The 72,089-nt window shown below is 37.6% G+C and overlaps 2 protein-coding genes and 2 long non-coding RNA genes across 17 annotated transcripts; 2 read left to right on the top strand and 2 right to left on the bottom strand.

Moving 5' to 3' along the window:
• The first annotated feature begins 28,136 nt into the window (after positions 1 to 28,136).
• On the top strand, positions 28,137 to 31,600 carry LOC136219053 (uncharacterized). Of its 2 annotated transcripts, XR_010684045.1 has the most exons (4): positions 28,137 to 28,317; positions 28,449 to 28,639; positions 28,762 to 31,391; positions 31,464 to 31,600. It is a non-coding gene; the product is annotated as an uncharacterized lncRNA (long non-coding RNA). The 2 variants fall into 2 exon arrangements; XR_010684044.1 differs by having other exon boundaries at positions 28,137 to 28,639.
• Positions 29,274 to 32,121, bottom strand: LOC136219052 (MDIS1-interacting receptor like kinase 2-like). The gene is made up of 2 exons (XM_066006274.1): positions 29,739 to 32,121; positions 29,274 to 29,662 (listed from the first exon to the last, which is right to left on the bottom strand). Exons 1-2 carry the CDS (start codon positions 32,119 to 32,121, stop codon positions 29,274 to 29,276), a joined length of 2,772 nt encoding a protein of 923 aa, XP_065862346.1.
• Positions 32,122 to 37,557: 5,436 nt separating this feature from the next.
• Positions 37,558 to 39,519, bottom strand: LOC136220744 (BURP domain-containing protein 5-like). The gene is made up of 4 exons (XM_066008530.1): positions 39,444 to 39,519; positions 39,293 to 39,345; positions 39,094 to 39,208; positions 37,558 to 38,439 (listed from the first exon to the last, which is right to left on the bottom strand). Exons 2-4 carry the CDS (start codon positions 39,332 to 39,334, stop codon positions 37,658 to 37,660), a joined length of 939 nt encoding a protein of 312 aa, XP_065864602.1. The 5' UTR covers positions 39,335 to 39,345; positions 39,444 to 39,519; the 3' UTR covers positions 37,558 to 37,657.
• Positions 39,520 to 59,615: 20,096 nt separating this feature from the next.
• LOC136219051 (uncharacterized) lies at positions 59,616 to 63,514 on the top strand. Of its 13 annotated transcripts, XR_010684039.1 has the most exons (6): positions 59,616 to 60,005; positions 60,109 to 60,363; positions 60,540 to 60,749; positions 61,084 to 61,848; positions 62,108 to 62,206; positions 62,681 to 63,514. It is a non-coding gene; the product is annotated as an uncharacterized lncRNA (long non-coding RNA). The 13 variants fall into 13 exon arrangements; XR_010684040.1 differs by having other exon boundaries at positions 61,084 to 61,196; positions 61,351 to 63,514; XR_010684041.1 differs by having other exon boundaries at positions 61,084 to 61,201; positions 61,370 to 63,514.
• The last annotated feature ends 8,575 nt before the right edge of the window (positions 63,515 to 72,089 follow it).

The following is a 72,089-nucleotide window of genomic DNA, read 5'->3' as shown; positions in this document are numbered from 1 at the left end:
TAACGCGTTTGTTCTTAGCGTCGAGGATCCGTTTGCTCATTTTAGCTACGTGAAAAGACGGCGAGTCTTATTTTGAGCGCACGGTAACCTTTCGGCTAGCAACAATTCATTGTTCTTCCCAATCCACGGGATATATCATCTTAGTGTGGTTATAGAAAATCAACATTTCGTTGAATCGCATGCTTATTCGAAGCGAGGATATCACCGTTCTCTTTCCTTTAGGCACGAATTAAGCAAACACGTACATCGGGCCATATTTCTTGCAGTTTTGGTAACGGTCGAAATGATCGAGTCGTTAGTCAAAACCCACAGTCTCGTCCATATGGCGCAATTATATGGTTTGGCTTAATTCGGCTTTGTGATTTTAAACGGGGTATACACTCGTTCGAGGCACGTATTCAACGGCATTGGTTTATTTTCTTTAACTACTCTCGGTATTAACATATATCGTAAATTCGGAATGATTTTGGTCGTTTAGTTCATTTTTCGCTTTTCTTTTCTTAGTCACTTCTGCGGACACGTCCATTTCTCTTTAAGAACGACACGGGGCATAACGTAAAAGCTCGTCTTTTATTCGGAAGGGACGGGCTACTTGTGCAAAACTTTTCACGTTACGATAGGGTCGTTCGAAACAGAAATGTTCTTCGTTTTCGTTTCGTTATGATCTCGTTTTATCCCAATTTATTTAAAGAATGTGAATAACGGCTACTGTTAATATAGTCTTTTGTATCGAAATGTAACTATCCTTAACACCAAACCGACGCATACTAATACGTGCTTACGTCGTAACGCATTTCCTGAACATGTGCCTTCGTCGGGACACAGAAAGGGACAAGGCGGGCCGCACATGTTCATTCATACGAGATGACTAAGTCGTCTTTAGTTTAAATCGTTTCGATGTTTTAGGGTAATTAGTATGTCGACTCAAGAGTATATATTAACACATCATTTCATTTTCTTTACATACTTTAGGATTTAGACACGTATCATGGCGATTTGAAAACACGAACCGATTCATTTATCACGCCAAAAATAGTAACGGGTAATCCTATGGCAACTTCTAAGGCTACTATATGCTGACACGGCTGATCGCGGGACCTCACAGGACCGCACAAATTCGCCCCTAACGAATGGATGGGGACCCTTTGGCGCCTTACTGTAAGGGGGAACTTACACTAGCCTCTTTCGAGCGACGAATGGACTCTCGCTAGAGGTTTCGCGAAAATTACCCAAAAGGTTTGCAATAATGCACATGAATGCATACGAAAAGAAATAATACGATCCGTTCCCGTTAAGGGCTTCATACACGCCTTCCGGAATCAAATTTCTCGCTTCCCCAGCAGAGTCGCCACTTGTTAGAGGAGGTGCCGCGGCCTAATCTCCCGGGCGGACCGGGGGGTGGACACCTCATGGCGATGTAAGCGGTGATTGGCGCCGAAAGCAACCAATCGTGGAATCAAGCTGCTCGGCAGGACCGGAGCTCGGAGATATGGAAGAGTCGCCACCCACGAATGGGAAAATGAACACCGATCCCTTGCGGGAGACCGGTGTGGGTTCGGGAAACTTAGGTACGAGCCGAGAAGGCTAGCTCCTTTCCGGAGAAAGGCTACTAGGCACCCCGACATCGCCCGGTTATGAACCACCGGCCTCCTACTCAGCATGTTAGGCGATAACGGACTAATCGTATATTCCTTTAAGTTTAAAATTCATTTGAAACCTTTTCTTTCTCGTTTTGAAAACCGTTTTGAGCAGATATTATTGAAAAGCCACTTTGGTAAAGAATCACCCATTTACATCAGTTCAAAAATACATAGGAAAGAGAGGGGGAGAAGGAAGAATTGATTTATTTACAATGTGATTTATGTTCCGTGTTACATACTAATTCTATACTAATTCACTTCCCCAAAACGAGTTCATTTACATGGTTCGCACCTTAATCGCCGTTGGAACGATTTAGGTACGTTTCAAAACCCCGTTTGATGAAGTTCACCCGAATCGCCGTTGGAACGACTCAAGCGTTTGAAAACATCAAGATAAAAACCTTTAATAAGAAAACGTGGTTAAACATACAAGTCAATTTATTTTGTACAAATCATTTAAGAAAACGATTCAAAAACTCTATTATTCACAATGAAAACGATTTTAATTACAAGGTTCGCTTAATCCGTCGTTGGAACGGACTAAGGTTTTAAAGCGTGATGTTTTGGGAAACGATTTTGAAATGTCAAGAAAACACTATTTATTTACATTAAGAACTTCTAAAAACTCATTAGTTTAAATAATTAAATTGAAAACTCTTTTTGTGATTTTTTTCCCATTTTTCCTTAGTGGATTCTCTACTTGTTATAATTACAATAGTAAACATATTTAAACCAAAATTCACTCCCAAATAAAGCCCATTTGAAACATGGACCCCTAAATGGCCCAAAAGAATAAAGAAAATAATATAAGCATATATATATATATATATATATATTTTAATCCAAAAATGAAATATGAAATAAAAGTTAATGAAAAGAGACTATATAATACATATATGAAAATACTAAATATAATACATTTATACTTTAAACATGCGAAAATAGTAAATAAAACTCCTAGATAAGAAAATAACATTTGTCACCAAAATAGTTTTATTTAATAATAACTAATATAGCCCAAATATCCCAAAACTATATATATACATAACTAATGTAATTTTAAATGTAAAAAATAATATATATTTATCCACTAATATTTACTAATTATCTCCAAAGTCAAAAATAATATATATTTATCCACTAATATTTACTAATTATCTCCAAAATGCTCAAGTAAATAACATTTAAAATAAAATCCAATATAACTCAAATGAATGAAAAAGGAAATATATATATATACACATACTTATAATAGATCAAATTAATGAATGATGTATAAATATTCTAAATAACTATATGCACCAATTATCCAAAAATAATTTGAAAATATTTATTACATAAATATACATATATGTACAAAGGATTGAAAGCTTAAAAGTTGAGAAAGAGGGACCAAAACAGCACTTTTTACATTTCAGCAGCTTTACCGACGAAAATCCGTCGGTAAACAGCAATTAGTGACAGAAAACGGAAAATTACAGCAGCACTCCAATTATTTCCAGATTTATTCAAAAGCTTTAAATTAAACCTCATTCAATCGTTTTGGATTTCCGAACTACCAAAAATGGATCATAGTCAATAACGGACGTTCCTAAAACGACGTTTTTATTTTAAAACGTTATTTGGAAATTCTTTAAATTACAACTTATAATTACAACGTCTTTAATACCCGAACTACCTTTTTATCGGATCACGGTTCGTATTGGGGTATCAAAACGAGGTTTTTTATTTTAAAACAAAACCAAATTTTATTTAACACGAGACAAAAATTAAATAAATACGCTAAATTAAATAAAACGTGATAAAATAAATGAATAACTAAATAAATAAAAACTATAACATAAAAATAAATAGAAGAAGGAAATAAATTAACTAAAATAAAAGAGTCTAGTCCTCGGATAATACCTTAAATTCGGTATCTGACAGTCGAAGCCGATTGATTCCACGAGTCGTGATTTTTCGGTTTTTTGTGTTTTTTAGTAAAAAATTTAACTTTGGGAAAATTTGGATTTTTTTGGGAAAAAAAATAATTTTTCCAAAAAATTGACTTTCTCTCTCTAAAAATGTTTAGAGTGAGAAAGCTCCAAAGAATCTCCTCCCCTCAAATGCATGGGGATCCGTGCCTTTTATAGGCAAACGGGTCCCCGGACAAATGGGCGACGCCCGAGTAAAATCGGGCGTCGCCCAAGGGGGTTGGGCGGCCGCCCAAAGCATGTTGGGCGGCCGCCCAACCTTGCGTTGGGCTATCGCCCAACATTGTTGGGCGGCCCCAACAATTGTTGGGCGGTCGCCCAACAGCGTTGGGCGAGCGCCCAACGCGAGGTTGGGCGTGCGCGTCCAACTGCCGTTGGGCGTCCGCCCGACGCGGTTGGGCGCTCTCCCAACGGCCGCCGGGGCGCGTCTCGTGCCGCCGGGCGTGCACGCCCCCTGCGGCCGTCGAGCTCACGTTCCGCGCCGTCGGGCGTCCACGCGTCGTGACCGCCGAACGTGTGTTCCGCGCTGCCGGGCGCACACGCCCCGTGGCCAACGAGCGCGCGCCTCGCGCTGCCAAGCTCGTGCATTGCTCGGACGTCGAGCGCGTGCTATTCCTGGTTGGATGCGTGCGTCCGACGGGCGTCGAGCGCGCGCTTTGCGTCGTCGAGCGGGTGTCCGACTGTCATCGAACGCGCGCCGGCCGCCGCTAAGTACTCGCACCATGCCGCTAAGTATTCGCGAGCCATCCAATCAACAACAGCGACCCACCGTAACTTATTTATTTTATTATTTTTTCGAAACTTCCGGAATCAATCGCTTCCACCGTCTTGTTTTCAGGTTTTTGTCACAGGTCCTCCGACTCGGTGTCTACAGACGTCCTTTCTCAGTTTCTTTGAATCTGATTGGACTTCAGAGACAGACTTATGTATGATCTCCATGTTATCATGCAAAGTTGAGTTGTCCTGAAGAAGGAATCTGAGGTCACTTAGCTTGACCTCTTCAACCTCGTCACAGCGCTTGATGAGTGCTCTAATTTTCTTATTACACTTTTTGACAAGTGTATAGAGGTCACTCAGGGCATTACCCATTTCGTTTCTGAGCTGGGAAAGTGATATTACCTCATTTGATTGCTCCTCATCATCAGATGCAATTGAGGGGTCAGCATGCTCAGAGACGCAAGGCTCAGCAAGTTCGTCAGCCATGAAGCATATATTTGCTGACTCGGTGGCCTCAGCTTCTGTTGATGAAGACTCATCACTGTCGCTCCATGTTGCCACCATTGCCTTTTTGCCGTTCTTCTTTTCTTTCCTCAGCGTGGGGCAGCTTGACTTGATATGGCCAGTTTGATGACATTCAAAGCATGTAATGGGCTTTGAGTTGTCCTTCTTGTATTTGTTGTCGCTTGACTCAGCTTTATACTTATCAAACTTTCTGTAAGGCTTCTTAGAATATTTTTCATTCTTTCTGAACAGCCTTTTCATCTTCCTTGTGAACATAGCCATCTCTTCATCATCTGTTGAGCTCCCATCAGTGGAGTCAGCTTTCATGACAAGAGACTTCTGCTTCTTGTCTTCAGACTTTTCCTTCACCTCGAAGTTTTTAATTGATATCTCATGGGTCAGCAGCGAGCCGATGAGCTCATCATATTTGTAGGTGGTTAAGTCCTGAGCTTCCTCAACAACGGTCTTCTTTGCTTGCCAGTCTTTAGGAAGACTTCTGAGAATGTTCTTGACTTGTTCTTCCTCAGTGAAGATCTTTCCAAGTCTCTTGAGCTCATTTATGATGTTTGTAAACCTTGCATTCATGTCAGATATTCCCTCATCATTGTTCATTTCGAACAGCTCGTACAGTCTCATCTGCTGGTTCACCTTGGATTCTTTCACCTTGTTGGTTCCTTCATAGGTGACCTCCAGCTTCTTCCAGATCTCTTGTGCCGACTCATAACCTGAGATTTTATTATATTCTGCAGCATCAAGCGCACAGTGAAGCATGTTTATAGCCGAAACATGATTTTGTAGCTTCTTGAGATCATCCTCTGTCCAGTTGGCCTCAGCTTTAACAACTGTTTGGCCAGCCACAACTTCGACAGGTACAAATGGGCCTTGGACTATGGATAGCCAGACACTCATATTTGTAGCCTGAATGAAATTTTTCATCCTATTCTTCCAGAAGGTATAGTTAGACCCGAAGAATAGGGGAGGCCGAGTAATGGACAGCCCCTCATGTAAGATCTGAGTTGTTTGGTTTCCTGGGAGAAACCGAGTACTGTTTTCGCCCATAGTGGGGATCAGCTCAAGGTGGTTAAACCTTTTACAGTGAGCTTTTAAGCTCTGATACCACTTGTTGGTCCCTTATAACGTTACAAGTATAGTTCCAAGGGGGGGTTAGGAACTATTTAAAAATTTTAAGTTAGGGCAGACTTCTTTTTCGTGAGAAAAAGGTTTTAACAGCGGCGCTGAGTGAATAGCAAGATACTGGCTTAGTCAACTAGTGACTAGGTCAGTTTCTTTACTTGAGTCAGGAGATAGCACTTAGAGTCTATTCCTGACCTCAGATATTCAATGCGCACAACTCAGCTTGACCTCTTTACTTGGTCAGTTTTTGTTTAAGCAAGCAATAAGTATATAAAGGAGTTTAAGGTTAGAAATATGTTACTCAGCAGATTTATCCAGGTTCGGCCTCCAAGCCTACGTCCTGTCCCCGGAACACGTTCTGAGATTTCGAATTCTCTACTGAGCTCTTTAACGGTAGAGCATCAAACCTTTTACAATCTTAGCAATTGAGTATAACAAGAGTACCTTCCTCTATACCTCTACTCAATCATAATCTCTCGCTGAGTACTATAACCGAGTACTCAACCTCTCCTTTCTAATCTCTAGAAATGATAAGTGTTTGTCCTAAACAATGATTGCTAAGACACCTTAGATGATTGAATAATCACTCTAGACTTTTACACAAAAGATATGAAGTTTAGTGTAAGATTGCTTTGCTTTTCCTTGTAGAACTTTGTGTAGAGATTTGGTCAGCGTAATGGCTTGATCAAGTTCTGTGTCGAATGAAGCAACTGAAGGGCTCTATTTATAGAGACGTCTGAGGCATTGGTCATTTCAAATTTCGAAATAACCGTTGGAGGGAAACGGCTTCCTGTCGTTGTCATCCTGTCTTGCTCAGAGCTCTCGGCCAATCAGATTTGAGTATCTTCTGTCCTCGGTCAGCTTTTGGTCAGCTCGGCAGAATGTCTCTCCATTTATGGTAAGGTCAACTAGACAGCATTCTGTGTCTTCTGAACTTTACCCAAAGTGGAAACACTTTGTCTGGAAGTTGTTCTTAGCCAGCTGCTGTCTTGTACTCTTTGTTGAATCAACTCAGCAGCTTCGTCCCGAAGTTGTTCCACGAAGGTCTTCTAGATCCTTCTTCCGCTGAGTTGCGTTTTGTACATAACGACAACGTTTTGACATACGCGGGCCGAGTTGCCTTAAACTGTTTGACTTGGGCTTTGACTTCCGTATTGTGCTTTGGGCCTTTTAATCTTGTGTCTTATAAACAATTCAACTCAACATTGAACAAACACATTAGTAGAATAAATCAAAGCATTTAAACTTAGTGTGTTTAGAATATTTTTAATTACACTTAAACAATTTTGTCAAATCAAAATTATGTGGAAAGGTGTTTCAACATTAAAGGCCGTATGGAGCCGCGGTCCCTTATCTCTGAAGCCGGGGATTTTACGACTTCAACCTTGGATTCAAGGGTTCGATCCTACAAAGCACAAAAGCACAACTGCTCAAATATGGGTGAGAATCTTCAATCTAACATGGGAGTTTTGGGGATAAACAAATCCTTGCTGATATTGCTAGTGTAATTGGTATACCCTCACGGTTTGATAGAAATACTGTAGACGGAGAGTTTGGTCATTATGCTCGTGTTTTGGTTGATATTGATCTTGCTAAACCAATTCAACATACGATTAGAATTGACACAGACTCTCTAATGATTTGGGTACATATGGAGTATGAAAAACTGCCTGCTTTTTGTTCAGAATGTAATTCTGTAGGACACATCACTGCAAATTGCAGAAGAAATTCAAAAACCCCACTGGCTCATGAGCAACCTGAAGGAAGTACTCAGATAGAAAAACCTGCAGCAGCACAGAAACAGAAGGTTTGGCATCGTAAGGATAATACAACAGTCCCCACTGATCCGAGACCTAATAACATCATAAATCATGGTTCTGATACAGATGAAAGTTCAGAGCATGTGGATGAAAATATAAATATGGAATCCTCACCTTCTGCCCCTCATAATCAGATAGTTGTCTTTCAGGGTGATTTGGCCACTGCAGAAGCTGTCCTTCCATCAGCACTTCTAGAGAAGAATAATGACAACGATGAAGCAACTGAATTTCATCTTGATCAACATGACAAAATGACACCCTCTTGGGTAGACCAATGTGATCAGACAGAGCAAGAATGGCAGACAGTCTCGGGAAAAAAGAAGAAAAATAAAGGGAAGAAACAGATGATTGAGGTTCCGGATTTACAGGCTTCAAAAAGGGAAGAGCGGCCACCCGCACGTTATCGATGAACATTCTTTTTTGGAATTGTCGGGGGTTTGGTAACAGCGGAAACCCATCGCCGATTTGTTAATTTTTGTACAAAGTTTCGTCCTGATTTTGTAAGTATTGCAGAACCAATGATACCTTACAATAACGTCCCACCAACATTTTAGAATAGAATCAATCTTGATTTTGTTGCTTCTAGCTCTGGCAACTCCTTATGGCTGTTTGCAAGAACAGGACTTGTTACGATTGATTCAACTACACTACATGCTCAACACATTACAATTGACTTCATTCTTAATGGAGTCATGCAGAAACTTTCATTTATTTATGGTAATGTCTCTTATCTCCAGCGTAGAAAGCTATGGGAAGATTTGATGAATATTGCTGCTCATTGCACTAGCTCATGGGCATTAATTGGGGATTTTAATTCGGTCCGAGGGGCACATGAAAAAACTGGTTTACCTCCTTCTATTACAGCTTGCAGGGATTTCTCACAGTGTTTGGACTTGTGTAGTATGTCAGATATTGAGACTAGAGGCTCAATTTATACTTGGAGTAATGGTCGTCATGGCACTAATAGAGTGGAATGCCGTCTGGATAGAGCTGTTAGTAATCTCGCTTTCTTTGAGCTTTGGAGTTCTATTAATTGTGTTGCACTACCTAGGCACAACTCTGATCATTCACCCATCATGCTATCATGTCAACTCGCGGAGAGGAGGGTTGTGCGTTTTCGGTTCCAAGCAATGTGGCTGCTTAACCCAACATTGAGACCGCTCATTGAAAATTCTTGGTCCCAACCGGTTCTATCAGCACACCCTATGTTTATATTTAATATGAAATTGAAACGTCTGAAGGGGGAATTAAAAACATGGAATCGGGAAGTTTTTGGTCGACTTTCAAATAATATTGACTTAGCCTCTGGGAAACTACAGGAAATCCAAAACCAGATTGCTACGGACGGATTTTCTGAGACTCTACACATGGCAGAGTTGCAAGCTCATGAAGACCTTGACATTGCTTTGAAACAACAGGAGATTTTTATGCGCGAGAGAAGCAGGGTAAAATGGTTGGCTGTAGGAGATCGCAATTCTCATTTCTTCCATAAACAATTTGCTAGGAATAAGTCAAAACAAGGAATTCGGCATCTCTTAGTTGATGGTGAAATCACGGTTGATAATTCATCCATCCAGAATCACATAGTAACTCATTATAGTTCGGTTTTTTCATCCACTGTGACTACTCGGGATATGTCAGTCATCTCTGATATTATACCTAATAGTATCTCTGAGGCTGACAATGACATGCTTACTTCCTTGCCGGATATTGAAGAGATCAGAAGCATCGTCTTCCTAATGGATGCCGACAGCGCCCTTGGTCCTGATGGGTACACTGGTATATTTTATAAAACTTTCTGGAATATCATTAATGTTGATTTTTGCAGGGCAATTACCCACTTCTTCACTACTGGCATCATGACCACGGGCTGGAATTCTAGTACAATGATACTTTTACCGAAGGTACCGGAGGCAATATCAGTGGATCAATACCGACCGATTGTGCTTAGTAATTTTTGTCTAAAGGTAATAACGAAGATTATTGCTGCTAGGTTGGCCATAATTTCTAGCAGAATACTCTCCCCGAACCAATTTGGTTTTACCAAAGGAAGACGCATTTCTGATTGCATCATGGGTGCTTCGGAAGGAGTTAATATTCTTCAAAAGAAATGTTTTGGAGGAAAACTTGCTGTCAAAATCGACATTCGAAAAGCCTTCGACACTTTGGAATGGGACTTCTTGATGGAGGTTTTACGGTGTTTTGGCTTCTGCCATAAGTTTCGTGATTGGATTATGTCCATATTTTCATCGTCTAGGCTCTCGATTGCAATTAATGGTCAGGACCACGGTTACTTCTCATGCTCTAGGGGGGTAAGGCAAGGGGACCCTCTCTCTCCGCTCCTATTTTCTATCGCAGAGGACTTTTTCAGCAGATTAATACAGGCACAGGTTTCATCTGGAGGAATTTCGCCTTGTGTTTACAGCTGTAATACTGCTTTTCCTACTCATTTTTTATACGCTAATGATGTACTTCTATTCTTGAAAGCTACCACTAGAAATGTACGGGTGTTGAATGAACTTATTGAACAATATGGTCATCTCTCTGGTCAAATTATCAACAAACAGAAATCAGAATTCTTTGTAAGCAAACATTGCTCCCACCATCGGTCGCAGGAACTTGGTAGAATGTTGAATATGAACTTGGGTTCACTGCCTTTCACATATCTTGGTGTTCCTTTATTCCCTGGTGCTCCAAAGAAAAAATGGTTAGTGCAGATTATGGACAAAATTTACAATAGGTTAGCAACTTGGAAAGGTGAATCGTTATCCATGGCTGGCAGATTAATTCTCATCAATAATGTCATTTCTAGCTCCTTACTTCACTCCTTCTCGATTTACAAATGGCCACGGTCTCTAATTTCGAAACTCAAAAGAGGTATGAAAAATTTCTTGTGGACGGGTAATGTGAATAAAAGGAAACTGGTCTCAGTAGCATGGACTACATGTTGCTTACCTGCTAAAGAAGGTGGCCTGGGCATTAAGGAACTTGAACATATGAATTCGGCAATGTTGTCTCGCATCACCTGGAATTTAATCTGTGGAACCGACAACATCTCTTTACTTTTACGAAGACGTTTTTTACTTTCCAATGGACTGCCACGGAATTATACATTCAACTCATCGGTGTGGAGCTCTGTGAAATATTTATATATGGAATCAAGGAGGCAGGTTTTGTGGATCCTTGGTATAAATTCTGATCAAAATTTTTGGATAGATGAATGGATAAGGCCAACAGTGGCTGACAGAATGGAGTTACCCGACCAGGTTAGGCGTACTCTCAACGATGGAGTTCAGAATTTTCGGGACCAAAATAATTGGGTTAATCTTCCCACGGATGTAAATACTGCTAAAGCTATTAGACAAATTATTTTTGCGCCTTCACCAATTGATATTTGCTGCTGGGCACCGGCTCGCAATAGCCAATTTTCGGTCAAAAGCACTTATGAGGTACTCCGACCCCATGGATCTCCAGTTTCGTGGTATAGCTTCATATGGGGCGAATTTATCCCTCCATCAAAATCAATAATTTGCTGGAAGGCACTGCATTCTAAGTTGGCTACAGAGGACAATCTGATGCTGCGCGATTTCTACTTGGCTTCGAGGTGCTGTCTTTGTTTCACACACCAGGAAACGATTGATCATCTGCTCCTTAATTGTGGATTTGCACAAAGAATTTGGAAGGCGATTGAGGACGCTTTTCTGACATGTTTACATGCACCGCAAACGATGAAACAGTTAATCGAGCGTGCTGCTGCACTTTCGTTTGGCCCCCAAACAAAACAGCTTTGGCGAAGCGCATTGGTTACTGCGATATGGGCAATTTGGAAGGTTCGTAATAACTTTATTTTTAATGATGTTCCAATTGACATTTCTGTCACTCTAAGGCTAATATGGAAAGGAGTGAAAGAAACAGACTTTTTTAAGCATGGATATATGTCGAACAATGGCAGAGATGTTCAAATCCTTAATTTATTCGGCATCACGGCCCGATTCGCTCCGCCAAATACATTTATATCTCTAAGATGGAGCCCACCGCCGCCTAGCTGGACTAAAGTGAACACTGATGGATCTGCATCTGTGGGTGCATCAGGAGCGGGTGGTATTTTTCGTACCTCACGCGGTTTTCCCAGGGCCTGCTTTGCTATTCCATTAGGTAATCATGATGCCCTCTTCGCTGAATTGAAAGCCTTGATATATGCCATCACAGCAGCGACAGAAAGACAATGGTTTCCTTTGTGGATCGAATCGGACTCACTAACTGCCATTAATCTCCTGAAGAAGAAAAGAACTGAGGTACCCTGCCAGCTAATGGCGAAATGGCTGCAGTGCCTTCAAGTTATCACCGCTAATCATGTTCATATCACTCATATATATAGAGAAGGGAATTCTGTTGCTGACTGCCTCTCCAAAGCCGGGGCATCGTCGATATCTGCTTGCTGGTGGGATGGATATCCCGCATTTTGCTCACCTTTTGTATTTCATGACTTTAATAGGACCTCCTACGTGAGGCATTGCTAGTTTTGTTTTCCTTCCATTCATTATTCTTGTAATTCTTTATTTTCTTTAATAAAATTTTGGGGTGCTGTTGGCTGGGTGTTGTTCTTGTACCAACCTAGTTGGGATGAGTTCGACTTCTTTGATCTTCAGCTTCCTCGTCTTTACTTAAAAAAAATGATCCTATTTACCCCCTTAACTCTATAAAAGTGGTATTTCTTACATCTTTATAGTGCAAAATTAATATGACTTATTCAAATAAGTTTGAAAATATATTTTTTTGAAATCAACTTTTTATTTTGTTTTTAATTTGATAATTATATTCATCCTATTTACCCCTCATGTGTTTATTACAATAATATTATATTACAATATTTAGATAATAAAAATTTAACTAGCAGAAAAAAATGAAAAGAGAAAGAATTATTAAGATACAAATAACAAGAACATATATAAACAAGTTAAAGACATTATATATACGGATAAGGTACCAAAATAGGCCTATAGTTTTTGGGAAAGTATCAATTTAGGTTCCACATACAAAATAGCATCAACATAGGTTTAACGTTTAAAAAATGGTATCAATTTAGGCATCGATAACGGATTGTAAGGGGTGAGAAATACCACTTTTATGGAGTTAAGGAGGTAAATATGACATTTTATGAGTTGGAGGGGCAAATGGACAAGTTGAAGGGGTGAAAAATACCACTTTTATGAAGTTAAGGGGGTAAATAGGACATTCGATGAGTTGGAGGGGTAAAATGACCAATTTGAATAAGTTAAGAGGACTGGAAGAGCATTAGACCTTATTTAAAACACTTAAACATTTTAGAAAACTTTTTGGAACTTTATTCCTAAATTTTTATAGTAAAATATATTCAGATGTAGATTGGACCACTTGGTTGGATAGTAGACGATCCATTACAGGCTTCTATGTTTTCTAGCCAGTTCTCTCATTAGCTAGAAAGCAAAACAATCGACCAACAATCTTAAAATCATCTAATGAAGTAGAATATATAGCAATGTCCTTTATTATGAATTGCAATGGTTTTTCTACATATTCCAAGCCCTCCTAATTCCTCATTCTCAACCAATTTGTGATAATGCTTTTGCATTGCATATAATAAAAAAACTTCACTTTCCACAAAAAGACCAAACACATAGAGTTTGATTTTCATTTCGTTTGAGAGAAATTTCTCAAACTTTTAAAAATTTCCACTTTCTTTCAAATTATAGATATATTTACCGAACCATTAATAGATCTTTCTTTACAATGTTAAACAAGTTGGATGTTCAATCTTTATACGCTTCAACATGGAAGGGAGAGGGTAATAAAGATAGTTTAGTTAATGTATTCTTAATTAATGCATTAGTTAGTTTATGTGAGGTATTAATATAAGATCTATGATTGAGTCTTAACTATTAGTTTCAGTTTTTAGTTCAATCCCATGACAGCTTCTTTTGAAGCAAGCTTAAACATCATTATCAGTTGACACTTTCATGGATGATCCCAAAGTTACATCTGTAGCCCTCACATCAATTAATGGAAAAGGGAATGCCTCATGACGACAATGTAAGGTTTGGTGTTTGAGGGAGATAGGATAGGACTAGATGAAGATATATTCAAGTGTCTAAAGGGTGGAAGAGATATAATCCTGGTATATATTGAAGATATATATATAGTCAGGGGCGGAGCTAGCCCAGGGCTCGATGGGGGGGGGGGGGGGGGGGGAGCCCCTCCGGCCACCGGCTCTGCCCTTGAGTACTTTTCGTTTTGTCCCCTGTAGCTCCCCCTAAAATTTATATACATTGATTCTATGTAGTATTATTTCAATATTTGAAGGTGAGTGAGATGGTTAAGAATGCATGCTTATATTCAAGAGGTTCAGGTTCAAATCCCCAACCTTATTTTATTTTAGAAAGTTTTTATTTATTTTAAGTTTATTTTTCAATAATTATAAAACATGTTACTAATAATTTAAATGAACTCTTTATTTTGATAACACTTTTGAATTCATTTTTATTATAGCTTTACTAATAAAAAAATTAATTTCTTATTTTTGAGATTCAAATAACTTAGTTTTTAAATTAAATTTTAATTTATGAAAAATATAAAAAATTTAAAAATAAAAACGATAAAAATGTTATAAGTTTTTAGAAATTAGAATTTAACTAATAGAAAATTAAATATGTTTACTAGTTTAACGTTGGAAACTTTTAATGTTTACAACCTTATTTTATTTTAGAAAGTTTTTATTTATTTTAAGTTTTTTTTTCAATAATTATAAAACATGTTACTAATATTAATTAATTTAAATGAACTCTTTATTTTGATAACACTTTTGAATTCATTTTTATTATAGCTTTACTATTAAAAAAAATTAATTTCTTATTTTTGAGATTCAAATAACTTAGTTTTTAAATTAAATTTTAATTTATGAAAAATATAAAAAATTTAAAAATAAAAACGGTAAAAATATTATAAGTTTTTAGAAATTAGCATTGAACTAATAGAAAATCAAATATGTTTACTATTTTCACATTGGACACTTTTAATATTTATTCGAACACACCGTCAAACACTTTTAATGTTTTAGCGAACACACCAAAACGATGGTGTGCTCGCTAAAACATTAAAAGTGTCACACGTGAAAAGAGTAAACATATTTAATTTTCCATTAGTTCAATGTTAGTTTCTAAAAAATGATATCATTTTTATAGTTTTAACGCGTTGGACACTAAAAATTTTTTGCTGGACTTTGAAAATTTTACCCTTAACCCCACGATTAAAATTAGCCCCCCAAATCTAAATTTCTGGCTCCACCACTGTATATAGCGTATAGCCTTCTTTTTATTTATAAAATGTAAGGTTACAAGTGATTACACATTCAATACAATCCACTTTCTTTTCACATGTACAACTCACAAAATGTACAGTAAATTAAAAAAAGGAAGACACATTATACAATGGACTTGTATACATATATACATAGTGGTGTTCTTTATTTGCATACAATATTTAGTACAGACATATTACCATATGATCAGCCATCAACTTCACTTGCCATGGTGTCCATAATGGTGCTTATAATGCCCATGGTGGCAATGGCCATGAAGCTTGTAGCATCCATGGTGCCCGTGGTGGTGGTGTCCATGATGGTGGTGGTGGTATCCATGGTGACCGTGGTGCCAATGATGATGGTGATGGTGTCCATGGTGGTGGTGGTGGCGGCGGTGTCCCTCATCACCATCTAGCGTGTGGTGTCCTGTGATTTCTGTACAATAAACAGATTTGAAGAGGTTGTGGATTCAAAATGACAGTATGAACTTCCAAAAAAAGTTGTAAAATCCATTGAAATAAGATTAATTACTTACGGGTTTGAGCAGTTTGAGCAAGGTTGCGAGCTGAGACCTCAGTTGAAATTAGAAGAGCAACAGCAAAAGCAAGCCCAAGTATGAGAATCACTGTCTTGCACATTTTCTTAAACTAATTAATTAATATGCTGGATATATGATGGTGAATTAAAGAGTTAATGATCAGTTTAATTTATAGGATTTTTGGGAGAGAAAATGGATCTGTAAACTCTCAAAACAAATTAATCAAACGTATCTCTCTTAACCATATCACTAATTCTTCCAAAAGTTCATACAAGAATTAATGCACGTAGCTTCCAAGTTTTACAATTTTTAGTTTCTTAAAACTTATCAACAAGTTGAAAATCATACCAAAAGGAAGTTCAAAATATAACTTGTTTTTTTTTTCAACTATAGAATTTATTACGTGCTCTATTATCACTTTGATCCTTGTATTACACTTGTTTGTTTAGGCACTGCTATCACAAAATTTTACTTGTCTTTCATCGTGTCTCAAACATTTTCTCGTGTCATGTCAATTATCGGATTAGTGTCAAATGAGTTAATTCTAACTCAACCCAAAATATTTCATGTCATAATCGTGTCAACCAGATTAGATAAGGTCAGAATAAACGGATGCTTATCGTGTTTCCAGATCACATATCATTTTATTACATACGTATGTTAGTGGTGACATTAAAAAAAATATTGAAGGATATGTTAATATTTCTAAATATTTTATGTTATTTTTAAGTTAATAATGACCATTCAAAAGTCTGTTAATCTTAATGTTCGATTCATGTAATTTGTGTACAAATCACATTTAATTTTACTATTTCTATTAAGAATCACATGTAAAAATATAAGAAGTTTAAGTTGTTTTTGCAGGTGAGTGAGAAACAAGAAGCGGTTGATAATACTGCTAGTTCTCCTACATTTAACTTATCCAAGGATTTCCTTACTGGGAAAGAAATTAAGTCGAAAGAGAGGATGATGCCCTAAGCTCCATCATCGCCGTTGCCGCCCCGTCGCGCAAACGATCCTTCCGTTACCACCTATAGTTACTGGTTAATCCATGACAGTTCCGGCAAACCTCTTCTCTGAGGAATATGTTGATATTAGAGTTCTCTTCAATCCAAAGCTCCGCTACGGAGCCTCGCCTCAAGAAACGGTAAAGCCAAAGCCGCCATCATTCTCCTCAATCATACGCCAGAATATCCCGCAAACTCCACAATCAATCGCGACGATTTCCACTCTTCGGGGCTTATGCTCGGTACGTATTTCCCAACCGGCCTATAATAAACGATTAGCTTTATGTGAACACTCGTTAATTGGTAGATTGATTCTATCAATGGGAGATGCGCCATGGAAAGTGGCCGATTTGAAACAAAAGTTATCCGTCGAGTGGGGTTTATCAGAACATTGGCGATTGATATCTATTGGAAGGGGATTCTTCCAAGTGTTCCTTTAATCCAATGAGGCTAAAGAAAAAGCCCTTGAAAAAGGGAATCCTAAGTGTGCGGCCAGGCACCTTCCGACTTCAGCCATGGAAAGCATATTTTGACCCGTTCATGGAGAAATCCACTCATACACAAGTATGGGTGCTTCTCTTCGCTATGCCTTGGGAGTACTGGGACGTACAGATACTATCAGACATTCCAGAAGGTTTGGGAGCTCTGATCCATTTTCATAAATCTACCCTAGAGGGTGACTTTGGGCATTACGCTAGGCTATTAATTGATATTAATCTAGCAGAAGATATCCCATCTCAACTTGGAATAAAGAGGGAAGGAAGACAGTTTTGGATAAACGTGGTATAAAAAAACTTACCCAATTTCTGTAAGGTATGCTCCAATATTGGCCATATGGCGTATGTATGTCGGAAGAATCTGAAACCAGAGCAACACAAGAACAAACATGCAGATAATGATCCAGAGAATACTAAAGTTCAACCTGATCCGCCGGCGAGCAAGGATAATGGTAGAGGAATGGATAGAACATCCAATGAACGAGCTTTAGTCCCAGTCACAAAGGTGATACAAAACATTGTTACAGCTCTTCCACTGAATTCCAGGAGGGTAAAGCAGTTGAATAAGGCTTTGTTGGATGAGGGTTCAAAATGTGATGAGGACACTAGTGCCAGACCACTATCATCTGGCAATTCAAACATAATTGAGGCTATTATGGCAGTTCCTCCCACCGGTTCAAAGAACAGGGATAGTACCTCCATGTTTGGAAGCTGGGCTGATCAAGTGGAGTCAGAATGTCAGGAAGAATGGGAAACAATAAAAAGAAAAACACGAAGAGGGGTGCAGCATGAAACCACTTCAGGTAGTGGGACAATTAGGGCCAAACGGGTCGTTAAATTACCTGCTAGATTTAAATGACAGTGCTTTATTGGGATTGCAGAGGTATCCTAAACCGGGATACATAGAGGTACCTTTATAATTTATGTCATTTACACAAACCTGATTTTCTTTGCATTGCGGAACCCATGATCGAGTCGATTGATGATCGGTTTTTGAATAGCATGGGAATGTCGTTCGTTTCTCATAATCTAAGAGAGCGCACAACACTTTGGCTTTTCAAATCAAACAGAATCTCAACCGCTGTAACAGTGGTTGCAAGCAGGGCTCAATTCATTTTGATTAATTGCTGGCTCCGCGAGAAAGTTCAATATTTTTGCTTTGTGTATGGAAGTAACTGGGCTAACAGAAGGAAGAAAATGTTTGAAGAGATTTCGTCCCTTCACTTGGCTTCTCCAGGATGCTGGTTAGTCGCTGGGGATTTTAATGCTACCTTAGGAGCTCATCAGAAAACTGGAAGGCCTTCCGCAGTGAGGTCTTGCAGGGACTTTCGTGAATTCTTGGATGTTGGTGAATGGCGAGATGTGAATGCTTCTGGGTCTTTCTTCACCTGGAATAACGGGAGGCAGGGATAGGCTCGGGTGGAATGCAGGCTTGATAGAGTTCTGGTCTCTGGGGAGTTCAGTGAGTTTTGGTCTAATAACTGCACGGCTTTAACAAGGCACCATTCAGATCATCACCCGCTTCTTTTCCGGTATTATACGACTACCAATAGGTTGTCCCGTTTTCGTTTTCAGGAGATGTGGATCTCGCACTCTAGCTTAACTGCGGTTATTCAAGATTTCTAGAATGGCACCCATCCGAATATAGGGCCAATGCATCTTCTTTGCCACAAGCTACGTGGACTAAGGCCGGTTTTGAGAGTCTGGAATAGGGAAGTATTTGGCAACCTAGACAATAACATTCAGAACAGTGAGAGGATACTCAACGAGATTCAATTGGAGATTAGGTCTAATGGTTTCAGCCATGCTCTTCATGAAAAGGAATTGCAGGCGCATGCGGACTTAGATGCCCACCTCTTGCAAAAAGAAACCTATTTACGTGAAAGAAGTAGAGTTAACTGGCTCGAGAAGGGAGATAGAAACATCGAATTTTTTTCACTGGGTGGCATGCCAACACAAAGCTTCAACTGGAATATCAGCTTTGCTGATTGAGCGTGAGATGTCGACGGACTATGACAAAATCACGAACCACATCATGGATTATTATCCAAACATGTTCACTAATCCAATGACATAGCCAGCTAACCTGTCTCAAATTCAACAGGTGATTCCGTCATTGGTATCGGAGTAGATGAACAAGGATCTTCTACACCCTCCCACGTTTTCAGAAGTTGCACATGCAGTGAAAGGTATGAGTTCTCGCAGCGCACCCGGGCCGGACGGCTTCATGGGACATTTTTTCCAAACTTATTAGGGAATTATGGGTCAAGACGTCTACCGTATGGTTTGTTGGTTCTTTAAAATAGGTATGATCACCACTAGTTTAAATTCAAACTTAATGATGCTAATTCCGAAGGTGGAAGGTGCTTTGCGAGTGGAGTAGTATAGACCCATAGTAATGATTAATTTCAGAGTTAAGATAATATCTAAAATTCTAGCTGACCGGCTATCCGCGATAGCCAGAATGATTGTTTCCCCTAATCAGTTTGGTTTTCTAAGAGGCAGACACATTCATGATTGCATTGCTTTAGCCTCTGAGGGAGTTAACACTCTTCAAAAAAAATGCTTCGGGGGCAATATGAGTCTAAAAATTGACATTGCAAATGCTTTTGATACCATGGATTGGAATTTTCTCCTTGCAGTGCTTAAGGCATTTGGGTTCTCGTTGCAGTTTCGGGATTGGATTCTCAATATTCTATCCTCTGCCCGCATATCAATCATGACTTCCACTGGCACTCACAGTTACTTTGCTTCCTCTAGAGGGGTAAGATAAGGGGACCCCCTATCACCAATTTTGTCTATCTAGTGGAGGATTTCCTGAGCAGATTTATCACACAGCTTGCCGATAAGGGTCAGTTGTCTCCGACATCTTACACTAGCCATTGCTTGATGCCTACCCATCTCTTATACGTGGACGATATATTACTGTTCTGTAAAGCCACCAATGCCAATATTCAAGCCTTGGTTTCAACCTTTGAATATTATGGAAGTATATCAGGCCAGAAAGTTATCTGGCAGAAACCAAAGATTTATTATGGTAAGCATATGACGGTTAGACGCCGGGGTAGAATGGTTGCAGCAGCAGGAATTAGGCTCGGCCATCTACCTTTCATTTACCTTGGGGTCCCTCTTTTTGTCGGAGCACCTAAGGTGTGTCATCTCAGATGTATTGCAGATCAAATCATAAGGGCATTCAACCGATGGAAAGGAAGCATACTATTGCTAAAATTAAATTTTAGCTCATTTTTAGCTCCAAATAATAGGCCCCATCCATTCCCTATTTCTTTGGGCTAAAGTATTTCACAAAACCTAAAATAATAGAAGAAATTAATTTCTTTTTAAACTCTTTGAAAACCAAAATAATTGCAGTAAAAAAAATTATAATTAACTTAGTATGTGTCAGATTCAGTTATATTAGCATTTTAACAAAAAAAAATTTATATCAATTAATTGATGTTTGGAAGGCCCGACATGTCAGTTAATTAATAGTCAAAACCGGCTTTTACAAATTCTCAGTAACGTATGGCTAAAAATTGATTTTGTTTAAAATGTTAGGGTTAAATTTGGACCATTTCACACGTTAAAGCTAAATTTACACTTTACTGTAAACGTTAGGGTCTTGTTTTTTTTCCCTAATTTTGGATGCTTATTATATTTATGGGATAAGATGCTATTCTTATTAACGGTGTATTGATTTGGTGTGGCGAGAGCTAGGAAAAGCTTCTTGTGATTCTTCATTTCTGTGAAGAGTGCAAGAACTTAACAAAAGAGAAAAATTGGAGAAACTAAAATTAGTGGATAGGTCTTAGTTTAGTAATTAATTTATGTGTTTGGTTCAATTGAAAGAGAAGAAATTGATAAGGTTAAGAGATATGCAAACGGAAATTTTAATTTTGTATAAAAATATGTTAGTTTGTCTAATTTTGAATCAAGTTGTCAACATTGAGTTTTTAATTGTACCATTTTTAATTGTACCAGTTTTTAGTTGTCAACATTGAGTTTTTAATTGTATCAATTGGCTGCTAATGTTATGGGTATTTTTACATCTTATTTATAAAGAATATATGATTCATATATATTATATTGCAATTACATTAATTATATATATAAATCACAGAAAATGGATACAACAACATTCTTGCATGGATATTCATATAAAGATAACAATTGTCTTTGAACAGACATATTCTTCTTCCATCGTACCACTAAAATGGATCTAAAACACAAAAAGAAAAAGAAGACATAAAAACAGTTAGTTAATACAATTATATTAGATAATATATAAATTTGTCCATAACGTGTTTTAGAAACTTTTGATATATAAGAAATAGTAAAATTTTATCTGTATTTTCAACGTAGATAAATTTTAGATCAAAACAATGTGAGAGTAAACCTTTAACTATTGGAAGGAGCAAAAATTAGCCTAACTTATATGAGCTAAACTTAATTTTTCCCCTTAATGAAGTCAAAACAATATCGTTTTGGCGTGGGTCGAGGAACAAAAAAAAGACGTCTAATTCATTTATTGGGAGGATTAAGAGGTTGTGGTTCTTGCCAACTGAAAGTACAGTAATTCGAACGTATCATTTTCGTTTGCCTCTCAGTAAAGATAAGGCTCCATATTTCTTCTTATAGTTGTGAAAAATATAACTCATAAAACACAACTCTTATTATATAAACCTAGAATGAGAAGTATGGACATGAAAATGTCGATGCACCCCTAATTTCAGGAAGAGAGGTGGTTTACCCCTTAACATCCTCATGCGGGATGTTGATTGCACCCCGAGCAGAAGAAATACGAGACATTTTTCTTGTTATTAGTCTAAATTAAAATGACGTCGTTTTGGTTTTCGTATCAGGAAATGATTTTCTTTTTTAAATTGATGAGATAATTAATATTAAGAAATTGAAGCTTACCATTGTCTATGCACTTTTCGTCACATTTGGCATTGCACTTTGCACGAAGACCTGGACTTGATCCATTGTCATCCATACACATTTGTACACAATAAACATGACAACCATCTAAACTAGTAACTGAATCAACAAATACCAATTCACTCAACCCTATGATCATTATACAAATAATTATGCATCCAACAAATTTTTTCTCCATTTTCTTTTTATTTTTGCCTATTTACAAATTACAATGCATATGGCTTTCAGATTAAATACTAGTCTATAATGCTTATTTTAGCAAACTCAAACTAAACAATTAAGGAAACACGATTTTGTTTTTGTAAATTCTCCAAGATCCCAAAATTTTGACAGTTTTTTAGATTGATTGACTTTTTACATTTTAAAATTGGTTGTAAATTAAATAATAATAATAATAATAATTAGAGAGTTATTCTTTCATTGATGTTTTTCAAATAGTGATGGAATCAAGTGCTTGAAGAAGTCTTGACGATCAAGGCCCTAATACCAACTGATACAGATCAGGTTTGTAATGATAGTTTTAACCACAATCTAACAAAGAGATTTTCAAACCAAACTTGAAGCAGTCGTGAAACACCAAAATTCACAAGCTAAAACTTGTAGGAATTAGAAATCCCTATTTGATAAAGGGGATGTGTTGGTCCCGTGTAACTTAATATGATTAGTTCCAAGGGGGGTTAAGAACTAATGTAACTTTTTCACTTAATAATGCTGACTTAATTTAAATGTTTGACAATTTAACTCAGCTTTAGGTCAGCAAGGCTGAGTGAGGTGTGAGACAGCTTTAATCAGATACTGACTAGAGCTGTTTCAATTGTGAGTTGAGAAATAACACTTTGAGTTAGCTTCCAACTCAGCACTCTGATTACTCAGCGTCGGCTTATACAAATTATTTACTGAGCAATTTTAAGCAAGCAACACACACACACACACACACACACACACACACACACACACACACATATATATATATATATATATATATATATATATATATATATATATATATATATATATATATATCAAGAGAAAGAGTTAGAGATTACTCAGCAGACTTATCCTGGTTCGGCCTCACCGCCTACGTCCAGTCCCCGGAATCCTTCCGAGCTTTTTCAATCCTCTACTGAGCTCTTTAAAGGTAGAGCACAAACCGTTTACAATAGCAACTGAGTATGCAAAAGTACCGTCCTCTATTCGTCTACTCAATCCTATCTACCACTGAACACTATAACCGAGTATTCAGATTTTCTCTACCACTGAGTACTATAAACGAGTACTCAGCTTCACTTTTCTAACCTTTTACAAATGATACAAGAATTGTTCTCACTGAATGAAGAACACTTTAGATGAATAAAATTCTTTCTAGACTTTTACATAATGATTGGAGTTTGGTGTAAGAGCTTGCTTTGTTTTTCAGACAGCTTCTATTTTGGATTTTCACTTTGTGAAGATTTTCTTTTCTGCCTAGTAGTATTTGCGGCTTCAATCATTTGAATCCTGATATAGCCATTGTGTGATAAACGGTCTTCTTCGTCATCACGTGGTCAGCTTCCAGAGCTGCAGGCCAATCCTGTCTTCTGTTTTTATCAGACGCCAGGTTTGCCAGTTTCATCTTCTTGCGCCAGGTTTGTCTTCTTGCCAAAAGTCAGACGGTCCATGCATCTCGAAAAGGTCCTTAAGATTGATTTTCGAGGCTTCTGATTTGTGTCAGACCTTGTCTCCCAAGTTGACGGATCATTGACGCTGACTTGATTATTACTCAGCTTGACTCAGCGGCTTCGCCTTCAATTTTCTCTGAAGAAGACATTTCTTTTGTAAAGCTGAGTTGCATTCTACTCAGCTTCTGCTGTGTGACTTGCTCATGCTGACTTTGTTCTGTCTTTCTTTTATAGACTTTCAGTTCCTGTTCTCGTTAGTCAACTTACTCAACATTGAACAAACTCATTAGTACAATTAAATCAAAGCACTTAAATTTAATTGTTTTAATCATGGGAATAATTTTGTCAAATCAAAATCAGGTGGAAATGTGTTTCAACAGGATGGACCCCTAAAACTCTCAAAGAGAAAATTGTATTTGATTGATAAAAGATTGCCTTGTTTACATGAAAGCGATGAATTTATATCCTTTCTAACCTATATGATTAAATTACATAAAAGCCTAATAACATAACTAGAGAAATAAAAGGTTAAAGGGCTAATGGAATAAGGATAAAGGGGCAACAAACTTGTAAATCATTTGATGGAAGAAGTTGTAAATAAGTAGTGGCATAATTGTAATTAGAAGGCAGTTAGAGAGAGAGTGACCATTCTCACTTGAAAGTCCACACGACGTGTGAGACTAATTTCTGAAATTAAAACTTGGCTCTGGCGACTTTGAAAGTCTACACGACATGTGGGAATAGCCACACATTGTTTGGGCTTAATTTTTAGAAACAAGAAGTGCCTATTAAAAGCCACATGTAGTGTGAACTCTATTTTCCACACAGTTTGTCATCTCACCCACTTGTCATTTCTCCCATTTGACCCGACTTCTCCCAACTACATGTTTTTACACATTTTGTTAACTTGATACCCTTGTGATATACTCTCTTTTCAAAAGAACTTGACCTCAAGTTGTTGGTTGAGTATGGAAGAAGCTCATCTATCGTGAATAGGCTCCAAGTTTTCATCTCTAACAAGAGTGTTACTTGCAATGAAATCGGAAAGACCACCTCACAAGCTTTCAGGTTCACTTTCTTCATAATCTTAAACAACTCATTTTGTTGAGTTTCGAAGCTTGATACTCGATGTGCTAGAAAACATGTCGATGCTTCAGTATATAAGAACTTCATCTCTTATTTCAACTTGTAACTTTCCCCCAATTTCATCCTTTAGACATTCGTCTTCCACTCTTCACCGACGTCAAATGAGATATCTCGACGAAGCTTGTCGAACCACCCCTCAAAAATCCCTTAAAGGCTCTTCCAAGCTCCTATATTATTGAACGGAGCAATCCCGGACCTTCATATCCTCCACTCCACTAACTCGAAAGCTAGCTGAAAACCATCTTCCTCTTATAGTCGACCTCAAATGGAATGTCTTTGTGACACTTATCAACCCAATTCGGAGCGATTCCATAAGCACTTTTCAAAACCCCTACATGACCTCGAGTAGACCAATCTTGGGCTTCCATATCCTTTACTTCATTAACCCGAATACTATTCATAACCTTCTTCCATCCGGAGCATTAAAAGCCTTTGAACCTAACAACTTCCAGAAACCGCCTGCTATTAAGAGTTTTGTCTACCATTAACAGCCATTAAAGAGAAACCGCCTGTAATTAAAGAGAAACCGTCCTCATTAAAAGAAGGACGTTTTCTAGAAGGAGAATGATTTATTAAGCACTATAAATAGACATGTATGACAAAACCTAGAGGTACGTTAACATCATGATTGTGAGGATTCAATTGTTTTCAACCCTTCTAAATCCCTGCTTACATAGACATTAGAGCGGGTTCGCCGAATGTCGGCCTCTCTCTGACTATATGTTCTTTCTCGCAGGTGATCTGAAGAAGGATTTTGAGGACGCTTCGGTACCACGTTATCACTTACATATCGACAAAATAGAGGCCAATCCTCCACCCGAAACATAGTTCCCTAAATCAAAACTATAAATCACATTATTGACATTTTACGTTTTGTACTAATTTGAAAGTTTATCAACTAAATTAATATTTACTTTCATTTTACACAGCTGCAATTCAATTTTGGGACTATGTTTTGTTAATATGTAGACGTAATTTAAAATAAAAATAAAAATGCTATTGATTGTAATCAGAACTTAACACTGTAATTTCAAATACTTTGTGTTGTAAAAAAACATAACAAATTCTTCTATTTTGAAACTTTTAAACCATATATTTCGGGTTGCAAACAAGTCAAGTCATATGCATTCTTTTTTAAATTTTATACTTAATTCTTTTTTAATAATATTTGGGCTCGGGGAAATGCTTTCAGAGATGCCAACCTGACAGTGGCGGAGCCAGAGCTCAAAGTCCGGAGGGGCTCCATTGCATGAATTTTTTTTAATAACGACTTAAGGCTTTGATTCATAATAGTCAAATCAAAATTTTCAAATTTTTGATAATGCAAGGGTAAATTTGATCTTAATTAAAAACGTTAAGGTGCAAAACAACTAAGCTTCGGATAAGGTGTAAAAATACCCTAACGTTTACACGTAAGAACAATTATACCCCTAACGTCTAAAATGGTGTAATTTTACCCTTAACATTGGCAGGCAAAAGCAATTTTACCCATAACGTTGACAAGTTTGGTCAATTGGAGAAATTATTTATCAAATTGTCTTCTCGGTCATGAATCCCGTCATCTATACTTCACATATGAGAGGGAGATTCGAATATGAGACCAATTGGATGTGGAAGTTCTTTTACTTATCACTAAAACCAATTATGCAAACTTAATTTTATGTCATATTATCACGTCCTATATTATAACTACTAATTTTGACTATCTTGGGGGCTGCTCGGGTTTGAACCACTATTCCTCAAGGGTGTTTCGGAGTGCCAAAGGGTCGGCCGACCCTCCCCGCCCCCTCTGAATCCGCCCCTGCAACCTGATTGGGTTGTTTGGCGGTAACTTTCCCATTCCTAGCTTCTCATTAAAAAAAAATTTAATATTAAACATTTTACACACTAATAACTATAGTGATCAGAATTTTATCAAATATTAATTACTAAAATTATAATAAATTTTCTAAAAAAAATTTATAATAAACACTTAAAGAAAATAATGAACTAACATCTACACCAAAACATGTTCAAAATTGAATATCAACAATTGGAATTTAATTTGGTAAAAAAAAAACAATTGGAATTTAATTATTTAATAAATAAATAAATTTAGAATTTAATAATCTCAATCACTCCTTTATTTTATTTTTTAGATAATTAATTTATTAGTCCCTATATTTTGACAAAACACACTGTTTAGTCCTTGTATTTTCAAAAACACATTATAAAGTCCCTAACTTTTTTTTCAATGAACTGTTTAGTCCCTAACATTTTTCTCGGTGAACTGTTTAGTCCCTGCCGTTAGACTCTCATGAAGATTTTATTAGTCAATTTGGATTTGCGTTCTTCTTTTCCTTTCCTTTAAACTCTAATGCATCTGAAATCAACTTTGAATGTTCTTCTTCTTGATTTTCTTCTTAATCGTTCAAATTCGTATGCATTGGGTCTTTTCTTTTTCTTGTTCTCCATACAAATAGCTTCTTTTAAATTAGACTTTCTCTTCTAAAGTTTGAAGGTAAATAGTAAAAGGTAATTTAGTCATTTCTGAAGTCATAAACGGTAAAAAAAATATAACAAACAGACGGAAGGACTAAACAGTTCATTGATAAAAAGGTTAGGGACCTTACCATGTGTTTTTAAAAATACATAAACTAAACCGTGTGTTTTATCAAAATATAGAGACTAATAAATTAATTACCCTTATTTTTTTAACCTCAACCACTAATTTTTTTTTATCAATGGTTGAGATGGTAACAACTTTAATAATCTTAATCTGGAGAATTAGGATGGAAAGATAGAACAATAATTGTTGAATGAATCGGAAAAGAATTCTACTTGAGAAACTAGTAAACCTAGCTAGCTCTATTCATCAGCTTCCTTTCATATATCGAATGCGGCCTTGGCGACTAATTCATTTTTCTTCTTCAGGTGAATCTGATATGCGTTTCGAAATTCCGGTAGATAATTCCAATTATGGACTATTTTAATTCTTATTTTGTGGTGTGTGAAGCATTCTCTGAATAGTAGCATTAATCTCCGTTTTCCTTTCCCCTGGAATCGAATGGATTGTGCTGAGAAAGACCTAACTGGGAGATACGTCCGATACCATGAGATGATTGATTGGAAGCGATGCGGTGTTCAGGCAATACAAGGCGTTTGATGAAAGTGATGGACTCGAACTTTCCTGGATGATCGATTGCTTTCGATGGAACAACTTCGAATCTTATGCCAAGAGATTAATCTGCTCAAGTCACTAAACATAAAAATATGGTTAGATTTCATGCCTTTTGGATTGACAACAAGAATAAAAGTATTAACATTGTTACAGAGTCATTCGCTTCTGGTTCATTGAGATAGTAGCGAACAAAGCATAAGAAAATCGATACTGAAGTTATCAAGAATTGGGGAAGACAGATTCTGAGAGGTATGCACTATTTGCACACTCATAATCCTCCTCTCATTGTTCATGATTTGACGTGTGATAAAGTGTTTGTCAATGGAAATAATGGACAAGTTAAGATTGGTACTACTAACTTTGGATTAGCCATTCTCCAGAAGCAGCAGCCAAACAACGTGTATTCAAGCAAGTCAGATCGTAGCTTCAACCTAAGAAGAAGAAGAAGATTGTGCAGGTAGCGTCCAGCAGCGAGAAGAACTCTTATGGGTTAAGCCGGATACAAATTGAAGAGAGAAGAATTTCATTCACTCTGGATGTTGTTAATAGGGCAAGTCCTTTCACCAAAAAGGTAAGAGTTTCCTTATGATATAGATTCTGATACATCAGTTTCACTAGCTATAGAGATGATTTCCTTATGATATAGAGTTTCCTTATTGTTCACTTGGTTGATGCCTTGTTAATGGAAATCAGACAACAGAATAAATAACTTGCCTTCTTCAAAGGAGAAAGAAGAAGACAGTCAAGAATCATTGAGTTCGAATGGGACCAAGTGTTCAGATGACAGCAGTAACAAGCTCTACGGATGCTTTGAATGCGAGGAGCCAATAAAAACTTTGGAAGATACTCTGCCGCTGTTTAACAACAGAGATCAAGAGGAGGGTGAGCTAAAGCTGCAGCTTGATGCTACTGATATACACTATGTTAAGTGCTTTCAACAACTCCTGAAGAATACATCTATCATTTGATGTTCTAGATTTCTGTTTTGTTTTTTCATTTTTTACTGCTTTGCTTTAAAATGTTGACTTGCCTAATTAAGAAGATTAAGTGATGCACAGATTAGGTTCTTTCTGAATAAACTTAAATGTTTTCAGAATTATCTCAATTTGTGTTATTCATCACAGAAAAATCTTTACATAATAGAGAAGCTAATCTTTATATATGAAACATATGATGTTTTACATTAACTGCCGTTCTCTATAACATTAGCAGTTAATGTGAGTTTCTCCAGAAGCGCAAACATCAGTCAATTTTATTGCAGAGAAGAGCTTTGTCAATGGCTGCCATTTTGCTGCAAGATGAGAAGAAACTTGCCTCATTGTTGGACGAGATTGCGGATTTTCACTCAAGCATGCAGTTGCAAGTTTTGTAACTTGTACAACTCCTTCTGCTACTTTACCTTTTGGTATTTCAAGACATTGATCAATCACATCTTTCAATAGTTTATGCTGATCAAGTGACATCAACAATGAAGATGATGAAGAAAGAGATGAAACTAAATCACCTGGATGCCTTCCCATTAATATTTCAAGGGTCACCACTCCAAAACTGAAGACATCGCATTTCTCATTCACCATCATTGTGTAAGCTAGCTCTGCAAAAGTTAACCCAAAGTTATCAGAACATTGTAGAGAGGAGCATGCAATTCAGAAAATTAAGTCGTTGCATACCTGGTGCAGTGTACCCGAATGTGCCTGCGAATGAGGTCCAATTTGATGAGTCTGGCAACAGAAGTCTAGCTGTGCCGAAATCGGAGACGTGAGCTTCAAATTCTGAATCCAACAGAACATTATTGCTGGAAATGTCTCTATGAATGATTGGAGGAAAGCAGTCATGGTGCATATAGGCCAATGCATTAGCTATTCCTTTGATAACATTCAGCCTCTTGAACCAATCCAACTCCATTGCTCGGTCATCGTCACTTAAGATATGCCTCAGGCTTCCTCTTTCAATCAATTCATAAAGCAGAAAAGAGTGTTTGGGATGTGAACAGAAGCCATGTAACTTCACAATGTTTCGATGACGAATGTTCATCAGCACATTAATCTCATTCGTAAATGCTTTCGAATCAGTCACGCCTTCATTTTGTGACTGGCGAAGTTTCTTCACAGCAAACACTCCACCTGTTGGCAGCACAGCTTTGTACACAATTCCATACCCTCCTTCCCCAATGCAATACTTGGATTCGAAACCGTTTGTAGCCTCAACAATGTCTTCATATTTGATATCCTTACGATGGCTCCATATTGCATACACATTACGATTACTGGTCTCACCTTCCTCTGAGGAGGTCGTCTTGTCTTTAACATTCCTCCGACGAAGGAAGATCAAACCTCCAACCAGAAAAGTGATCAGTAACACAGCACCCAGGATAGGGAACAGAACAAAATAATATTTGATTTTACTTTCCTGTTCCCTCGGATGTTTGTCGATTTCAGGAGTTGCACATGCCCTTAATCTGGAGTTTTTTCCACACAGGTTTGTGTTATTTTCAAGTGCTTCAAATGGAGCCTCACGAAAGGCCTTAATATCAGGAATTTGGCCTTGTAACTCATTGTAAGATATATCCACAGCTGTCAAGCCTGACAAAGTAGAAAACGAAGTTGGAATCGAACCTGACAGCAAATTGTGAGACAGGTTCAGTGTCTCCAACCTTAACAATCCTCCAAGCTGATTCGGTATCTTTCCTGTTAATGAATTGTAACTGAGATCAAGACTTTCAAGAGAACGTGAATTGCCGATTTCTGAAGGAATACTCTCTGTGAAGTTGTTGTGGCTAACATTCAAGAACAGCAGTTTTAAACAGTCTCCAAGTTGTGCAGGAATTGCTCCGGTTAAATTGTTTTCTGCCATGTTAAGAGTTGCAAGCTCGGACAACATCCCTATTTCTGCAGGAATGGATCCTGAAAGCTTGTTTTCTCCAATAGAAAGTTGGAACAATGTCAACTTCACCAATTCCTTTGGAATGTTTCCTGTAAGTTGATTCGACGACAGGTCCAGTAAATGCAACTGAGATGCATTTCCAAGTTCAGCAGGTATTTCGCCAGAGATCATATTTTTAGACATTTTCAGGGTAGCCAAACTCGAAAAGTCTTCCCATTTCCAAGAAAGCTCTCCATAGAATTTGTTACCACTCATGTCCAAGTAGCTCAACTGAGGATAAGCCCCAAAATCTTCAGATATGTTCCCTGTAAGCTGGTTGTTTTCGAGACGGACTCGAATCAAGCTGCTACAGTTTCTCAGGCTTCTCGGGACAGGACCAGAGAAACCATTCCCATTTATAGCCAACCCTTTCAGAAGACCCCGGACACATATATCTCCAGGTAATTCGCCAGTAAATCTATTAGAATATATTACAAAAACTTCTAAAACAGTGAGATTATTCATTTCTACAGGAAGAGGTCCAGAAAATTGATTGTTTTCAAGAAAAAGACTGGTTAGTTCTGTCAACATTCCAATTTCCGGAGGTAAAGAATTGGAAATCTGATTATCACTAAGATAAAGAGAAACCAAAGTTGTTAAATTTCCAATAGAAGAAGGGATTGAACCAGTAAGATTATTCCTGGATAGCGCGATTACAGCAAGAGATTTCAACATTCCAATCTCTGTAGGTATAGAACCAGAAAGCAGGTTATCATTAAAGTAAAGAGTCTCAAGTTTTGTCAAATTTCCTATGGAATTTGGGATTTTTCCAGTGAGAACATTAACAGACAAGTCAAGATCAGTAAGAGATTTCATCAATCCAATCTCAACAGGTATTGAACCAGAAAGCTGATTCATATGAATATAAAGAACAGGCAACTGTGCCAAACTCCCTATAGAATTCGGAAGAGAACCATTGAGATAATTGTTTGATAAATCAACATAAGTGAGAGATTTCAACAATCCAAATTCATCAGGAATGGAACCAGAGATGTTATTGACAGACAAATCAAGAACATTGAGATTGGATAAATTTCCAATGTAAGAAGGAATGTTTCCATGGAAGGAGTTATTGCTGAGATTAAGATGAACAAGATTGGGAAATGAAGTGAAAGTGAAATTCTCAAACATACCTTTCAAACCAGAATCTCTAAGGCTAATGTTAGAGACACTTCCAGCTTGATTGCAGTGGATTCCATACCAATTACAGGGTCTGGATGAATTCCAAGAAGACAAAAAAGATTGGCTTTGATTATCAAGAGTATACCTCCATTGTAGCAGAGCTGCAGCTTCAGATTCTTCTGAAGAAAAGGCAATAGCAAGGAAGTGAAAAGAGAAGAAAAGGATTGAAAATAGTGAGGGTGCCATTAGTGAAGAGATACATGGAAGATGATGTTAATCAATTATTTGTAGAGCTTTCAACTTTGACTTATTATCCAAATTTTCAAAGTCAACTGCAGCTTTTTTCTACAAATTACGACAGGTTGTATTGTAGCTTAGTTTCAAAGTCAGAAGCTCTTTTTGTATTCTAAGTTAAAGTCATATGTGTATATATTTATTACTATTATTATATCTAGAAACTCAGATACTTTAATAATTCATGATTTTTTCTTTTGTTTTCTATTGAAGATTTCACAAAAAATTACAAAAGAATAAGGAAATTGTCAAAATAAGTATTGTGTCATTGACAATTTTGATTGGAAATTGATTTTTTTTTTTCCCGGTTACAAGATTGGAAATTGATAATCAACTCTAAGCTACTCCCATAAATATAAAGAAAATTGAATATATTTTTATTGGATGCAAAAATATTGATGGAATATTTTGTTATTATGAATAATTTTTACTTAAGCTATTTTATGTCTGGGTATTTTAAAATGTTGTACTTAATAGAAAATACCTTAGAGTAAAATTCATTGCTAAATTAGTTTATTTAAGGGGAAAGTATAAAAAAAAAAATGGCCTAATGCTCCTCCAGCCCCCTTAACTTGTACAAATTGATCATTTTACCCCTCCAACTCATCGAATGTCATATTTACCCTCTTAACTTCATAGAAATTGTATTTCCCACCCCCTTAACTTGTCCAAATTAGTCATTTTATCCCTCCTCAACTCATCGAATGTCCTATTTACCTATTTAACTCCATAAAAATGGTATTTCTCACACCTTATGATCATATTTACCCCCTTAACTCTATAAAAGTGGTATTTCTTACCCCTTTATAGTGCAAAATTAATACTCCCTCCATTCTCAAATAAGTATCGTTTTAGATAATTGTTTTTGTTCTTTTTTAAGTGTCGTTTTCGTTTTTCAACAAAATTTAGTATAGTTTTTTGGTCTAAGCATTTAAATTTTGTCTTGATTTAGGTGTTTTTTAAGCTTTCAAAGTTTTTTCTCCAATCATTATAGGAGAGAGAATTTTTATTTAGTTGATCCATGTAAATTTATTAATTTGAGTGAATATTAATTGTGTTTCTTAATTTGTGTGAAAATTCTAAAACGACACTTATTTGAGAATGGAGGGAGTAGCACTTATTCAAATAAGTTTGAAAATATATATTCTTAATATCAACTTTTTATTTTGTTTTAATTTGATAATTATATTGATCCTTCATGTGTTTATTATAATAATATTGTATTACAATAATTAGATAATCAAAATTTAACTATAGCAAAAAAAGTTGAAAAGAGAAAGAATGAATAAAAAAATATAAATAACAAGAACATTAATATAAACAAGTTAAATACATTATATGTAGGGATAAAGTACCAAAATATACCTATGATTTTAGGGAAGTATTAATTTAGGTTCCACGTACAAAATAACACTAATATAGGTTTAACGTTTAAAAAATGTATCAATTTAGGCATCGATGACCGATTATAAGGGGTGAGAAATACCACTTTTATGGAGTTAAAGGGGTAAATAGGGCATTCTATTAGTTGGGGATGAGGTAAATGGACAAGTTGAGGGAGTGAGAAATACCACTTTTATGGAGTTAAGAGGGTAAATAGAATATTCAATGAGTTGGAGGGATAAATGGACAAGTTGAGGGAGTGAGAAATACCACTTTTATGAAGTTAAGAGGGTAAATAGGACATTCGATAAGTTGAAGGGGTAAAATGACCAATTTGGACAAGTTAAGGGGGTTGGAGGAGTATTAAGCCAAAAAACATTTATGTAGTTTCATCGATTTGTAGTATTTTAAGGCATGTGTTGTATATGGTTAGTAAGAAGCAATGTTTTAAAAATCGGATTACAGTTTGAATCGGGTCAATAATTGGATAAAAAAGTTAATTGGTTCAATCGGTTAACTTGAATTGATTGAACCACTTCGACCTAATGGTCTGGTCCAGTTTTCAAAACCATGACAAAAAAGCAAGAATTTGATTAATATAGTACTAGTAACATGTTATATTGACTTTAATGATATGATATATTAATTTATTGACTTTTTATTGTCGTGATACAATAGGATATTGACTTTTGCTGAAATGACATGTTGACTTGATGATGTGTCATGTTAACTAATGACAGATCAAATAATATTAATTAATTTTTTTTTAACTAACCATATAAAATGCATGTCTTGCCTTACTATTTTTGGAAAAGTGTTAATTTGACATATACAAAATAACACTACTTTAATTCTAATATTTATAAAATGATGCAATTACAACCTCGTCTAATTAGCTCGGTGAGAAAAGGAATAGAATGTTATAGTTTAATTGGCACAATTGTATAAATGTTGAGGTTAAATTAACACACCGTCTTAAATCGTTGAGATTACATTATACATGTGCATTTTTTCAATAAACTTGATATCATTTTGGTATTTTATACCAAAAAAATGAAAGCACAAATCAAATACTATTTTTTCCCTTTTATTTAATAATTCATCTGTTGAATTATTGACCACTTGATTGACAGAATATGGAAGAGATCTCTTGATGATTACTTTAAGAATAATTAAAATCCATTATTCGGCACTATATAATAATATAGTAATATTGGTTACTAATCTGGAAATTAACAACTTAATCACGGGGATAATGAAGTTGTTTTTATTTCACGTGCGTGCCAAGGGAACTGTGCTACAGTTTAAAAAATGATATAATATATGATATGAGAATAGAATAATCAACTTAGAATAACGTAAAATATAATCTCCATATCATATCCTTGGGACCTACTGTTATCTCCATATACGTATCTATACTAACATGTATTACGTGGGTAGCAATATATCAGAAAATTTCACATGCACTCTAATTAGTAAGGGAATTTACTCATTCATTGTTAGATATAGGCTTATTAAATTTGAGCGTGAATTCTAATAAAACCTAGATTTAACGGTGAATAAGCAAATTCACTTGCTCATTAAGGTGCATGTAGACCTGGGCATGGACCGAAGAACCCGCCCGCCCGGCCCGCCCAGACCCAGACCCATTTAACCGAGCTTGAACACTTGAAAATATTATCAGGCCCGGCCCGGCCCAAACCCGTATACACCCTCCAAAAACTGGACGGGCCGGCTCGGCTCGGCCCGACCCGATATACTATAGTTATATAGTATATTTATTTATTTATATAAATTATAATATATTTTTATAAATATAAATACAAATCAAGTTTTATGTGTTATTTAGTCAAAAAAAAAAAAAAAAAACTTTGCTGTGATATTATATAAATTATTATATATATATATATATATATTTATTTATAATATATAAATTATAATATATTTTTTAATATATAAATGGGTTTGGACGAGCGGGCTTGGGATTCATATCTTAGGTCCGAGCCCGAACCCGACTAAATTTTATACGGGCTGGGATGGGCTTGGACTCGTCAGGCTTTATTAAAAGCCCGACAGGCCCGACCCGAGCCCGGCCCGACCTGGCCCGGCCCATGCTCAGATCTAGGTGCATATGATCAAGACTGAGCAATATATTTACAACTATACGTAATTTTTATTTTTTTAACACCTAATTACTTTATTAATGGGGTTTATCTTTTGCTTTATACATCACTACTTTGTAGGTATTGGATCCAGCAGGGTTCAATTACCGGGGTTACTCTAACAACTACAAGTGTTTAATTTGAACTTTTTTTAGTGTCTTAATTCTAAAAAACTAGAAAACAATTTTCATAAAGTTTTTAAGTGTTTAATCCCTTTTCTTACCCTTAAACCCATCCATACTACCTTGTGCATTGTCAAAATTTCATGTAAAATAATTGGCCTAATTTCAAATAAAAATAATAATAATAATAATTGGCCTAATTAGCTCTCTGAAATTTATCCATTGTAGTAGATTGACTCCCTAAATTTTAAAACGTATCACCAATTCATTGAACTTAATTATTCTGTATCACCAACTCTTTGAACTTGTTCTTAAAAGTATATTAGCTCTCTGAATTTTATAAGTGTCTCACCAACACTATGAACTTACTTATTCGGTAACAACTAAATACAAAAATAATAATGCTAACATTCAATGTTGGTCTTGAGAATCTCTTTTGTTGGTTTAATGTTAAAACATTCAATTACATCTTTCAACAAATAACAATCTGCATCATGCATCAGTAATGTCTTATGTAGCTAAGGCTATCTCCAACCGTGTTCTCTATTTAGCCTACTCTATCTTCATTTTTCTCTACTCTATCTTTAAATATAGAGTTGCTACAGTGAAAGTTCTCCAACCATATATTCTATTTTACCCACTCTTTAAAACTTTTATTATTATTATATTCATTTTTCACATAAATTTTTTTTTTGAATAAACATAACATTTATATTCTTTGTATTATTAATCAAAATATATTCAGTTATAATTCGTGTAATGTTTTTCTAATTCATGTAATGTTTTTCTAATTCGTGTAATGTTTTTATAATTCGTGTAACGTTTTTATGATTCGTGTAATATTTAAATGTTTTTATAATTTATGTAATATTTAGTGTTTTTATAATTATAATTTAATATTTAAATGTACAACAAAATAAAAAAATCAAATAACACTACAATGAGAAATTACATAACATGAATACGTCTAAAAAATAAATGTACAAAAAATAAATATACATGAAATTAATATTTAAAATAAAAAATATTTAAAACAAATATTATGTAAAATAAATATTATATAAAACTAAAACAAAACAAATGGATTTAAAAAAAATAAATGAATTAAAGAAGAGTAAACAAATGGATTTATAATAATAATAATAATAATAATAAAAATAATATTTTCTTTGCTTGCGGCATAGATGCCGCAAGCAAATCCAGCTCCATTGGAGTTGGATTTTTTAAGGGCTCTCTAAAAATAGAGAGCCCTTGGAGATGGCCCAAGAGCAAAATTTTTATACTCCTTTTTCACAATAGATGTTTTTTTAGAGATTTTTTTTTTTTGTTTCATGATACATGATGGTTTAGTTCAATCCGTACATATTAATTGACTTTTATCAAATATACCAATTATTTTAAGTTTCATTTTTATCATTGTATGTCATTAATACAAAAGTAACAAAGTTTTTAGCAATATGTAATCCATTACGCTATCCTCACCTTCAATTTTCATTTTCCAAACAATAATTTGTATTTATCATCCAACCCACTACATTATTTATTACCAGATTTCATCTATGAATTCCTCCAATATTTCACTCAATTAGGAATCCAAACAATGGTATCACTATTAACAAAGTGACAAATTGGAGGTCCTCCTAGCTTAACATTTAGAACTTGAAAAGCATAATGTTGCGGATTCCAAGTCGATGTATCCAAATGACAAACAACAACTACTTCAACTTTAGACCCGTCTCCACCTCTCATCGGAACCACGTAAACATTTGTGTCATTTATCATATGACAATAATAAACGGCATACGCATATCTCTCTTTATGACACACTATATTACGATCTTTTTCTCCCATCATTTTGATCCCCTTTTGGATCACATAATCTTGTTTCTTGTTCTCTTCCTCTACTTTATTCGACACCGTTTTAACCCTTGTTCCAAGCTTCGAAACCACATAATCAACTAACGATTCTAATGAAGTCGCACAATGTTTGTCTTCTCCTTTAATGCCCGGGGCTTCGCATTCTTCAATTGTTTGTTTGATGATCTTAGCTTCTTTTGAATCGGTTTGTATTGAAGTGAAGTTTAGGATTTGTGATAATTTGGAGGTAGAAAAGGGTATGGATTCGGATAATTTACGAGATAGGAAATTGAAACCCTTTGGAGATTTGATGAAAATAACGTTGCTTAAATTTGTGTAAGGACGGAGATGATCTCTTAGGAAATATGTAGTTGTTGTGGTGTTGAATGTAGACTTGTTGTGATCAAATGTTTTTGACTCTGCCCAGTATGCTATTCGATATTTTATCTGCGTGCCGCGTGCAACAGTAAAAAGCTCTTCTGTGAAACTAGTTCTAATTTCTGCATCTGTTTAAGTTGCAAATCAGCATCATTTTACATAAATACACAAATTACTATATAAGTACAATTAAAATATATAAGTAGAATTAAAATATGTATTATATTATCTAAAAGTAACAATGTAAAATGATTTAATCTAGGAAAATATGTGTATTAGGTAACATATATATTCTTAAGAATTGGTGAAAAACAAAATTTCAATAACAATATTATTGAAATAACTGAAACAATAATTAAAAAAAGAAGTAATTTCAAAGACGGCAAAAATAGTCCCCAAAAACGTGAAATTTTTTTCCTTATACTTTTGGGGATAATTTTTCGTTTTTAATTCCTTTGTCCCTAATTTTATATAATGTCTCCCTGTTGAGAGAGACGACTGTCATTCCCAAATAACAGTGACATATTTTTTGTCCCTACAATAAAAACGACACACACGTTGTAAAAATAACATATTAATTATTAACTAAAACAAGTAAATTATTGATTTTGAACCAGTATTTTACATTTGCAACCACAAACCATACTTATAGACATAAATCAAACAAAATAATGAACATAACTTCAATGAACTAGTGATAAGGTACCAAAATAATTCTATGATTTTTGGGGAAGTATCAATTTAGACAATTCGTAGAAAGTAGCACTAAAGAAGAAACTAACCAGTTTTTATAAGTTCCTGTAAAGCTTTGGGCAAAGGAGTAAATGGTAACATGGATTTCCAATATAGTTGTGCAGGTAGAGCAGAAGAAGAAGCATCTGTTCCTCTTGGACAAAGCTGCAACAATACAACTGTTAATTAGTTCCTCACTTATTAAGCTAGGAACTTCTATATATATATAATGAAGAATATTATGCTCACGAAGAGTAAAGCAAGGAGCGGAAGGAGATGATGAATCTCCATTATTTTGAAATCTGTTCAAGTTTAACAAATCAGATGAGATGAGATGCAATATTAAGAGTGACAAAATATATATATATATATATGGAAAGAAACAACATTTGAAACCGACCAAGTCTAAATCAGAGCACGTGCTTGGAACACAATCTTATGAATTCATCTCCTTTAAATTATTCAATTAAAACTGAAAGCAGTATCAGATTCAAAATCAGAGTTATTATTTTATGATCCGGAATAATCCAAATGTGAGGATCTTCGAGCTTAGGATCCAAAGGGGGCCATTTGTTTCTTCAAAACAGAATGTGCAAGAATAATAATAACAACTGGCAGTCTAAAATAAATGATATGATACGGAAAGCCCAAAAGTGATGATCACCTACTGTGTTCGTTCGGTTCAGTTTGAATGCGAGTTAAGTATTGGAAAATTAGGGATTAGGGTTTTTTAAAAAAAAGCTACTAAACATTTAAAACTCTTTTTTTAATATAAAAGTAGAAAATTGAGTAAATAAACAGCACTTAGAATCTTTATTAAAATACTATTAAAACCCTTATTTGAGGTGATGGATAACCTTCATGTGTCTGGTGTTGAAATAAAATAAACTTAATTAAATAAATAAATAATAATAAAAAAAAGAAAACCCAAAAGACATAAATAATAAATATAAGTTGACATGTTATATTGTTTAGAAAGAAAATAAAGAAATATAGTATGAAAGTTTGAAAATAGATACATATAAATTGTGGTTGTAATTAGTCCATGGACCAAAAAAATGTGCTATGTGTGGTTTATATTTATCATTTAACTCAATAAATATAGAGTTGTATTTGGTTTTGAATGCATGAAATGAAATAATAAAAGAAGCAATGGGTGCATTTAAAATTGTGTAAGAGTGAAAGGCTTAGATGTTGTTTGATAAAACTGAAAATTAAGTGTTGAAAAAATAAGTACTGAATTTTAAGTGCTGAGTGGTGTACGAGTTGGGTTTTTATTGGGTCTTTTATTTTTGGGATAAAGTGTAAAAATACCCATAATGTTTACAATCAAGAGTAATTTTATCCCTAACGTCTAAAATGATACAATTTTACCCCTAATGTTGGTAGCCACAAGCAATTTTACCCCTAACGTTAATAAGTTTTGTCAATTTGAGAAATAATTCATCAAACTGTTTTCTTCATCATGAATTTTGTCATCTACACTTCATGTATGCGTTATTTTATCACTAATTAGTAACAGATCACAAACATATGATTAAACGTGGAAAAAAATATATTTTTTATTTTGTACGAGTTGGACAAAAATATTTTAAATATTTCACCGTATTTAAAAATATTAATCTCTAACTCAATTGCTCAATCTGAAAAAATATGAATTTTTTTTTTTAAAACAACGGATATGTAATTAGTGTAGAATAAGGAACAAAATATATGTATTGTATAATAATGTGGTAATATTATATTAATTAATATCATCACCAACTTAAAAAAAGAGATGAGTAAATTAATTTCTAGAATAATCTACAAAACTCATTTCTACTATAATATCTAGATTTTTTAAGTTTTTTTGTTCATCTTTTATTTCCTCTACTACCTCGTTTGTGGTTCAAAATCATTTTAACATACTATAAAGGTATTATACCCATTTGGCTCTCCAAATAAAAGCTTCAAAAGTCAATTAGGACCCTGAACTATCAAAATCATCAATCAAGTCCCTGAACTAAGCAAAAATCATCAATTGAGTCTGCATCCTATCCCAAAATCAGAAATTGTGACATTGAATATAAACGGTAATAATCTCTTTGTTGGTTCAAAATGAGTTTGGGGGAGAGGGTTTGAAACTGTTCAACTGAATGATTTTTGATGAAACCTAAGTTGATGATTTTTACTTAGTTTAGAGACATAATTGATGATTGATAAACGGGGAGATAAGAATCAATACTTTTCGAAATAAAATTCTTATTCTATATACTATATTTGGTTCAATTAAACAATAAAAGTAACTTGTCAAAATAATAATAATAATAAAACATTACAAGAAAATGCTCGATCACCGACGGATTGCACCGACGAAAACATTTCCGTCGGAGATACCGACAGAACACCGATAGAAATTTTGTGTCGGTCATCACCGACAAATATCCCTACACATAATTCGAATGTCTCGGTAAATGATGGCGGGATTTTTCCCGCCCCCATCACCGACATTTATTGTCGGAGACGAAACTTGTAGGAGTTGTCACCGACAAAAGTTGTGTAAGGACCGACAGAATTGTGTCGGTGATTATAATATTAAATAAATTAAAACTTTATAAAGAACAAAAAAAAAATTATTTGTCATTAATCTTTACTCATAATGAGAAATTTTAGTATGTGCCCGGCATACCACTTCATAAAGATGATGTGGTATGCCAAGCCACTAAAATTAAGACACGTATAAAAAAATTAACAGCTAATAATAAGGATTTAATTATGAAAGACAATTTGTTTTTACATCACATTCCAATTATGTCCGCCCTTCTCCTTCGCCTTCTTCCTTTCCTTTTCATCAGCATATCTGGTCCAAACCCAAAATCACTCTCTCTTTCAGAATAACACTACCGGAATTTGAATGAATTTAGGGTTAGTTATCCTTGACGGATCGCCGTCATTGGTCCGTTCGATTTCCACCGGTCACCACCATTTCTCTATTGATTCTCCTCAGGCACCAACCATTTTCATATTTTTCCGTCTATCCGTGAACCGTGTATCTCCGGCGAGTCAACAAGAAGAATCAAGTTATGTCGGCTTCTACTCTATCTATGTGAATTTACAGGGTGATAGGGAGCTTTTAATATGAGTGTTATACCAGTTAGATTTCAGATGGATTGAACCATAAAAGTTAGATTTCAGATGTAATTATAGGAGATTAATTATATGATATAATAAAATTTTGTTGGATTTCAGATGCTATTCAGTTCTATTAAATTTACACCAGAAGGGAAAAAAACTAAAAACACTGCAATTTGTGTATTGAGTTCATGACCTCTGTGTAATTGTTGAAGAAAAAACTCAATAAATAAAGAACAATTGAGGGAGACGGCATAACTTGCAAGAAGAAGAAATAAATAAGAAAAAGAAAAAGAAAGAAAGAGGCGGTATAATGGGAGAGGATAGATTATTAGGTTAGTGAATTTTTCGGGTAAATTTCACACATGGTGTACAACCTTTACCCTAAATCACACTTTGGTGTACCAACTTCATTTTGTCTCACTAATATGTACCAACTTAGGCGTGACCTCCCAATGTTGTGTACGGCCGGTGAAAATGACCGGTCAACGCCAGTCAACGCGCCACGTCACCCATATTTCGAATCCTGAATAAAAAAACGTGGGCCCCATGTTTGTGTAAAGACTAATTTGCCCCCTCTTTGGTTTTCCCTCCTAAATAACTTCTGGCTCATTTACCCATACATGTCTCCTCGTTTCCTTATCATACTTTCAACCGAAAGGTTTCTCTCTTAAACGACGCCATTATTGTTTTAAATTATGAATCCCCTTCCTCTCCATTGTTGATTCAAACTGATACGAACCCTAAGAAAAGATAGGAGAGATTACTGGGTAAACAAAACCAAACCCAAAGTCGAAGAACAGTGAAGAATGGAAGCCTAAGTTGTTCGTTCGCGATACATGTAGAAACGAAGAATCGAACCCTGATGATCCGTGAAACCAAACCGGGCCGAATCATAAACACGGGCCCAACCTATACTTAGGCCCATGGTTCAAGATCAAACGGGCTCCGAATAAAGGAAGCGGGTAAAACGAGTAACCGTCCTGAAATCCTAAACGGAGCATTAAACCTCCCACTCAAAACAAACGAGACCACGTTTGTAGCCACGTAAGGGACGTGGCCTGGAAAGAGTAACCGCCCCCGGCGGTTACCTAGGAACACTTATAAAAAGGACATAGAAGCAAATGGGGAGGGACGTTCACACCTTTTCCCCACAATACCAGTATCAATTTACCAACCTTCCCATAAAACTGACTTGATCGTCGGAGAGTTTTCCCGGAGATCCTGTCTCCGGTTCTGTTTTGCAGGTAACCGCGGCGAAGATCATCAAATCGAATCTAGCAAGTTATCATTGGTGCGGTGAAGGTGGACCTTTTTTACCAACATTTGGTTAAAGGTACCCTAAGAACATGTCAGAACCATCACGAACGGCCGGAGTTACAATCAGATCAGCTAGTACGAACTCAAGAGGTCCACGGCAGCCTGCGAGTACACAGCCTGTGGTACCCAGCTCGTCGAATCCTTCAGGGCAGTTGAGTCCCTTATTGGAGGTCCAAGTGCAAACTGAGATGGAGATGTCTAATAGCGATTTTGTACAAATGGCAGGACAGGTCTTGGCTTCGAATATAAGCCAAGCGGCTGGGGATCGAATGATTAGTTTGTTAACTGCAATCGCTGAACACAATACCGTCGTAACGGTTGCCCCTCAAGAACCTGTTGTCATCTCCACACAACAACCAACTATTCCTGCCATATCTACACTTCCACAGCCATCTCGAGAGCCAAATCGGATGAGTCAGAGTAGTCGCATGACACCACATAGCCATCCAGACCACTACTCACACCAAGATCCTATTATGACGATCCATCCGACCTGGCAGTCATCCCAACCAATGCCAGGAATGCAAGGAATTCTTTCGCTACGACAAACGGAACCCTTTGACCACGGACATTCAGGGTTGATGACATCTGGAGGGAATATGTCTGGGCGGGAGCATACTTGGAACTTTGATCCTATAACTGGACAGTGGTTAGCCCCACGGCGAGAACAAGTGACGACACAGTATGGCGGGTGGACGTCACCCAGAATTCATCAGCAACGGATGGAAGAAGTTCGGCGGGAACCCAATACTGAATTGGAAGATCAACTGCGAAGCATGATGGAGCGGATGGGATACACACCTAGGGCAAGAGCAGCGGTGCAGAGTGATTCGCCTTTTGCCCCATCATTGCGAGAATTTATTCCAGATCACAGAATAAAAGCACCGGCGATACCTAAATATTATGGGGATCCAAATTCTGACCCTGAGGCGCATGTCAGAAACTATAGAGAGTTGATGGATGTTGCAGGAGCAAGCGAAAGCATAATTTGTCGATTGTTCTCGACCACTTTGGGAGGAGCAGCATCCGATTGGTTTCGGTCCCTACCAACTGAATCTATTCACAATTGGAATCAATACAGTCGTGATTTCTGTGCAAAGTTCGTGGGCTGTAAAGCAGCGGATGTGACGGATAGGCAGCTGAAGGAGATCAAACAGAGAAACTATAATTCACTAAGGGAATTTGTAGTCGCATTCAATGATATTCTGGTGCGGTTACAGAACCCAGATATCGTGAGCATTCGCAACATCATGGCGGATGGAACCACAGATTGGAGCATGCGGGAGGAAATCATCCGCAATAAACCACGCATAGTGGCTGAACTCATGAAGATAGCAAAAGAATTTATGGAAGTGGACGATGTTAACAGGGAGCATAGAGCTCAAACCCGGCGAGAAAGAGATGCGGCTAGATCCACCTCGGACAATCGCCGCCATCAAGGCCAAGCATATTCTAAGGGTAATCCGGTTCGAAAAAGCGATCGTTCCTTTCAAGGGGGGGATATCAAACACCATTGAACACGACTCGTCATGAGGTGTTACTTTGGATTGAGAAAAACCCTCTGAAAAAGGATGTGCAGTTTCCTGAGGCGAAAGGTCGAACCAATTTGGGGCGATATCCTAACAAATATTGCAGGTTCCACAGATTGAACGGCCATGACACGAACGATTGCTATGAATTGAAGAGGGAGATTGAAAAGCTGATTGAGAGGGGCAAACTGAGTCAATTCATTAGAAAAGAAACGATTGATGAGAAAGCAATGCTTCCGCATGAGGTAGAAGCAAGGCCAGAAAAAAAAGCAGAAAAAAGGGGTGATTAACGTGATAGCAGGCGGGATCTATGAGCCTCCAACAAAAAGGGCTCGCCGTGAACAGCGAAAAAGCAACACGCGTAGGGGGGATGCCCTCAATTACTCATTTGCGCGAATCACGGAGCCACATACGGATGCTTTGGTGATTACGATGGCCATTGAAGGATGGGACGTTAAGCGGGTCCTTATTGATACAGGCAGTTCTTGCAATGTCATTACTCGAACTGCATTCAACAAGTTGGGAATTAACGACGAGCGAGTGGAACATACGTTCATGGATGTAACTGGTTTTGGAGGTCAATCATCTCAAACAAGTGGACAGGTGGTGTTGGAGATAGAAATGGGCGACAAGAATCTAAAATGGCGAGGTGATCTAGAATTCGCAATTGTTGATCTCCCATTGGCCTACAACATAATTCTGGGGCGTCCGTTCCTGTCGGAAACGGAGTCGCTCATCTCAATGAAGCATTTGACATTGCATTTGCCAACACACCAAGGGCGAGTCATTGTTGAAGGGGATCAACTTATATCTCAACAAGCTTATACATTGTCACTTGAACCGAAGCCAGATGGAGAGGATAAAGTTGATGAGAAGTTGCCGGCTGAAGCGTTAGGAGAAACAGAACTATTCGCCATCTCAAATGATAAGAACGTACGGATAGCGACAGGACTTCCAGAGGAAACGAAGAAAGCCATTACCGAGGTGTTGATCCAATGCGAGTCGGCATTCGCCGCTCCGAATGAAGTGCTGAAGGGGATAAGTCCAGATATAGCAACCCATCGTTTGAATGTGGACAAAGGTGCAACCCCAGTGCGACAGAAAAAGAGAGGACATGCTCCAAAACGGCAGAAGGCGATTGAAAAAGCAGTGGCGGATTTGCTAGAATCAGATGCAATTCGAGAAGTCACCTATCCGGAGTAGCTAGCCAATATGGTGCTAGTCAAAAATCCAAATGGAACGTACAGAATGTGCGTCGACTTCAAAGATCTGAATAAAGCTTGTCCGAAGGATATGTATCCGCTACCTAACATTGATATATTGGTAGATGGGACTGCGAGATTTGAAGCTTTATCGTTCACCGACGTGAAATCCAGTTACCACCAGATACCAATGGAGAAGGCGGATGAGATCAAGACGTCGTTCATAACTCATCAGGCGACTTATTGCTTCAAGGTGATGCCCTTTGGACTGAAAAATGCGGGAGCAACATATCAACGGATGATGAACAAGATATTTTCAGACAAATCAGGCGAGAACTTCTCGATTTATGTAGATGACATGATCATTAAAAGCAAGAAGATGCAAGACCACCCGCAGGATATTAAAGAAATCCTGGAAGTACTGATCAAATATGGCCTCAAATTGAACCCAGAGAAATGCACGTTTGGAGCAAGAGCAGGAAAGTTCCTGGGTTTCATTGTTAGCGGCAAAGGAGTTGAGGCGAATCCTGAGAAGGTTAAAGCAGTGATGGAGATGAAGACACCGAGGAACATAAGAGAAGTACAGAGACTGAACGGGCGGTTGGTGGCATTAGGGCGATTCATATCATGCTCAGCTAAGAGATGTCTACCTTTCTACAATGCCATCAAAAAATCTAAGTCCTTTGAATGGACGCCGGATTGTCAAGAAGCATTTGAGGGGATAAAGCGATTACTATGCTATCCGCCCTTAATGAGCAGGCCAGAGGATGGAGAAGATTTATTTCTTTACGTATCCGTCACCAGTATGGCGATATGCACGGTGATGGTGCGGGAAGAAGAGGGGCAACAATATCCAGTGTACTATGTGAGCAAAGTCTTGAAAGACGCAGAACTTCGGTATTCAAGGTTAGACAAAATGGCCCTCGCAGTGATAACCACGGCGGCTAGGTTAAAGCCATACTTTCAGGCGCATACTATCATTGTGAGAACTGGAATTCCAATGCGAAAGGTACTACAGAAACCTGACGCATCCGGCCGATTAATGGAGTGGTCAATTCGGTTGGGAGAGTTCGATATTCGCTACGAAGGAAGACCAGCTCTAAAAAGTCAAGTACTTGCCGATTTCGTGAATGAGTTCACGTGGGATGAAGACGAATGTCCAAAAGCACAAAAAGAAGAATGGAGTATGTTCACAGATGGGGCATTGTCCACAGATGGAGCTGGACTGGGAGTCGTCATTAAGGGACCGGATGTTATTCGCCTGTACTATGCGGCAAAGTTAACATTCGAAACTACCAATAATGCCGCGGAGTATGAAGCAATGATATGCGGATTGAAGTTGCTTAATGAACTTACGCCAGAAAGAGTGGTCATCTACAGTGATTCTAAACTCATGATAAATCAGATCACAAAAAATTATCTGGTGAAACAGGAGGATCTGGTCAAGTACCATCAGGTGGTCGGCAGACTGACACAGGAGTTAACAAACAAGGGAGTCGTCTGGGAAATGGTGCATGTTCCGAGAGGCCAGAACACAAAGGCTGACGAGTTGGCAAAAGCAGCGGCGAGTAGAGAACCATGGAGTCAAAAAGCATGCAATTTGGAAATAAGGTCAGCACCAGCATTCAAAGTCGATCAGATTATGGTCATCGAAGAGCTGGAAGATGATGAAGATTGGCGGATGCCCATCCGCCAATATCTGGAACATGGAGATTTGCCGGTTGATAAAAGCTTAGCCAGAAAACTAATTGGACAGTCGGCGAGATACTCAATTCGAGATGGAACTTTATACCGGAAATCATATACATGTCCATGGTTGAAATGTATTAGCCGCAATGAAGGAGACTATGTACTGCGAGAACTCCATGAAGGAATTTGTGGCGCACATGAAGCATCCGCGGCGTTGGCAAGAAAAGTCAAGTTGATGGGATATTATTGGCCAAAGGTGGTGGAGGATTCCCAGAAGATGGTAGCGGAATGTCACAGCTGTCAAATCCATGAGAATGAAAAGCATGTTCCCGGAGCCGAACAAGTCACTATAATGACGACGTGGCCATTCGCAACATGGGGGATCGATATAGTGGGCCCGTTCCCAGAAACGACAAAGAAAATGAAGTACTTGATAGTCGCAGTCGACCACTTCAGCAAATGGGTAGAAGCGGAGGCAGTAACCGCTCAAACACCTGAGCGAATGATCGAGTTCTTACGAGAGAACATTATCATGCGGTTTGGAATCCCACAAACGCTTATAACTGATAATGGCACCCAGTTCAACTGTGTAAAATTCAAAGCATATTGCGAAAGCATGGGGATCAAAAATCATTTTTCTTCTATAAATCATCCCCAATCGAATGGTATGACAGAGGTTACCAACAGGGCCATGATTCAGGGAATCAAGAAGCGGCTAGGCGATAAAAAAACATGTTGGGCGGATGAGATACCTCATATGCTATGGGCATACAGAACTTCTGTAAAGGCAGCAACAGGCGAAACACCTTTCTCGCTGGTTTATGGAGCCGAAGCAGTCCTGCCTGTTGAAATCAAGTCGCCTACAGATCGGATAATTTATTATTGTGACACCCAAAATCCTATCAACATTAGAGATGCATTGGATTCTGTAGAAGAACGAAGAGAAAAAGCTTACATGCAAATGGCAGTGTACCGCAATAGAATCAAGAAGTATCATGACAGAAGGGTGCGAAAGGTGATAATCAACGAGAGCGACTTGGTCTTGAAAAAGCGGATAAAATACAATCCAGAGAAGGCAAAGGCAAATTAGGCGTCAACTGGCTCGGGCCTTACAGGGTATCCAAGAAGCTGGGACCATCGACTTTTGAAATAGAAGAAATGAGCGGAAAAAAGCTCCCGCGCACCTGGAATCTAGAGAATCTACGCCTATATAAACAGGCCGAGTAGTTCAGGGAAGTGACGAGTACTCTTTTTCCTTTTATGAGTTTTTCCCACTGGGTTTTCTGATAAAAGGTTTTAATGAGGCTTTGATCCCGCACAGTTTGTATACCCATGTAACAAGAAGTCTTTTTTCTTTATCAATAAAGATATTCAATTGTTGCATCATTCGCAAAACCTTATGTTTAATCTTAAACACACATAAATGTGTTGCCTATTAAAGAAAGGCGGATGCATGATTACGCATCATTCGCAAAACCTTATGATTAACCTTATGATTATTTTTGAAAGAAAAATTATAAGGCATAAAATTAAGCGAATAAACGAGTACTCAAAAAATTGCGAAAAGGGTTTGGCCACCCTAATGAAAACAAAACTAACTACGAAAAATTACAAGTATGAAGTCGGCAAGAGGCAAGGGTCACATACGAAAATAACCGGCATTAAAGCGACGAAGGATAAAACAACAATTGCACATATATGAAAAGCGGCGGCAAGGTCGCTCGGTTGATATATATACTGGCAGTTTGTTACATACAACAGTTCGGATATAAATAAAATTATACTACAGTTTCTTCTCCTTCGCTTCTATTGCCCCCTTCGCCTTCAGCGGCTCCTTCATCTTCTCCTGTGGGATGATCTGCTTCAAGCGAATCCCCAACAATCAAATCAGTAACCGCATCAGAGCGAGAAACATCTTGTTCAACGTGAGAAACATCTTGTGGTGCCCCTCCTTCTACGTTCTGATTTGGGATCTCACAGCTAATTGGAGAATCATGAAAACTCTGCCAATCCAGGAGAAGTACCTCATCCATATCAGCATCCTCGGCCTCCAACTTGTCCCATTTCTCAGCTAAATCCTTTTCAGGAATGGGAACCTTGGGGCGATTAAGTACATGATCTGGATGTCCATGCTCATAAGCCGCATGAATCCGCTCTCCATACCAATAGATGCGAGCACCATCTTCAGTTGTGATCTCCTCGGCCCTCCTCTTTTGCATCTCCAAGGCTTCCTTTGACGAATTCAGATCATCAATGACTTTCTGAAGCTCATCGGACTTAGCCTGGAGGGATTTGAGAGCTTCCTCCTTCTCGCTCATAGCCTTCTGACAAGCACCTTCAAGGACCTTTACTTTGCCTTGGACATCATCAAAAAGCGACTTCTGAGTCGCCAATTCAGTACCAAGGCTTTCCAACTCTCTAGCTCGTTCAGCATCCCTGCAGAGAGCACCCTCCGCGAAATTGATAATCTGCATATAAGACGATACGCGAATAAAAAGAGCGAATAGAGACATGCGTTTGAAGGATAGAACATAAGTGGAAAGCAATATACCTCTATAGCTCGCTTCTCAATCCCCTCCATGGCAGTCGGAAGCGGCGCCTGTTCGCGCACACGAGAAGCGGAGGGAAGTCGCCCAAGGACATTGCATATGGAAGAAACAATGTCCCTACAGGAAAAGCTCACGGCTTTACCAAAGGTTCTGGTCCACCATCCGCTGATATCAGGAATCGGCTATGGATACACAAGGAGAAGGGTCAGGAGAACAGCGAAAACTGACAAGAGAAAATAAATAACGCAAGAAGAGCGAATAAATTATGATACCTCATGAAATGGGGGACCGCCCTTGGCTTTGGATGGAGTGGACGTAGATGTACCACCGACAGTCAAGGATACGGAGGTATTCTTCTTCCTAGGGCGAGAAGACTCCACATCCACATTACTCTTCCGCTTCCTATTTAAGGTAAGCTCCTCAGAAACAGAAGCGGGGCCCTGTGAAACGGAAGCAATTGGGGGGGAAGCCACCTCAACAGAAGGAGTCGCCCCCACAGGAGAATTCGCCCCTGCAACAGAAGTTGTTCCCGCCATCCGCTTCTTCCTTCTCGCCAGGGCTTTCGCTTCCCGATCTGCAGCGAGTTGAGATAAAGGATCACCCCTGCAAAGGGTTCAAAGAAATCATCAACTTGGAAATAAGTTAATAGTACCTTGTACAAAAACACGATAAGGGATATAGACAACACGATCTCCCTCACGGTAGGCAATCGCTACTCGGCTTCTTAGCATATAGAATGCCTGATCATATGTCCATACAAAAGTAGGAGTGCTCTTCAAGAACTTTATAATATCGGATTCGTCCTTGCTGGGGTAACCAAAGTTCAAACTCTTTACATTGGGTCGGCCCCAGCAGCGAAGAAAGTTTGGATTCCCTTCATGGAACTTAATGAAGAAATAGGACTTATCCCACTCGCGGATTTTGTTCGACTTCTCATCAAAGCCGTAGTAACCACTCTGTCGAATGAAAGTAAAGTACTCCCCCGAACTCTTGAAATGATGAAGCTTAGAGAAAATCTTGAACGAGAGGGGAACCTCCAGACAATCCGCTAAAAATTTATCCAAGGTTAAGTCGGCCCATCCGTTGGGATGTAGTTGTCCGGGTGCGATTCCATAACCACCAAGGATGGAAGCAATCTCATCCGCCAGCGGATACGTGAAACCACAGATAATCTGGGCGACAAAAATGGTGAAATACCCCTTTGGGTAGTCGCCCGGCCCTCTATTCTCCCCGGGAATGATGGTTTCCAGACCTTGGAGCCAAGGATACTGCTCCCGCAAGTCATCAATCGTCTCACGGCAAACTAGGCTTCCCAACCTGTCCTTTTTTGGTAATAAATGGGGAGTTGGGACAGGTGGTGGAATCAACTTCTTAGGGTCAAAACCTAGGCCCTCATCAGTTGTATTCGCCAGATGGAGAAAATCGACGGGATGGGAATCAGACCAAGGAGAGCTGGTTGAAACTTCATCAACCATCTCATCAACCTCATGAGACACCTTGCGAACGTAATTTTCATCGAACGGTGCGAAATCGAGGTCAGGGTTCGACATATTAACGAAGAAAGACGAGCAGAAATAAGAAAAGGGTCGAACGAGTTACAAGTTGCGGAAAGGAACACTTACATGTGAAAGAGAATACAGAGAAGAACGAACGCTAAAGGGTTGACGCCGGAGAAGAAATGACGGAGAACGAAAGAACCACTTTCGAATTTTGAATATCCAGACGAAGACGAAGAGTCCCCTATAACATATGAAAAGACCCTAAAGGGCTCTTGCCAAACTAAGGGGGAGGCATGTGATGATCCGTGAAACCAAATCGGGCCGAATCATAAACACGGGCCCAACCTATACTTAGGCCCATGGTTCAAGATCAAACGGGCTCCGAATAAAGGAAGCGGGTAAAATGAGTAACCGCCCTGAAATCCTAAACGGAGCATTAAACCTCCCACTCAAAACAAACGAGACCACGTTTGTAGCCATGTAAGGGACGTGGCCTGGAAAGAGTAACCGCCCCCGGCGGTTACCTAGGAACACTTATAAAAAGGACATAGAAGCAAATGGGGAGGGACGTTCACATCTTTTCCCCACAATACCAGTATCAATTTACCAACATTCCCATAAAACTGACTTGATCGTCGGAGAGTTTTCCCGGAGATCCTGTCTCCGGTTCTGTTTTGCAGGTAACCGCGGCGAAGATCATCAAATCGAATCTAGCAAGTTATCAAACCCTAAGTCGAAGAACAGTGAAGAATGGAAGCCTAAGTTGTTCGCGATACATGTAGAAGTAAAGTTTTCTGTAGTCGAAGAAATCAGTGGTAAGTTCCTTACTTTACTCGCGTCCATCGATCTCAAATTTGTAGCTTTCTCTGCCAGACTATTACACCCATATCGTTTGAATACTAGGCTTTATCTTTCTCTCTCAAGCTAGTTCCTTTATTGTTTTCTAAAAAGTTGAAAATGACATGAGCACTTTTTTGTTGCATGTGATACTGATCTTTTGGGTTACTTTATGTAGTGGGATCCACTCCGTATGGTCCATCGAGATTTGAGGGAATCGTGATACAGTGGACCCGGAATCTGCCATGTCAATGCCATGTAAGTAGTTGGTATTAAATATTATAACTTGCGATGCTCACATATTTTGATTTATATATATATATATATATATATATATATATATATATATATATGTGAATATATATATTTATTGTTTGCTGAGTTTATTGGTTATTGCAGTTTACTATGTTTTATGAGTTTACTCTGTTTTGTTGGTTATTGCAGTTTACTATGTTTTATTGGTTACTGCCGATTGTTTATGAGTTTACTTTGTTTTTTTGGTTAAGTTTTAGGTTGGATATTGGTAATTGCCATGTTATATATTGGTTATTGCTTGTTTAATGAGTTTATTGAGTGTTGTGGTGTGTTACGAGTGAACTCTGTTTTGCTGGTTATTGCAGTTTACTATGTTTTATTGGTTATTGTCGATTGGTCATGGCTTAAAGTATATGTTGGATATTGGTTATTGCTTGTTTACTTAGTTTATTGAGTGTTGTGGTGTGTTATGAGTTTACTCTGTTTTGTTGTACCTGTTCCATGTTATTTAATTGGTTATTTTGATGTTATCTATTGGTAATTGGCATGTTGGATATAATGTTGAGTTATTATGTTGGGTCATGTTGATTGCAATTTGATTGTCTCTTATTGCCTGATAGGTATTTGTGTTGCTTATTGCTTATACATTTTCCTTATAGAGTTATGTGTATTTGTGTATTGCTCATGGCTTATAGTTCATGGCTTATATTATATTTGTATATTTTGTAGATCCCGAAGATGGATACTTTGCCATTATGTTGAATTATGATGGCAGATGGACTAGACATGGATATGTTGATGGTGATGTGTACATATGGGATTACTGCCACTGGGACACGCTATCTTTAGTGGGTATTGCTGCTAAGGTAGTGAGTTTGGGATGCACGGGGGTTTATCAGTATTATTGGATGTCGTACGACCAGCTATGGCCTGATGGGTTAAAGCATATAGCCAGTGACGATGATTGTTACGAGATGGCGCTGTCTGGTCTGGAGTGTGGGGAGATTCAAATTTATGTGAAGGAAGTGACTGAAGACGACATGTATGAGATCTCCGAAGAAGACGAAGATGAATTTATCCCAAGCTCAGTGATATTAGAAGAGATTGAGGAGGATGCTGAAGCACTTGTTCCTACGAAAACACATACTGGCAGGAATCTTTTTATGTTGGAGTACAACAAGGATTGGAATGAAGAAGCATCAACTGCAGTTGGAGTAAAGACTGCCCCCAGTGTTGAACAAAATGGTCCAAGTGGACATGATGTACCATGTGATGAAGTACATGCTGGAGATGGACATGATGCCCCTAATGAAGAAGTTCATGCTCAAAGCATAGATGTTGCATCTAATCAAGATGCCATGTTTGAGGAACCTACATGTGTGGGCGTAGATGATGCCCCCAATGATGACGAATATGCAGGAGATGATGAAGTTGGGACTGGGGTTAATGGGTATGATGCTAGTGCTAGAGAAGGTGATGATGCAGATGGTGCTAGGGAATTTGATGATGTAGGTGCTCATGGGGAAGCTGATAATGCAGCTAATGCTAGGGAATTTGATGATGTAGGTGCTCATGGGGAAGGTGATGATGCAGGTGGTGCTATGGAATTTGATGATGTAGGTGGTGCTAGGGAATTTGATGATGTAGGTGCTCATGGGGAAGGTGATGATGCAGGTGCTCATAGGGAAGCTGATAATGCTGGGCAAGGAAGTAATGCAAGTGTTGTTGGGCAAGGAAGTAATGCAACTGGAACTGTGGAAGGAGGTAATGCAAATGGTGATCCCCAAGAAGAAGATGAATTTGTTGATGATGATTACATTCTAGAGCAGGACGATGATGACCTGGTGCAAGGGGTTGAGAATGCTAGAAGAGGCAGAAGGAGGACTGTACCATCTGTTCCAACAAGTGGAAGGGATCCCACGCAGAACTTCAATATTGAAGAAAATTCGTCAGAGTATGCGCCCTCCGATGAATTGTATTCGGAGTCAGATTTTGAGAATGAGGGCAGAAGGAGGTTTCCAGAGTTTAATGCACCCAGGGACATGGCTGATCCTACGTTCAAGATAGGGATGCTGTTTAACGATAATGAGGAGTTTAAGGAGGCATGTAGGAGCCATGGCATCAAACACCAATTTCAGCCATGGTTCCGACTCAACACACCTATCAAGGTAGAGGCTGTTTGCAAAGGGTTGATAAATGAAACGGATAACTGTCCGTGGAGGATATACGCTTCAAGGGTTGATAGAAGGGATAAACTGAATCGGACCATGCAAATTAAGAGTGGTCACTTCCAACATGAGTGTTGCAAGGTGCACAAAAACTTCCATATGACTTTAAATACATTGGAAGGAAGTATTTGGAGGACTTCAGGAGTGATGCAGACTGGAAGGTGCAGGCTATGATTGATGATATTAGAAGAGAGATGTCTTTGACCATTGGAAGGATGACAGCATATCGGGCAAAGTGTTTTGCTCTTACCATTATATATGGTGATGAGAAGAGTCAATATGAGAACATATACATGTATCTGTTATTTTCAACACCATTCCTTCTGTGTATTTTTATTGTATTCACACTGGCAACTAATGTTGTTTTCTACAACTCCGTGTAGGTATAGGGCTGAGATATTGAGATCCAATCCAGGCAGTACTTTCGTGGGTAGGTGGAAGGAAGGAAAGTTTATGGGCATGTATATGTGTCTGAATGCCCTAAAATCAGCTTGGAAGGCAGGGTGTAGAAAGATAATCTCACTTGATGGCTGCTGGCTCAAAGGCATGTTTGGTGGACAGCTTCTTTCAGCTGTTGGGATTGATCCCAACGATTGTATATTTCCCATTGTGTATGCAATGGTTGAGACAGAAAGCAAAGAGATTTGGACCTGGTTTTTGGAACAGCTGGCATCTGATCTGGATATATTTGACAGTAGCCAATATACATTCATGTCTGACAGGCAGAAGGTATAATGTTGAGCTATTTGGCTTTGTCTTTGGTTAGATGAGATGTTGATTGGTTATGTCTATCTGGTTATGTCTATTTGGTAATGTGTATCTGGTTATGTTTTTGGATATATTTGGCTATGTCTATCTGGTTATGTCTAGTTGGTAATGTGTATCTATTTGCCTATGTCTTTGGTTTGTAAGTCTTTGGTTAGTTAAGATGGTGTCTTTTGGATAATTGTTTCTTTTCATTACCTGTAGGGATTAATAGGGGCAGTTGAGATGCTGTTTCCTCATGCTGAATATAGGCTGTGTGTACGCCACATGTACACAAATTTTAGAACTAAATTTAAAGGAAAAGTGTTGAAGGACCTGATTTGGGGTGCAGCAAGGGCTCCATATATGGCCAAGCATGAGGAGTGGTTAAACAAAATTGAACAAATATCACCTGAAGCTAGGGAATGGCTTAGACAAAGGCCAAGCGAGCACTGGGCTAGAGCATGCTTTTCTGAAAGGTAATCTCAGACTTATTGTATATGAATTATGTTGTGTCAAGTTCTAATTATTATAGGTGTGTGTTATGATACAGGGCACAATGTGATATGCTGCTGAATAACTTGTGTGAGTGCTTTAACAAATACATACTGGATGCAAGGGACAAGGGCATAATAACAATGTATGAGATGATCAAAGTGAAGTTAATGAAAAGGATCAAGAACAAAGCAGATTTCATGAAGAGGAATAAGCAGAAATTCTGTGGCAAAATCTTGAAGAAGCTGGAGATATGTAAAGATTGGGCAAGGCATTATCAACCAACATACTCTAGAGGGCCTAGAGTATAGATCAATGGGTTGGGAGAGCAATTTGTCGTGAACTTGGAAGAAAACACTTGCACATGTCGAAGATGGCAGTTGACTGGGATCCCTTGTAGCCATGGATGTGCTGCTATTATAGGGCAAAACCAGAATCCAGAGACGTATCTAGCAAATTGCTATTCAGTGGAAACGTATTTGAAGGTCTATAGCTTCATCATAGAACCAACGAATGGCATGGATCAATGGCCCAATGTAGATCCACTAGTTCCAATAGAGCCTCCTACACCAGTCAAGTCCAAGCGTGGTAGAAGACAGAAGGCAAGGAGGAAAGAACCAGAAGAGATTGAGGCATCTAGCAAAGGTAGATTGAGCAGGAAAGGCACCATCTACATGACATGTAGAAAATGTGGAGGCAAAAACCACAACAAAAGGACATGCACATCACAGGCCTCAACTTCAACTGCTCAACAGGTCTTTATTTGTTCAATAGATACTGTATATCTTGCTGTTATAGCTGTAATGGGACATTTTTTGTTTAATTGCTCTTACAGCCGAAGAGAGCAAGGACTACTCCAAGGCCAACAACATCACCACCAAGACCAACTACTGCTGCAGTGACATCAACATCACAGCCACCTCCATGTCACACAGTTCGTTGGATGATGAATGTAAGCTCTTATTTTTGTGGGTGTAATTGCTCTTGACTACTATTTGCTTCAATTTCTAATGTATATGGGTTGTGTAGGGAACTAGCCAGACTGTTGCATCATCTAGTCAACCACCCCAGTCATCCACAGGAGGAAGACAAACTAATGCAAGATCAACCGTTCCTCCAGTGAGGAGGCCATGCACAAGAAGTTCTTCTTCAAATGAACAAAGACCATGGCGTTAAGGGGATTTAGTTTTTTGTTGTTTTGTGTGGCAATGTTATGGCTTCAGGTTGCACATATTTTGGATGTTTTGTGAATTGGCCATGTTGGCTTAACATTTTGTATGTATTTTGGTTGTTTTGGGAATTAGCCATGTTGGCTTAACATTGAACATATTTTGGTTGTTTTGTGAAGTGGCCATGTTGGCTTACCAATTTGTCAAAATTGGTATATATTGTGCAGTTGCAAGATTGTCCGAACCGTATCTTGAAATTAGTATATATTGTTCATAGTCCATGTTGGCCTAACAGCTTCTTGATGTTCAATTTGGTCTTTTTGTAATGTTCAATTTGGTCATTTTCTGATAAAATGTCCTCATCAATTAGTAATTGTAATTATCTTTCTTATTGCCAAGTTCAATTTGGTCATTTTATGGTAAAATGTTCTTATCAGTTTGGTCAATTTGCCATCTTGCTTGTTTTGACATCATTTTCTTTTTCCATTATCAGGAGTGCAAACCAAAGCACAAAAAGGGGACACAATATTTAGACATCATCAAGCCATTTAATCAACAACACAAACATAACCATTAGACATCATCAAGCCATTTAATTAACAACACAAACATAACCATTAGAATCCATATATGTCAACAGAACAACAATATGTGTTTACATTAAAACAACACTAACCAAAATCAACCTATAACACAAAGCGTACACATAGCAACTATTACAACAATCAGAATCCCTATCCATTTGCATATCCCTCCCCTGTTTCTTTTCATGTTAATCACCACCTCTGTATTCTCTGGCAACTCTACTTCACAACAGCTTTCCCTTTCTAAATCACGTCTCAATCTGATACCTTCTTTTTCAATCCTGTCTAGCTTCCTCAATAATCCAAGAATTATAGATTTTGCCCTTCCATCCATAACTGGGTCCATCCACTCGAAGAAGTTGCAGGCATTAGGTTTATATTTTAGATAGAGGAAAAAGAAAGAAGAAGATGAAGGCAACATATACAGATAAAAAAAAACAGAAATCTAACAGTGAAGAGATCAGTTCTTACCCCGAAATTTACATAGTTGAAGTATCTTCTACCCGGATTTGAATCGCTCCATGAAGTTTTCAGAGGAGCTTCGATTCCACAGTGGCATATCCTTCTGCTACCAAATCGATGATGATTATGCGTGGTTGAAGGCATCACGTGTGTTGATATCGATTAGGGTTTTTGAAGGTCTAGGTTTTTGAAGCTTAGAGAGAAGGAAGAAGAAAAGAAAAACGATGACAGGAGAGAGAGAACGAAAGAGAAGAGAGAGAGATCGCGAGACAGGAGAGAGAAGGAGGATGATAAATAGGTAAATGAGCTAGAAGTTATTTAGGAGGGAAAACCAAAGAGGGGGCAAATTAGTCTTTACACAAACATGGGATCCACGTTTTTTTATTCAGGATTCGAAATATGGGTGACGTGGCGCGTTGACTGGCGTTGACCAGTCATTTTCACCGCCGTACACCACATTGGGAGGTCACACCTAAGTTGGTACATATTAGTGAGACAAAATGAAGTTGGTACACCAAAGTGTGATTTAGGGTAAAGGTTGTACACCATGTGTGAAATTTACCCTGAATTTTTCCACAATTAAATCTTTTATTATTAGCTGTTAATTTTTTTATACGTGTCTTAATTTTAGTGGCTTGGCATACCACATCATCTTTGTGAAGTGGTATGCCAGGCACACACTAAATTTTCTCTACTGGTCATACATTTTTGGAAAATTAAAATTAAACAAGAAATTAATATTATTTTTGGTAATAATAGAAATTAATGTATAAAGGTAGAAAGTTTAAGCAGGTACCTTATTCATTAAACCTACTGGTCATAGTTTTTTAATTAAAAAAATAAAAAAATATATATAAATATATAAGGATGAAAGTTCACGCCCTAATTCATACCTCCACATATCGCCGCCCTAATTTCTTTCTTTCCCCTGATTGAAATTTTTTGGAACCCTACTATCACGTCTTCCTTGTCTCCAGCAACACCTGCACTTGGATGATCCATGTGGATGACAGATTACGGTAGTTTGCTAATGGAAGCAATTGTAGTTGATCTACCATGGTTGACTTGCAGGTGCTGCCATGTTTGCTCCGCTGGTTAATCCCTATGATTCTCTAATGACCAGCGACGAAAGACGTGGAATCTGGGAGAAGTGGACTCGGAAGAGGAAATTTATGTACTTCTTAGCATGGAGGTTTCCTAGATTTCTTTCCTACTTCTACCACTAGAGCTTCTTGTCTGAAAGGCACGAGCAGATCGACATATGGCTCTCATTGTCACTAGGAAAACGAGTGAGTAAATTTTATTAAAAGGCGAATGACAATGAAAACAGGAGGCCTTATGTTTTTGGGTTGTCATTTAAGCACAGTTTTTCATAATAGCTTTCCTTTTCAGGATAAAGCTTTGGTCGAGGACCCAATCCATGAGGAATTCTGGCATAGGGGTGTGGAAGAGTCCATTCGATAGGGTAATGCGGAACCCTTCATAGAGGAAGTTGTTCTGCAAGTTTCAAATTGGGGGTTCAGCCTTGCTGACATCAAATTAGAGAAGAAAAAGTTAGGGAAAGGTATCCTAAACTGGCTCAAATTTTTGCTAATTCGATCTAAAGAGGAGTATACAGGTTTTTTCGGTCCCATACACATATGGCAAGTAAGTTCTTTCTCCTTATCTTTATCTTTCAGCTATCCAAACTATAAGCTTCTCTGCTGTGATGCTTAGTTAACGTATGTGTTCCTCATTTCGAATAGTTACTAAACTTTTATCAGATCCATATGCATAATATAACTAAAGTCGATAACATTCACGATTCTGCAACATTATTACAGGGGATGGAAGACAAGGTTGTACCCCCAATGATGACTGATTTCGTGCACAGGGTTCTACTAGGAGCTGCTATGCATAAGCTCCCATATGACACAAACACCGGCGCCTGATACTTATTATCTACAACGCAGTTTGCTCTACCTCTGTTCCAGTTCGCTTCTCCAACTCCTCGGTGATCCCAAAATCTGGCTCGTCTCTGATCTCCTCTCTAGGTACCGATCTCACACCCCTTAGTGCTTGCTTTTCATTTGATGTTTGTTATGGTTGTGCATTGGTTGTGATCGTTGTTGTAGGGGGTGATGTTTGGTTTTGGTTGTTTTCTGTTGATTGTATGTCTGGAAATCCAGGTTCCTCCTTTATCTTTATATTGTATCATAATCTGTTTGCATCCTGAAAAAATATGGTAAATTGAATTTTCATTCTATGAAACCTTATTTTAGACAACAGTGGACTTATTTTCATTTTTTATTTTTTCTGGATTGAATTTTTGCTGAAATTGAAGCTCCAAAGCATTAAAATGAATTTGTATGTATTCATTATTAGCAGATTTGTTCGTGATAATTGACAAAATCAGAAGTGAATGAAATCCCAAGTCGTATCATGTAATTAACTTCACAGTTGAATGACAAAGCAAAATTCTCCTCTTTCAATCAATTAATGTGTGGTAACTTAATGAAGTTTCTACTTCCTTAAATTTCAGTTATTTATACATATAGGGTGAAGTTCTTGTTGCCTAGAGTTGTTATTTTTTTGTGATAGTAACTTTCTCTGTTTCATTTCTTCTGATTTTCTAAAAGACTGATGCTTTGACAGTATTTTAAAAATGGAGCAGATGTTGCCCCTTGATAAGAGCACAATGGCTTTTGGTCATCTTCTTACTCTATATGGAAGGACTGGTATAAAAGATGAGCTTTGCCGAGTTTGGAATGCATACTAGAAATTATTTGAGATGAATGATGAAACATTTTGCTGCATCATGTTGTCTGTGTTGAATCTGTGACATATTGAACGTGTTGAAAGGATATCTGAGAGTGGGAGTCCAAGTGCACATATGACTCTCGAGTAATGAATAGGTTTCTATTACATGTTCAAGATTATGTAAACATATAAAAAATGTAAGAGACCCAAAAGCCTTAATGGAACCGGTGCTCAATCAATGGATTAGTGATGGGAACAATGTTCAAGGACCTCTAGCCAGGTCTCTCATTGGCCTCTTGCAAGGACAGATGCGCTATGATCATGCTACTGAGCTAATTTGGTTTTCATTTCTTAGAATTACAATAAGCAGGTTCTTTAAAGAAGAGTTTCATTGTAATTATTCTCCTCTTTTTTTAGTATCCTTAACATAGTTGTTTGAAACAATGAATATTGAGTGCTCTTTAAGGTTTATAATATACTTCTTTCTCTATGCTCTTGTCATTGTTGAATGGATGTAAAGTTATTTTCTCTTTAACTTGTAGATTTCTTTTCATTTATTGCATTAGTCATACAAATATGCTAAAGAGAAACAACTGCTTGTTCTTTTTAAAATTTGTCTTGCATTTGCAGCACTAACTAATTCAAATTTCAGGGTAATTTGGTCCCCGAGAACTCAATGTTTCCATCTGGTACCAAAGCTTGGCAAACTATGTCCACAACAAAGGGCTTAAACTGGGAATCTACTCACAGGGTAAAATGATTCTTTGCTTGTTTCGATGGTTCTTTCCATTTACAGAATATAATATTTCATCCCTTCTGGGATATAATGCTGCTTCTAATATGGAGTTTTGCTAGTTGCATTATTGTTACTCAACTTGGTAATATGTAGTTTTGCTAGTTTGCATTGTTGTTAATTGGTAAAAAATGCTTTTTATATTCTTGTTCAAATTTCCATTTCTTGTTTGTGCAACTGGAAATAAGAAGGTACAAATTCATATTTGCACTAGTAATTTCTTGTTTTATTAAATTGATCTCAAGTCTGTATTCCTTAAGCACAAATCTACAACTATAATTATGATGATTTAGTAACGACAATACATTGATTCATTATTATTGACATGGATCTTATTTATGACAAAAATCCATTTTGTGATTACATGTGTTTTGTTACTTTAAGCAAAGGTAACTCATTTACTCTGCTAACTTTTATTTCTAACCTGAAAAGCAACCTGCTCAAATTCCATATGAGCAGCATATGGAAGAGAAGCCTACTTATCCTTTGTGGCGGCTTACTTCTGTTGTATGTGAGATTTGGTTTTGCATCTTTTGGGTGTTTGATCAGTTCCCTAAATGGTATCGTATCAATAGGGAAACTTACAACAACACTAAATCAATAGGCTATCTACAAGGTACACTTCGATACTAAACTTTCAACATTCTATTCAAACAACATTAAATCAATCATAGATATAAATTTGTAAGAGTAGATTTTTAACCCCTAAATGACTCTATGTTATGAAAGGTTTGAAAGGGATGGTGAGCCTTCACAGCCTCAAAATATGCTCGACAACATTCGCTCATGAGGCCTTCTTTCTATATGTTATGTCATTCCAATGTAATGTGATGTGATCTTAGAAATTCCTATCAATTTTTCTCCATTGTTTCATGTTTAGGTGTGTGCTCATATTTTACCTCCCAAATCTGAAGGCACCAAGTGTAAACCTCAATGGCTTATTTCCCTCTACAATTAGAGAGGGTATAAACCAAACTGTCATTTACAAAATCAGCAGTACTTCTGAAGGCCCTGTATAATTATCTTATTTTTACATGATGATTTTGAGTGAAGCAACTATAATTTATCAAAGTGTTGTTAGTGTTCTGTCTTCTGCCATATGATATGTGCATAGTTGAAAAAATAAGTCCATGTTTGAAATAATACACTTTTGCTGAAGTTATTTGGTGCCGATTTCTAGTGTGTGTGCATGACTTCAAAGCTGTGGAAAAAAGGTTGAAACTGTTCGCACAAACTGATATTAGGTATGCTTTTTATTGGATAATTATACAGTAAGTAATGGAAGCTTGCATCTTCACACAATGCAGCAGTGGAACCCATTTTGCTTAATCTTTTCATTCGACTATGAATCTTTCGGGTGCATTTCTTTGTATTTGTTTTATATAGTATTTATTTATTTATTTTGTATTTAAATAGTACCATTATAACATTAGAAATTCATTCAGGTACATGCTCTTAAGCACAAATTAGTGAATGTAAGTGATATGGGTATGATGTCCACTTCTGTTATCAAAATTTTGTATTTCTTTCTTGACTTGCTGGTGTTATTATCAGATATATTATGTTGCAAATATTACTATATTATTGCGAGCGCATTTGAATTTTTGCTTTGGAGATAATTTATTGCTTTGTTTATATTAATGTTTTTTATAATTATCATTATTGTGTAAACAAAGCTGAAAAAACTTAATAGAAAAAATAAAATCATACTAATACTTATAAAAAATATTAATGAGTTCCCTTCAATCCAAATAAATTGACGAAAAATAAAATATGAAAATAATTTTAAAAATAATTCACAATTACCGACGCAATCTACGACGCAATTTCTGTCGGTCAATTATTTTAATAAATATTTCGAAAATAGATCACCGACATATATGGGTCGGTGATGTTGTCGGAATGCCCGACGGAAGTCCCCGACTAAAAGTAGTCGGAATTTACGACACAAACAACCGACGAAAAAATTGTGTAGGTGATATCTTGTCTCGGTAAAAAATTGCCGCAGCAGCTTACCTACGAGGTCAACGCCGACACATCGCATTTTGTCGATCTTCTGTCGGTGATGATGATCACCGACACAATTTTGGTTATCACCGACGGATTATTCCGTCGATGATAGCGATTTTTCTTGTAGTGAAAGTAAGAATTAAGTGTTGTGATTTCGGTTTCCATATGCAAAATAAACTTCTTCCTATATCGCATCCAAAATTATAACAATCTTTTTTTTTTAATGAAAATCTCCGATTTAAAAGTTCGCAAATTTGGCCCACATCTCCATATAAAACTGCAAGAGTTATTATTTTTAAAAGAATTTTTGTTTTGTTTTGTTTTTTTGATTGTTGCAAAAGGAACAATATAATCTCAAATGTAAATTAGAAAGGTAGTGATGAAGATCCAGATCCTAAAATGGTCATCCCGCTGCACACCAAAATATAAAGTTCTGGACGGTTCGGAGTTTTCAATTTTTTAAATCGGCTTCTTTTTCGATTAAGGGGAAAAAGAAAAAGTTATGTGGTGTATACATAAATAAGAACGTTAGTACTTTTTATTATTATTAAAATAATAATAAATTATATAATTTGAATCATTTATAAAAAAAATTGAAAGTTAATTAAGATATAGAAGGATTCAGAATTCATGAAAAGAGCAAGCATAATATTGGACATTTAATATTTGATATTTGATAGAGATAATGATAATGGTTGGGATAAGAATATTTATATAATAAAAGATTGAAACATGTATAAATATAAAATAGTTGAGAATTATTATTTCATATTTGATATGTTGGATACAGATATGGATAAAATAATAAATTTTACTATATTACATCTACTTAAGTTACATAAATTGATTTGAGAAATACGATGGATTTTTCCAAAATATTAACATTGTAGGAGCTTGTCTTATCCCTTTATACCATCCTGTTAGATATAAGATTTTAAGGATAACACTTTTTTTTATCGTTCCCTTATCTCCATACCCTGTCTCTAAAACAAATAAATAAATCTTTCATTATTTATTCATATCTCACACCATTTATCCCTCATGCCAAACACACTCTAAATGTACTGCATGCAAAACACAATCTTATCAAAATTTTAATTTAAACTTGGTTGAAAAAGCAAAGTCCTCACTATACTGAGCAAGTGTTTATGCTTTCTTTCACAACAATGTTATAATGAGGAGTGTAAGGACGTGATTTTTAATGTAAAATATCTACATAAGTATATAATATATCTAGATGCAACTCGGATACATTATCATTTCTAATTGTTTGAATTCGAGCACCAAATTGAGTAAAAACATAATTGTAGAACCTTTCCATTACAGCAGGAACCTTACCTTTGGAACATATAAAAAAATATTCAACAAAATCTACTTTAATCATCTATAATAGTTAAAAAAAATATTTATAATTAACCAAGTAATGATGAAACATTCATAGCCCTCATGTATCAATATGCAATAACTCAAAGCATTTTGTAGTGTTAGATTGACTAATAGGAAAAGATAACCTTCTTTGTTAAGGGACCAACACATAAAATCTAAACAAGTTAAGTTCTTGTACATTGTATGCGATCTACCACCGGATAAATGGCATAACCTATAATGTCAAATAGGAAATGAATTCTTATCATAGGACTGTGAAACATTAGAAATTGACACAAACAATGTACAACACTAGGCTTAGTAACAACAAAATGATATAGACCTCCTGACATTTCAGTTATACCAATCATTTTCTTTCCGAAATTGTCCTAAAATAAACACTTTTATGCCTTAAAAATTATGGAACAATCATTATCCTTTAAGAATTTACATATTGAAACTAAGTTAAAAGAGAAATTAAGTATGTATAACACATCTTTTAAAATCAATTCATTGACTTCTTTGAAACCAACAAAAACAGTTGTATTATTAGGCAAGTGAACTATTTTAGTTCTTAGAGGTAAATATCTAAATTTTACCGTTATACATTGAGGCTATATATAAAGCCTTACTCTATCTTTTATAAGGATCTCACATACTTCTCTGAAATATACAATCCATTTTCTTCTTCTTTCTCTCTTTGATTAAGATCTTGATATGGTATCAAAGAAAATATAGTATGCATACAAATCTTAGTTTTCTTCTTTCATTATTGCAATCATTAGTTCATTCATGTTTGTTGTCTATGATCTTTCTCTTTGAAAATGTCTTATATCGGAGCAGTCACTAAAGAGAATGGTGACAATGAAAACAACGGTAGCAATCTGAACCTTGAGAATCTTATTGCTGGAACCTCTTCCACTGTCAATACTGCTTCACCTTCTTCTGAAGATGCCCAAACTCTTCCTTTTACTTCTTCCACTCTATTAAAAGATGTAGTTGTTTCCAATAAAGAAATGCCTTCTTCTCCCATGAGATTTGGTGACACTCCGAACTCTAAAACGAAGAAATGATAGAAAATATACAAGTATTTTTAATGCATTCTTCTCCTGAAGTTGTTCAAACTACTCAAACTTTGCCTGAGGATCAAGGTGAAAGCTCTCGAAAGGGCTTGCAAAGACTAACCTCAAAGCTAAACGATCAAGAAAGTCCTCTAAAACTTTCTTGGTTAACCTCAAAACTTTGTCAGAGAAGGACTCAAATCCCCCTACGCCAAAGGTTCTCACTTTGTAAAGAAACGTCATGGACCTAGAAGAACTTGTGACAAAAAAAGTTCAAAGCTTACAAAGAGGAGAGAGCTCAAAGAAATGCAAGCCAAAAATACTCCATTCCCCCCGGAGTAAGCATAGAGACTGTTAACCAAGTTACAGACGAAGTGAGCTTGGAGATGCTTGAGACCTTCCCAAAATATGATCATCCGGAGGTATAGATGATTTATTTTCATAACATTCATCCTTTATTTTAATACTTTTTAATCCTTCGTCCCTTCGATTTTGTAGTTATGGCATAAAAAAATTGGTTTCGATAGTTTGGGGATCGATAAACCTTCGTTTTTCTTTTGTGAGATTCATAACGTCGAATCAAGGATTCGGTAGAATCTTTACGAACACCTCTTCGTCTCCTAGGTGATCTAGATTTTTCTAGTTTTGGATCTTATCTGACAAGTGAAAGTGAATGATGATGTCTTCAGTATGTAGGGCTGACATGCCTCTCCTTTGATCTTCCCCTAAACACCTTTGGCTGGGATTACTCAGAGAAACCTCATTTTCTAGGATATGTTTGAGCTACATGATAGTAGAACAGGCAACTGATCCATTCCTTTCTCCATACTTGTCAGCATCCCTTGCTTCCCTCAATTCCAAACGCATAACCTCCATTTGCAAAGCATGTTCAACCAAATGATGTTCATAGATTCTTGAACATATCCTAAATTGTAAATCAATTGTTTTGTCAAACCGTCTATGAATACACGTTGTTCTGAATCCAATGATCCTAAGAAGGCATCAATCCTTCGATTTGGAGTAACGAACAACGATGTTATGGGATGGTTGCTTAAATCCACTAAGCCACGATTTTGTGCGGCCGATGAACTTGGAATATCTTCAACTCGATGACTAGGTTGAATTATAGGTTGAACCACCGGCTGAATCACAGAGCGAACTGTTGGTCCCTTGTAAGGTTGCAAGTATAGTTCCAAGGGGGGGTTAGGAACTATTTAAACTTTTTCACAATTAGGGCAGACTTCTTTTTCTAAAGAAAAAGGTTTGAACAGCGGCGCTGAGTAAACAGCAAGATACTGGCTTAGTCAACAGGTGACTAGGTCAGTTTCTTAGCTTGAGTCAGGAGATAGCACTTAGAGTCTATTCCTGAGCTCAGACGTTCAACGCGCACAACTCAATTTGACCTCTTTACTTGGTCAGTTTTGATTATTTAAAGCAAGCAATATAAATAAGGAGTTAAAGGTAAGAAATACTTCACTCAGCAGATTTATCCAGGTTCGGCTTCTTCTAAGCCTACGTCCTGTCCCCAGAACACGTTCCGAGATTTCAAATCCTCTACTGAGCTCTTTAAAGGTAGAGCCTCAAACCCTTTACAATATCAGCAATTAAGTATGACAAGAGTACCTTCCTCTATACTTCTACTCAATCCTAATCTCTCGCTGAGTACTTAAAACCGAGTACTTAGCCTCTCCTTTCTATCTCTAGAAATGATAAGTGTTTTGTCCTAATACAAAGATGTGCTAAGACACTTTAGACGATTTAACAATCACTCTAGACTTTTACACAAATATGAGAAATTGTAGTGTAAGATTTGCTTTGCTTCTTGCTTGCAGAACTTGTGTAGAAATTTGGTCAGCGTAACTGCTTAATCAAGTTCTGTGTCTTGTGAAGCTTATGATGGCACTATTTATAGAGACGTCTGGGCGTCGGTCATTTCGAATTTCGAAATAACCGTTGGAGGGAAACGGCTATATGTCGTTGTCATCCTGACTTGCTCAGAGCTCTCGGCCAATCACAATCGTGTATCTTCTGTCCTCGGTCAGCTCAGCAGATGGTCTCTCCTTTTATGGTAAGGTCAACTGGACAGCATACTGTGTCGTCTGAACTTTGCCAAAAGAGGAAACACTTTGTCTGGAAGTTTTCCTTCGCCAACTGCTGTCTTGTACGTTTGTCGAGACTACTCAGCGGCTTCATCTTGAAGTTGTTCCCGAAGGTCTTCTAGATCCTTCCGTTTGCTGAGTTGCGTTTTGTTCAAAATGGCAACGTCTTGACATACGCGGGCCGAGTGTACTGAGTTGTTTGACTTGGGCCTTGGCTTCCGTAATGGGCTTGGGCCATTTAATCCTTATGTCTTATAACAGTTTTAACTCAACATTGAACAAACACATTAGTAGAATAAATTAAAGCATTTAAACTTGGTGTGTTTAGAATATGTATTTTAATTATACTTAAACAATTTTGTCAAATCAAAATTATGTGGAAAGGTGTTTCAACAAACTCCCCCATTTTGATGTTGGCAAAACTATTCAGCAAGGAACTCAGTATGAGCTCCCCCATGATAGTTGACCTAGTATATTTAGGCAAACTCCCCCGTAAGGGTTGAGCTACTGACTTAAAACATTTAAAGGTTTAAATGAGTAAGTCAAAGATCAGTTTTCAAATATAGGTCAGCTATTTCAACATATTCTATTTACTCAGTATAAAGCGGAAGGTTTAGTCATATAGAGTGCGCTGAGTAATTTATTGTTCAATGAGTTCTTAATAGACAATGTTTTATAAGCATATAGGTGAATGTCAAACATATTATCAGCATTTGATTTAGTCAAATAATTTTTACAAGTGTTAAACATGGCTGATTCAATTGAAGATACTTAATAACTCAGTATTTAGCAATATATATCATAACTTAAGATTTGAAGATGAAGATAAGGATATGTGATAATTCGTGAAACCAACTGAGCTGAATCATAAGCACGGGCCCATCCCAAACTTAAGCCCACGGTTCAAGATTAAATGGGCTCCTAATAAGGGAAAGGGCTAACCGCCCCGAAATCCCAACAAGGCACTAAACCACCCACTCAGAGAAACGGGACCACGTTTGTGACTACGTGGAGAACGCGGCACAGAAAGAGTAACCGCCCTCGGCGGTTACCTAGAAAGGCTTATAAAAGAAATAAGAAAGCCAAGGGAGGGGTAAGTTCACATCTTTTCCTCAATACGATTATCGATCTACTAAATTCCACACAAAACTGACTTGATCGTCGGAGAGTTTTCCCGGAGATCCTGTCTCCGGTTTTGTTTTGCAGGTAACTACGACGTGGATCATCAAATCAAATCCGGCAAGTTATCAATTGGTGCGGTGAACGTGGACCTTTTTTACCAACATCTGGTTAAAGGTACACCAAGAACATGTCAGAGCCATCACGAACAACCGGAGTTACAACCAGATCAACTAGTATGAACTCAAGAGGTCCACGGACTGTGAGTTCGCAGCCTGCGAGTACACAGCCTGTGATACCCAGCTCGACGAATCCTTCAGGACAGTTGAGTCCATTATTGGAGGTCCAAGTGCAAACTGAGATGGAGATGTCGAATAGTGAGTTTGTGCAAATGGCAGGACAGGTCTTGGCTACGAATATGAGCCAAGCGGCTGGAGATCGAATGATTAGTTTATTAACTGCAATCGCAGATCACAATACCGCTGTAGCAGCTGCCCCACAAGAACCCGTTGTCACTTCGACACGACCATCAACTATTCCTGCCGTATCTACGCTTCCGCAGTCATCTCGAGAGACGAATCGGGTGGGTCAGAGTAGTCGCATGACACCACATAGCCATCCAGGCAACTACTCGCACCAAGATCCTAATATGACGGTCCATCCGACCTGGCAAACATCCCAACCAATGTCAGGAATGCAAGGAATTTTTCCGCTACAACAAACGGAGCCTTTTGTCCACAGACATTCAGAGTTGATGACATCTGGAGCGAATGTGTCTGGGCGGGAGCACACTTGGAATTTTGATCCTATGACTGGACAGCGGTTAGACCCACAACGAGAACAAGTGTCGACACAGTATGGCAGGTGGATATCACTCAGAATCCACCAGCAGCGGATGGAAGAAGTTCGGCGGGAACCCAATACTGAATTGGAAGATCAACTGCGAAGCATGATGGAGCGAATGGGATACACCCCTAGGGCGAGAGCAGTGGTGCAGAGTGATTCGCCTTTTGCCCCATCGTTGTGGGAATTTATTCCAGATCACAGAATAAAAGCACCGGCGATACCTAAATACTATGGGGATCCAAATTCTGACCCTGAGGCGCATGTCAGGAACTGTAGAGAGTTAATGGATGTTGCAGGAGCAAGCGAAAGAACAATTTGTCGATTGTTCTCGACCACTTTGGGCGGAGCAGCATCCGATTGGTTTCGGTCTCTACCTACTGAATCTATTCACAACTGGACTCAGTACAGTCGTGATTTCTGTGCAAAGTTCGTGGGCTGTAAAGCGGCAGATGTGACGGATAGGCAGCTGAAAGAGATCAAACAGAGAAATTATAATTCCCTAAGGGAATTTGTTGTAGCATTCAATGATATTCTGGTGCGGTTGCAGAACCCAGATATCATGAGCATTCGCAACATAATGGCGGATGGAACCACAGATTGGAGCATGCGGGAGGAAATCATCTGCAACAAGCCACGCACAGTGGCCGAACTCATGAAGATAGCAAAGGAATTCATGGAAGTGGATGATGTTAACAGGGAACATAGAGCTCAAACCCGGCGAGAACGAGATGCGGCTAGATCCACTTCGGACAATCGGCGCCATCAAAATCAAACCCAATCTAAGGGTAATTTTGTTCGGAAAGGCGATCGCTCCTTTCAAGGGGGGGATATCAAACACCATTGAACGCGACTCGCCATGAGGTGTTACTTTGGATTGAAAAAAACCCCCTGAAGAAGGATGTGCAGTTTCCTGAGGCGAAAGGTCGAACCAGTTTGGGACGATATCCTAACAAATACTGCAGGTTCCACAGATTGAACGGCCATGACACGAATGATTGCTACGAATTGAAGAGGGAGATTGAAAAGCTGATTGAGAGAGGAAAACTGAGTCAATTCGTTAGAAAAGAAACAATTGATGAAAAAGCAACACTCCCGCGTGAGATAGAAGCAAGGCCAGAAAAGAAGCAGAAAAAAGGAGTGATTAACGTAATAGCAGGCGGGATCTATGAGCCTCCAATAAAAAGGGCTCGCCGTGAACAGCGAAAAAGCAACACGAGTAGGGGGGATGCCCTCAATTATTCATTTGCGCGAATCACGGAGCCGCATGCGGATGCATTGGTGATTACGGTGGCCATTGAAGGATGGGACGTCAAGCGGGTCCTTATTGATACAGGAAGTTCT

The sequence above is a fragment of the Euphorbia lathyris genome, chromosome 2 (genome assembly GCF_963576675.1).
Source record: "Euphorbia lathyris chromosome 2, ddEupLath1.1, whole genome shotgun sequence".
Classification (NCBI taxonomy): Eukaryota; Viridiplantae; Streptophyta; class Magnoliopsida; order Malpighiales; family Euphorbiaceae; genus Euphorbia; species Euphorbia lathyris.
Note: the sequence above shows the minus strand (reverse complement) of the source record. Positions and strands in the feature narration are given on the sequence as shown.

What these genes read in the sequence shown, in the direction of transcription:
- LOC136219052 (XM_066006274.1), bottom strand. Translation starts at nt 32,121, where the DNA reads ATGTTTGAGAATTTCACTTTCACTTCATTTCCCAATCTTGTTCATCTT. An exon ending in ATTCGGGTACACTGCACCAG is followed by an intron (nt 29,663 to 29,738) that starts GTATGCAACGAC and finishes TAACTTTTGCAG; the next exon opens with AGCTAGCTTACACAATGATG.
- LOC136220744 (XM_066008530.1), bottom strand. Translation starts at nt 39,334, where the DNA reads ATGGAGATTCATCATCTCCTTCCGCTCCTTGCTTTACTCTTC. An exon ending in CGCTCCTTGCTTTACTCTTC is followed by an intron (nt 39,209 to 39,292) that starts GTGAGCATAATA and finishes GTATTGTTGCAG; the next exon opens with CTTTGTCCAAGAGGAACAGA. An exon ending in ACAGGAACTTATAAAAACTG is followed by an intron (nt 38,440 to 39,093) that starts GTTAGTTTCTTC and finishes CAACTTAAACAG; the next exon opens with ATGCAGAAATTAGAACTAGT.